We start from the raw sequence: 72,089 nt of genomic DNA, 5'->3' as shown, positions 1-72,089 counted from the left end.
ATTTATTTTAGTAAATAATTTTCCAAATATTTATTGTTCAAAAAACGTTTGAAGAAATTTAACATGTTTCAATTTAATTTTGAATCCATTGAAATTCCTTACTCAATTTAAAAACAGAATCAAACTGTGGAGCTTACATGCATTAATATCTCAAAAAAATGTATCACCTAATTTTATTTTGATTTATTCCCACTCAATTGAAGAAGAATTTTACTCTCATTGCTCGCATTTAATATTACCATTCGCAACAAAAATAATTAAAATGTTTCTCATCTCGATATTGATAAGAACAAAGACATGAAGTACATGTACTTCAATAAATTTCAAAACTTGAGATTAAAAACTATTAAAAACTAAAAATTAAAAAAAAAGTTACTCATACGCCCGAGTCATCCGCTTAAAAAAAATCTTAAGTATCAGTTTCCTTTCTCATTTTATTAAAAGTGCAAGGAAAAACACATCCCCAACTATTTCTTACTCAGAATCTTAAATAAATCTTACTAAGTTTTACTTTTAGTTAAATTTTGTAAAGGCCTCATTTTATTACTACTTTTTTGATGATTTTTTTTTTTCAGTACGTTATTGCCATCGTTCTCTTCGTCAGTGTAGCGCAAGCCATCCCAATTGAATTGGGTCATTATGGTGCTCCAGCGCTACTCTCACATGGTCCTGTCCTTGCGCATGCTGTTCATGCTGTTGCTCCTGAACCTGTGGTAAGTTACAACATTTCTATCTATCATAATTTCCTCCACTCAAAAATTTTGTCTCTTTATATTTGCTTAGGCCTATCCCAAGTACTCCTTCAACTATGGAATCAAGGATCCCCATACTGGTGACATCAAATCTCAAGCCGAAGAACGTGATGGTGATGTTGTAAAGGGTCAATACTCTCTCGTCGAACCCGATGGTTCAGTGCGTACAGTTGACTACACTGCCGACGATCACAACGGTTTCAATGCCATCGTTCACAAATCTGCCCCAACGAAGGTTGCCGTGCCAGTTATTGCCCATGCCCCAATTCTGTCACATGCCCCAGCTGGTTTATTGCATCATTACCGTTAAGGAGTCACTTAGTCACTAATGACCTCCCCAAAATACTGATGTGAAACATTGCTTACTTTATGTGTGAGAATGATATTAAGCAGCGGCCACAAAACAAAACAACAACAACAAAAAAAAAAAAAACTCTCATTCACTTAACCGTTCATCATCGATCATTGTAGATTATTTTATTTTATTTCTTTTGTTTGTTTACTTTATTGCGATAATTTTAATTAATTATTATATTCTTCTTCTCGTTCGTGTGTAATAGTGATGTAAGTAATATTTTATTTTCTATATAATCACTTTCTATATGTGTTTATTCTCTTGTGTCTTAGCATGACTTTTTGTAATCGTAAGTGATGTATATAAAAGAAAATATCAAAAGAGAGTTATTACGATCTTTTTACTCTCTTTCACTTTCTTCTATGAATTTCATAACATATTTTGTTTATGAGCGCGCGCGATTTCTATTTACCACTTTTGTTTATAGTTCTTCTTCGTCTCTTCTTCTTCTTGTATATTGTGTCTTTTTTCATCTCAAAGTTGTGTAATATTTATGTCACTTTGACATCTTATTGCGAAATGATCAAAAAAGAAAATTGGAAAAATGTAGTAGTAGCTAATTACAAACAATGCAGTATTAATGTTTTTCCTATTTTCTTTTTTGCATCATTTTCCTCCATTTGCCATCTCTCACAGCAGACTTGCATCACCACCGATTTAACAAAAAAAATGATGAAAAATGAAACTTTTCGCATAATCTGACAGCTGTCAGTTGTAATTATTGCAAATATACTTAACTTTTCATTTCTACTTCTTCTACTACAACTGAGTGCCTTAGCACAGCCAGTCATATATAATTTTATTCTATTCCATTTGCGACGGGGCTAAGATGTAGAAAACTTGTGATAGTTTTTTTTCTTCTTCTGGATTTTTTTTTTTGTTTAAATGAATTCCAATCTTTTGCGCAATTGTGCCGGACATTGTGCATTATTAAGAAAAAAATTGCTAAGAGATTTTATTTCATCATCATCGTCTTTGACTTTTATTTAACAATTTTGTTAGTATTAATATTTAAAAAAAAGAAACAAATGTCATCTTGTTTTATATTTGTTTTGTTTTTTTTTATGTAAATTGAGTTGACACTTTTTTTTGTTAATAAGTTTTCAATTTTGTTATTGTGTCTCAGCTAATTTGCAAAGAAATTTATTTTTTAATAATTTTTTTCTTTAAATTTTTTTTTTAATATGAAAAGAAAATATCTTTCTTCTTTCTCTTTTTCTCTCTTTCTCTTTCTATCACTTATTTAATTTTTTGTTTGTTTTAACCCTTAAACCCTACCCATCCCAGGAGAGACACTATTACTACCCTGGGGTTCAGGAGACCCCAAAAGGTTTTTGATCAAATTTATTAAAAAAATCAATTTATGAAAAATTTTTATTTATTAATAAAATAGTTTAATATGTTTTAAAATATAAAATGTTCTAAAAATTTGTGTTCAGACACATTTGACACACTGAGTGGCTTTGTTCCGAACAGAGTGCATTTCTGCAACTGCTGCACCTTATTTTCGTCTTGAGGTCCTTTTCTCGAGGACAGATGACAAATCCTTTTTTTTGTGTTTAGAGTAGATGTTAACTGAGCTGCTGGCCGCTTCCTTTTTTAAATTTCTCCAATAAGTAACTGGAGATTGGTTGGCAAAGTTGCCCATATAATTCTTGTGTTTTCGAACTAAAATCGAAAAACAAAACGAGAACACAGACATAATAACACTTGCATACAGCAGTGATAATAAAAGAAATATTAGATACAGTGAAAACACTCTTTAAAAGTAATAAAAACCTCAATAACCCATTAAAGGGATCCAAAAACAATCCATCGAATTACCAAAATAAACTTTCACAATTACTACCCTGGGGTCTACGGGACCCCAAACAGTGGATATCTTGAGCTGTACAACTTGGAATTGAATAAATGACTTATTTTTAGATGGCTACTACGTTAATTAGAGAATTCTAAAAGTTTCGGCGGCGTCTATTACTTATTTTTTGTAAAATTCAAAAAAATGTATGTTTGCAGTGTCGCTGGACCCCAGGGTAGGGTTTAAGGGTTAACATAAACAGCTTTTGTCTATGATTTCATGATTTTTATATAAATTTTCATTTTCATTTTTTAATATTATTAAATAATATTGTATTATATACATATTTTTATATATATTTTATTTTATATACATAATATTTTATATGATTTTGTACTTTTTTTCAATTTTATTCCAATTTTTTGTATACATTTTTATTGAGGTGTTAACTCTTTTTATTTGTTATATTAGCCCAACTGTATGCCCGGTTGTGGTTTGTTATAATTGATAAATAGGGTGTGCCTTGATTAAATTAATTTGTGTATATTATAATGGAAATGATTAAAATGTATTTTTTTGTATTGTAAATAAATAAACGACTTAAAAAAAAGTAAAATGAATAAAAAATATTGAAAAAAAATTGTTGGTTTTTATTAATCCGATCAAAGTTTTCTTGTTATAAGTTAAATAACGTTGTTGTCGAGAAAAATATATGAAACCTTTTTGTTTGGGATTTGAGTAAAGGAAGAATCAATTACAAAAAAAAAATATAAACGGTTGACAGCTTTAAAAGGAATACTTAAAACAAAGCATTTTAATTTGTTAAATGAAATATCTTGTTCAAAAAATTTGTTAGTTCCAAATTTCATAAGTTTTGGAAAATCATTTTTTTGAAATAAAAAGAACCGTTATTAACCTGCCAAAGATCAGCTTTTTTTCATTATGAATTTCCTTCGAACCAAGTCAATTTCAACGAAAATTTTAAAACAAAATCGTCAAAGTAACAGCAGTTGAAAATTTTACAAAATTTTAAAAAACATACATATCTTTGGATTTAAAAAAAAAAAATTATTATTTTTTTTATCAATCTAGTAGAACTTATCGACAATTTTTTTTTCAAAATTTTCAAACGGATATTTCTCAACATTTTTAAGAATAAAATGACTTATATTTTCAAAAACAAAGGATTGCACAAAATAAAAAAATTACCTATACACTTTTGTTAAACTCGTTTTTTTTTAATCTAAATCTCTCCCAAACAAATATTTCAATTTCAGCAAAAAATATTAAACAAAACCATTCATATCAAAAATATAATTTTGTAAAAATAAAATTTTAGTTATAAAAAAAAAATTGAAATATTCTTTTTGAAAAATCAAATTTGCAATAACGGGACATTTTTGTTTTAGGTGTTGATTAATAATACCTACAAAATGGCATACCAACTCAAATATTTTAAAATCGCCTCTAATGATTTTGAATTTTTTTTTTCTAAAAATTCATCATTAAAAAAATGCATCTTACAAAAAGTTGGTATGCCATTTTGAGGAAATAATTGAATAACATTTAAAAACAAAATTTGGAAATATTTCAGCAAGCCGTTTTCCAAAAATTGATTAAAACAAAACAAAAAAACATTAAAAAAATTTTTAAAAATCCAAAAATGTGTTTTTTATGGTTACTTAGGTAAATGCTTTTGCAAAACCAAAGCTCGAAAAATCGGGTTTGTCATGTACGAGATATTCATAAAACAAAAAAAAAAAACGGTTTTTGTGGTAGGTAACGTTACAAAGGGTGCAAACAATATTTTTTTTTATTTAAGAAGTAGAGCTTTATTTGTGCCTTTAATTATGAAAGTGGACTTAGTCATTTTTTGCATTATTTAAAGAAAAAACTTACTTAATAATTTTATTTATAACGATTTAATTGTATTTCTTTTTTGAACCCATACGAAGAAGCAATAAAGAAGTTTATTTACTGCAACTTCGTTTCAAATTAACTTTTCCTCTTAATTTTTTGTATGCAAGACTTAATCGTTTTTTTTTTTAAGGAGTGACTAAGTCCACTTTTAAGTGCACATTTATGATATGACACACAAAAATTTTAATCCAAATCGTCAGACCCGTTTTTGAAAACAATTTACTTTTATATTTCCGTTATATGGCAGGTACCGTCAGTTTTGGTCCTAAAAGAAACATTTCAATTTTTCCTCTAGAGAATCACTCAAAGCTGCTGGCTAACAAATTTGAAGAAAATCGCTTTACTAGACAGAATTGTGGGACCCATTTTTTGAGATTATCCATCATGGTAATATCATGTCTGCTTGTTAAAACGAGTTCTAAACTTGTCCTATTTTACCAAGTAATAAATTGTGAAAAATTAAGCAACTTGAATTCTTAGTTCGTGCAACCCAGTCGTGAATTTTATTTCTTCATGTTGTCACAAAATGTGACATTGAATTTTTAGGGAAATCGAATCATTTTTCAAGGAAGATCTCTTGCCTCCGTTTATATGGAGACTAAAAAAATGTTAGATCGTCCCCTTATCTGCAAAGTATATTTTTTCAGTTTTTGTATAACCATTAATTTTTCTGGAAATCAAACTTGAATAAAATCTTAAACATTTTAATAGAATTATTTCCAGAAAACGCTTTCGCTTCTAATTTTCTTGAAAATCTACAGCTCTGTTAGATTAATATTCGTAGTTTCCCCTTCTATAAAATGGTACAATTTAAAAAATCTAAAATTAATTAAAATTCTTTAAGCTACTGTATTAGAGTTATTGAACGCTATAGCTTTCTCTAAAAAAGTAAAACAAATACTTTAAATTAAAATTATTCGAATTCAAGATTCCATTTTTGGTCATCGCAACATCAATTCTTAAACCAAAGTAGATCGCTCTAAACAATTTCAAGTACTTTTCGGTGATAATTAATCTCTGTAGTAAGTGTCTTATTCCGTTTTCAAATAAATTTTCACACTCTTATGTATGTGATCGACTATTTCATTAGATACTTTATTTGGGTAACTCATACACCATATGCTATCCAATAATCACATAGGCATTTTAATTGGCTATTCACCTATTCAGACATCGAACAAACATATTTGTAACTAAATTGATTTTAGAGAAAGAATTAGAAGTGAATCTTCAGATACCATTTATAGTTTGTGGAATTAAGAAGTGCCTCTTCATTTATTGGAAATCGATATGATTTATCTATTCATAATTGTCGTAAGTTTAAAGTATCAACTTTAACATTAATTGATTGTATTGAAAAAAGCAAGAAGTGCACTTTCCATTCATCAGTTATCTTATATCTGTGAGGCTTTAATTAAAATTAAGTGAAAAATTGTGAAAATGGATTTTTTTAATCACATCAGTATAGACTGTTTTATCTTGAATTTTACATCAATAATAAAAACAATTTCAATTTCACGTTATAATATATTTCCTTTTATCAGTTCACTTCGCCTTATTTCCTACACCAAGTTTGGGCCAACTCTACTATAGCCGATTTTCGGGCAAACACAAACTCAACTTTTGCTCCTCCTAAACAGTCATCATACTTTTATCAAGATACGGAAGGTATGCAAGAAATAAGTTACTTACAAAAATGTAGGATAGATTTACAGTAAAGCCCCATAAAAGTGTCCAATATAATAAAATTGTTTTTCTTATAAGGATCTGAAACATATGAATTTGGTTATCGCGTTGAAGATAAATCAACAGAAAATATTCAATTTAGAAATGAAACCCTATTCTCAAATGGTACTGTAACTGGATCGTATGGATATTTACGAGCTGATGGAATTTTCACAGTTGTTAATTATGTAGCAGATGATAAAGGTTACAGAACTAAAAGGAAGAAGAAGGTTAATAAAAACCATCATTCCAAAGAATCATCAGAAACGCAGTCAACAATAACTACTACTGCAACTACAACGACTACTTCAGAAATTCCACCATTGAATCTCACCTCTGGAACTCTTCCACCATTACTTGTGGATAAAGTTATGGATCAATTTCAAATTGATCTTAGTCCAGATGCAAGTCCAGGTGATATTCTCCATCCAAATATTTCAGACATAATTGATGGTAAAATTCCATTAAAAATGGCAGCAAAAAATGCTGGATTTGATGTTGTGCAAAATTTCATACCAATGAATTTTCCAATAGCTCCATTTCAGTTGCCAACTGATAAACCAAGTAAATCAAAAGATGATTGATATATCCGCAAAAAAAGGATTTTAAGTTAAGTCGTAAAAACAAATATAAATCACTATTAGAAATAACACTGCTTTTATGAATATAACTTTTAAGAAACCTGTTTTATTTTATAAACGTGATCTTATATAAAAAATATAATAAATGATCTTAATTAAAAAATTAACTTCTCATGAAAATCCTTGTGGAGTAGTTTTTTTTAAAGAAATTAAGTTTTGTTAAATTTTAAGACTAATACAAAAAAAATAAAATTTTTAGAGTTAAAAAAAAAAAACAGTTTTGAACAAACAGAACTAAAAACATAGTCGATATTTCATTTTGTACATTTTGTATTAATTTATGAACACCTAAAACTAAAATTATTTAAAAAAAATAATTTTTTTTCAAATCCTAAAGATAACACGGTGTTACAAAAATGAGGTTTTAAAATATACGCGGGCGGAGACCTATCAGGTTTTGTAGAGCTAGTCGCACTGAATACGAAACGGTATTTGAAAATCCCCTTACACCCCCAAAATCTGGAGTTACGGGCAAAAAACGGTTTTTTGGACCTTCACCCATTGAAAAAATTCTAGCTTCGACAATTTTTTACCCATTTTCGATTTTTTTACAGTTTCTGATAGAAGATAAATATACCTTTTTAACAATGTGTAAAACATGTAACTCGGTTAAACCACTTTATAAGATGTCAAAGTTCAAAAATTCAATTTTTTTGGTCATTTGCCCAACTTCGGCATCAATTTAAAGTATATGTTTTCAAAACAACATGCTATTTAAAAAATATATTTTAAAACTATATATATTTCCCAATTGATCGAAAATTCAAAATTGGCTTAGAAAAAAAAATTTTTCGATTTCAACCCAGATACAGAAATTCGAACTTTTAGGTATAGAACAAAAATGTTGTTTCGGCACGTAGTAGGATGACTTGGGCGCCAGATGACTTGTAACTCCAGATTTTGGGGGTGTAAGGGGATTTTCAAATACCGTTTCGTATTCAGTGCGACTAGCTCTACAAAACCTGAGAGGTCTCCGCCCGCGTATATTTTGAGTGTTACACCGTGTAATTTTTTGAGAAAAGAATGTATTTTTCATTATTATAGTTTTCTGTTTTCTTTCTATATATAAAAGCCTTCGCATACAAAATTTTAAAAGAATGTCAAAAGTTATTAAAAATTTACAGGAAATACCGTTAATAAATCGTTTACGAAAAAAAATGTAAGCCGAAGAAAAAATAAACCATATCTAGAAAGTAACGTCTAATTTTTTTTTTTATTATTTTATATGGTGAGTTTAAAGCCAAATATTGAAAAACAAAATTAAAAATTCCATTAAATCCATCTGTATCAAATTTGAATGAAAATCTGTAAGATACTGGAAATGCATAGACTGGGCCGAAAAACGCTATGACAAAAAACACCCTTTCGCAACTCTCTAGCATCTGAATCTTGGATTTGATTAAAGCTTTGAATTTTATTTGACACGAAACCAATAGGAGCTTGATCTACAAGGCAAATAAAAATTAGTTTTGGTTAATAAAAAATTCGTAATTGTTTTACGATAGATCAAAAGAAGAGGTAAAAATGAGCCCCACTGGGAAAAACAGTATAGTAGACTTGCTTGGATACAAAAAATAAAATCCACGACTGGTTCACACGTACTTAAGCTTTTTATGTAAAAATTCATGAACAAATATTTTTAATTTAATTTTATAAGTAATTTAATAAAAATAAAAAAAACAATATAAAATTTGATTTTAAAATAACAAAACTACATATATTTTCGAATGGTTTTGACCTCTAAACAAATTACGCCTTTTAATTTTTCTCGTGTACCAAAGAATAAAAAAAAAAATGAAAATCTTTGGAACAGTTTTTTTTAAATACAATAATTATTGTTATCAGTTTTTTTTTCTTTAATTGTTTTTTTTTTATAAATACAAATTTTCAAACAAAAAAATTTTAATAATTGGTAAGCAAAAAGAAAATATTAATCTACATCTAAAAAGATGAGCTATTTCTAGTGTTGAATTAATGAACACAGAGTAAAATTATGCCATGATTTGAATAGTGACTGTAAGACGTGGGGACATGGCGACAAGGCGACAAAGTGAGAAGGCGACATGGCGACAAGGTGACGTGGTGACATGGCGAAAAGACGAATAGGCAACAAGCCGACACACAGTGGGACGACTCAGGGTACTAATTAAAAAATACAACTATTTTAGCGGAACTTGAAATTAATTGGCAAGTGATCCCAAATATATGAAAGCTCAAAATGCAATAATTTTTGTTTTATTTATTTGTCCATAAGTTATAGACACGTGAACATAGCCTCTTTTCCGTTTTTTTTTTTTTTTATAAAGGGTTTTAAGGTGTCTTTTGTGACAGCTAATTGTTGTGCAAATATATTTCTCCTGTGAAAATTAAATTAATAATGGAGTATATTAATAGCCAAGGTATTTAAATTAAAATAGTTTTTTCGTTTTTTTTTTTTTTTTTTAATGGCGATTTTGAATGTGCTAGTTCTTCAAATTTTAAGTGGAGTTTTCGAAATATGGTCAAATATGCTTATTGGTTTTTTTTTAGTTTTATAATAATAAATGTGTCTATAAACCGGATCCAGAAAAAAATCTTGTGCAAGTTTGCGCCATTTTAAGTAAATTGACATTTTTAGGTTCAACTGCGTACATAAAAAAATGGTGACTTTTTCGCAATATGGCTGGATTTTAAAAATTTCAAACTTTTACCTGGATTGGAAGAGCTTAATGAAAGAGAAAATGCGAAATTTAAAGAAATTTCGAGACTTTTTGTGTGAGTTTGAAGCAAAAATGGCAGCATTGCCAGAGAAAGGAAAGCTTTATGGAGGATAACCAACGATTGCTTCACTTTAATTTTTCTGACAAGTTCGTAGACCAGAACATAAGAGCCGGCAGCATATTTTGGCAGTTTTAATATAACCGAAATTCGAGTGTGTACATATCTAGATATGCACCACAGTATGTCAACGGAAAAAGTCTGGCAGTGATCTTTTTCAGCTTTCTCTTGCCAGACGCATCCAAAGTGCAGTTGAAAATCAACTTTTGGCGTTTTGGTATAACCGAATAAATGATACACCAAAAAATCATAAAAAAATCCCCTGATTTTAAAACTGTGGGAACCAGAAGTTTTGTTTTCAGCTTTCCCCCCGCCAGACCGCTTTAAAGCATTTTAAAGTGCATTTTTCGAATAAAAAACCTAATAGCTTATTTTCTGTTAGGTATAACCGTATGATGGTAACAAATTAATATTCTATGTCTATTCCTGGTTTAGAAAATAATAAGCTTAAGCCAGCTATTTTTCAGCCTTCCCTCTGCTCAATTAAAATTCATTTAAACGATTTCCATTTACTCTGAAAATATATAAGATCGGAAAACATTTATACTTAAAAGTGACTAACCGGAAATTGTTAAGAAAGTTTATCTGCATTATCAATCATCTCCGCTTAAACTAAAAAACTGTCAAATGAGTGTGCTTGGCGAGTATTAACTTTTGGCACAAACCCTCTTTTTTGAATGCCACATTTCCATCAATTTATCACCTCCGCCAAAATGCGTATTAAATTACAAAAATAATATAAATAAAATTAACAAAAGTCACTTTCATTCTGTTCACGTTTGACAGCTTACATTGGTTTTGAAAAGTAAAACCAGTATAAAAACGTTCATGTGTCTTGTCGTGTGTGATTTTTATCACCCAACAAAATCTGTCACTCGGCCAAAATGCAATCGAGTGCAATGTGAATGCTAATGTCTTGGGCGTATACAAACATCTTTCTTTTAACTTATAATTCAAATGGACTTCAAACTACGGAGTAAAAAAAAAAATGAAGCTAATTTTCTTCTTCCTCATAACATCCATAGAAAGATTCAAAGAGTTCGAATTACGCACCGCATCACATTATGGAAATGGAAATGCACATGACTTAGTCGAATTGTAATGTGCATTTAAGTTTTTCTTTTTTTTTCTCAGATATTCGAACAAATGATAGAAAACAGAAGAAACGGAAGATGTTAAGCTCTCAAAGACATATATATCGAGGAACTCTCTGACAGACTACATTATTTAGATTCCATTGTACTCGAGTATGTGGAAGAGGTAGTCGATCTCTTGAAGTTGAAAGCGAATCTTCTTCATGGCGCGCTGGAGTCTGTCGATCTGCATCGTAATTTGTTTGGGGTTTTCCCTGAACACGCATTTGCATAACTATAAAAACATTTTATTATTCCAATACCCTCTCGACTACTGCTACTGATGATGAGGATGCAGATTAGCACTCTTGGCTACTGAATGAATGTGAAGAGTTTTAAATATCTAGATTTACCAAGTAGTGTGTATCTTTAGTTTGTTTTTTTATTTAAATGCAAATTCTTGAGAAAAATGTGTGGATTAAACAGTATGCATTTATCTAGATATTATTCGATTTGGATGGTTAATCAGTTTCACTTAGCAAATTAAGTGGTTGTCTTTATTTAAAAGAAAACTTCTTAACGTTTACCTCAAGGCAAGTGAAGATATCACAAATAAAAAAATTTATATTTTATTTTAAAAAAATGTTGCGTATACGCCACAGTCATCCGCTTTTAGATAATTAGCTGAATTTCCTCCGATCTCACTGGTCTGCAAAATTTATCTTTTTTGTCTCTTTCAAATAAATTTTTAGAATTATGAATTGTTTGACTTTCCTGAATCTAAATCTGGTTTCAGAAAAAATCTAGCACGTATCGTTTTTTTTTTATGATTTTTGAAAAATACGGTTGACCTGGTACAAAAATAAAACTATTATTCGTATTCAGCTCAAATTTGGAGGACTTCCTTAGCATAACATGGCTATCATATGCTACCAAATTTGTTTTTATAATTAATTTTTATTAATTAAAGTTTACACACACTTTAAGATACTAATTGACAAAAACAGCAAAAATATTAAAATCCTGCAGTTTTTAGTAGTAATACCACATGAACAAAAACACCTTAATTAAGGAAAATGTAAAATCTCAACGCCACACAGTGGAACGAGTGTATGGGAAAAACGGCAAAATTAATATCTTAGAAATAAAATAAGAAATTCAGCCAAATATGCTTGAAATAGTATTTTAGCACATATATCTATGATTGCAATTTAAAAACAAAGAAATTGATACACAAAAACATATGAATCTAAGATATTTTATTCAAAAGAGCTGAGCAGCGAACTTGTTTTTATTTTAATTTTTACTTGCTCTATAGGGCAAGTATTGGTTTCGTGTCGAAAAAAAAATTGAGGTTTTAATCAAAACCAACATTACGATGATGGAGAATTCCGAAAAAGTGGGTCTCGCAATTCCGTCCGTGCGTCTGTGCGTCTGTGCGGTTGTGCGTCCATCTGTACACATTTCCACAGCCTAAGCCTATTTTAAGAGCTAAATAAATAGTTAAACAAATTTATACTTCTATACATAAAGTAATCATCATCACTTTCGGAAGAATTATGCATATTACTAAGATCTAACTACATGGGTAATTCTGCAATTTAACTATTGTTAACCAAGTAAAATTTATATTTGGGTCACTTTTGGATAATTGAAATTCAGCACAAGATCTGATGCTTTAATTATAAGGTAAATCAAAAACTATGTTATGTTTTTAGCATGGAGTAAAAGTTTATTTACACTGCTAGGCATACAGTACCAGCTGTACTTCGAAAGATAAAGATTTTTTGTTCCAAGAATTAGTTCTCCAAACATGTCCATATTTATTTCTCGACTAGCAGCGAATGTTGTCAAAATTAATGCAAATTTAAAGATGAGATCCTTATCTACACGGGTTATTTCGGAACTGAACTCTGGTTTCGAAAAAGAACGTCGACTCGTATTGACATCATTTGTTGTGCCATAACAAGGTTTGGGTATGTCCACCCGAAGTCCCATTTTTTGTCTGAAGTTCTCTAGAATATTTTTTTTCTTTCATCGAACAGAAGCTTATGTTCTGGTCTACGAACTTGCCAAAAATAAAATGCACGACTGGGTCGCACGAACTTGCTCTTGGAGTTAAAGTTGCTTAAATTTTTAAGACTTTTTATATAGAAATTTGAAAAAAAAAATTCGTTAAAAAAAAAAATAAAATAAAATCTGAAATCAAATTGCCCCCCAGAACAAGTATGCAGTTTTGATTGATATATTAACGTGTATTTTTAGAAAAAAAATTTTCAAAATCGTTAGAGCCGTTTTTTAAAAAAACAATTTTTTATAAATAATTTTTTGGAAAAAAAGTTTGAAAATAATATTGGTATGCCATTTTGTAGAAATCAGTAATCAACATCTAAAAACAAAATTTCAAAAAAATTCAATGTCCCGTTTTCGAAAATTTGATTTTTCAAAAAAAAATTTTCAAAATTTTTTTAAAAATCCAAAAATTCTTTTTTTTGAAATTTAATTTTTGGTTTATATTTAAATTATATAAATGCTTCTTCACAAAAAGTTTCGTTGAAATCGAATAAGAAGTTTCAGAGATATTCGAATTTGAAAAAAACGGTTCTATGGCAGGTACCGTTAATAATGATTTTCAAAAAAAATTTTTTTCATTGAAATATAGACCTTAGCTTAAAACTAACATTTGAATTTTTTAAACAAAATCGTTGGAGCCGTTTTCGAGATATTTCAATTTTACTAAAATCGGTATATGACAAGTACAGTTATTTTTGGTCCAAAAAAATTAATTTCAAAAACCCCTCTGGAGAGTCGCCAAATAACGCTACATACCAAGTTTGACATTAATCGGTCCATCCGTTTAGGCTGTAGGTCCTTATACAGACAGACAGACAGACAGACTGACAGACAGACAGACAGACAGACTGACAGACAGACAGACAGACAGACGGACTTCCGGGACCCACTTTTTTGGCATTGTCTACCATCGTAATGTCATGGAAAAATGTTATCTCAACTTTTTTTTTGTACGAATGCATAACTTGATATATAGTACCTATATCGCAAGTAAAAATTTAAGGGAAGCAATCTCCTTCTATCTCTGTGCTGCCATTTTTGCTTCAAACTGACACAAAAAGTCTAGAAATTTCTTTAAATTTCGCATTTTCTCCTTCATTAAGCTCTTCCAATCCAAGTAACTGCTGAATTTTGTTTGAAAAGTTTGAAATTTTCACAATCGAGCCATATTGTGAAAAAGTCACAATTTTTTATGTACGCAGTTGAACCTAAAAAAGTCAATTTTCTTAAAATGGCGCAAACTTGCGCAAGATTTTTTTCTTGATTCAGTTTATAGACACGTTGATTATTATAAAACTAAAAAAAACCCAAGAATCATATTTGACCATATTTAGAAAACTCCACTTAAAATTACAAAACATTTTTTTTTTCTCATATCGCATTAACACATTTAAAAGTGCCAATAAAAACCAAAACACACGGTAAAACTATTTTAATTTAAATACCTTGACTATTAATATACTCCATTATTAATTTAATTTTCACAAGAGAATTATATTTGCACATCAAATAGCTGTAACAAAAAACACCTTAAAACTCTTTATATATAAAAAAAAAAAAAAAAAAAACAGAAAAATGACTATGTTCACGTGTCTATAACTTATGGACCAATAAATAAATGCAAATGATCATTGCATTTTGACCTTTCATATATTTGGGATCACTTACCAACTAATTTCAAGTAGGTACCTCTAAAATAGTTTTATTTTTTAATTATTACCATGAATCGTCCCACTGTACGCCAGTTATATTTAAAAAGTCAAAAATTCAAAGAAAAGTATAATAAAATACACTTCGCGTCACTTGAATAGAAACAACATTTTTTCTTTAGAAAATAGCGATTGGCGCTTTGGGGAGGTAACTTAGTAGATTTTTGGTTTTGCATTTTCAAAGAGGAAATTTTAACAAACAATGTTGTAAAAACAAAAAACCCAAAACAGAAACCGTATGGCTTCTAGTTTTGTTTTTTGCATTACCTAACAAAAAACAGTGTTTTTTTTTGCGTCACTTGAATAGAAACAAGCTCTTAAATTAGATAAAAATGATGAAAAATCATGGACAACACTAATTTTAGTAAAGCAATATTAATCTTTGACATTATTTGCACATTATAACCAATTATGGGCTTCGAGCTATCAATAGGCACCACAGTAAATGCATAAATAGAATTTAACATTGAAAATGCACTTCTACTGTACACAATCGTGGACCCAATTGGAGAAAGTGATAAAAGTGTTTGGTAACTTCTTACAAATTAAGAAAATGACATTTTCTACAATTTAAGGATTGAATAAGTGAAATAAACTTTTGTTTTTATCCGGAATGCATCTGTTTTGTTTTTATTGCGTTGTTTTTTCTTGAACTATTCTTGTGCAATCTCTAAGACGGTTGATCTTCCACGTTCCTAAACTTGCCAAGATCTTCTACCATTATTTCTTTGTAAAAGTTAGCATCTGTTTTTGAAGCTTGAAGCTTCAATTTTGCCTTTGTGCATCATAAAAACAAAGCGTATTACTATAACACATTTTAGTGCCCTTTATTGGCGATGCGATAAAGGTTATTCTTTTATAAACCAATGAAATAGGGCTAATATTAACGTGGTCCATCTGAGTTTGTATGTTTTCCTTTAAAAACCACTATTTACCTCACTACTTTTCAGTTCGAATGCAACTATAAAATAGTTAACTTTTTTGTAATCTTAGTAGAACGTAAAATGTTGTTATTTTGCATTTTGAGGCTTTTTTAATGTTGTGCACCTTTTATAACTTCCAGGATGGAACAAACCAACACGTTTCCATCGCACTAACACCACGTTTTTGACCGATTTTAGCGGCAAAGTGAAGAAAATTGCAGCTAGTTTTTAAGTTATTTTTTTCTCTGCTCGTGACTTGGGTCTCACCTGTCTTATTTTTTGATTTGATCACTAGTTTCCGATATTTTAAAAATTATCTCATCCAAATTTGGCAAATTTTCCAATATCTTTCTCGATTTTGCATAGTGCAGGTGCATTTCCAATGTTAGCTGCTATTTATGCATTTTCTGTGGTGCCTATATTGGTAGCTCGTAGCCCATAATTGGTTATAATGTGCAAATAATGTCAAACCTTAATATTGCTTTACTATAATTAGTGTTTTCCATGATTTTTCATCATTTTTATCTAATTTAAGAGCTTGTTTCTATTCAAGTGACGCAAAAAAACACTGTTTTTTGTGAGGTAATGCGAAAAAACGCAACTAGAAGCCATACGGTTTCTGTTTTGGGTTTTTTGTTTTTACAACATTGTTTGTTAAAAGTTCCTCTTTGAAAATGCAAAACCAAAAATCTACTAAGTTACCTCACCAAAGCGCCAATCGCTATTTTCTAAAGAAAAAATGTTGTTTCTATTCAAGTGACGCGAAGTGTATATTAAAACAAATTTATACGTGTTTTGTAATTTTATATACTATTTTTCTATTTAGAAATATCTTATTTGTCATAAACAGTTCCATAAACTGCCTTGTAAAGCTTCAGATTTGTTTCTCCCAGAAACAAAGTATATTTTTCTTATGGTTTTTGCTGTGTTGAGATCGAATCCGAAGTCGAAAAAAGTCTATCACGTCAGGATTTTGAGATACATTTACGCATTAAAGAATCACAAAATCAAGTTTTTTTTTTTAGAAAATCCCCAAAAAACTACTATATCTCAAAATCGAGAGCTGACCGAAATTTTTGAGTTCGGATTCAAAATCAGCACCCCAAAATCCATTAGAAAAGAGTACTTTTGTTCTTGTGAAAAAGAAATATGAATTTTTAAAGATAAGCCAAACCTACTAAACTTACTTAAATTTAGAAATCTCGGGGAAGAAAAGAGATATGCCTGATTTACAATATTTCGAGACGATGAGACGAGAGCGAGACGGGATTTTTTCTTGGTCATTTAAATCGTAAGCCATTTGGTAATGTTAAGATTTTTTTTTGGTAAATTGTCTATTTTTGACAGGAAATAGAAGAATGTGTGTAACAAAAAAGTTAACCGTCTGATATATCTCATAGCACCTTTTGAAAATGGCTGCAAGACAAATTTCAAAACTAGTGAAGGCTTTAACAAGTGCAGACAGTAGGTACCCGTTTAACGTTTTCAACTACACACTATATGCACGTTTTCGGGAATATAAAAGGTTTCTTTAAAAAAGAATTTTCTTTTCATAGTTTCCTCGTAAAAATTATGCAAAAAGAAGCGATATGATTTTGTACCGCCTTTAACAATGTAACACCTCCTTAAAAATTCCATAAATCACATTAGCAAGCCTGACTGCGCACTTATGCCACAAAAATGTAAAAAAAAAATATTAACATCGATTTCCCACATTCCTTATATTGTTGGTATTAAAAAACTATTATGCATTATCGCATTATTATGCTAATATTATATAATTTAGAAACACTCTCTCACAATACGCTATACATGCTATTGGCTGTTTGGCTGCTGTTGTTAGCTCTTTTACTTCCATTCACCTTAATTAGACTACATACGAAAAAATATAAATGGCAATGTAAAGTAGCTTGCGTGTGTACAACGACGCTCCATTGAACACACGTCAGTCTGGAGTAGCAGCAAGTAGTCGCTATACCAAACCAACAATACATTTGGAGCACACACTTCTATGCACATCGATCCAGGAGCTCATACTCAAGATACAAAGACTGAGTGCTTCACATTCCTGCAATCGCTTGCAAACTTAGCAAAAAGAAAAACAAAATTTCCGTCTATATTTGCTTTCTATTTCATTGTTCGAAGTCTTAATAACCATTTGTGCGGTCAGAAAAAAAAAGTAGTAAAGTAAAGTAACCACAAGACGTTTAGTCTCGATATCTTTCTCCAGCTTCTGCGCTAGTAGCTCCCATCAGACACTATGCTCTACAAAGACAGTAATGTACTACTGGAAGTTTGACTGTGATATATTTAAATCCTCTTACAGATCCCTTATTCACCATCAGCTGTGGCAGTGTGACTGCGCGATATAGCAGCGCAGCGGTGGCGGCGCCACAAATTGCAAGCCAATAAATACACTTTGGCCTAATAGCAATAATTTTTACGATCTAGGTAACGAGGCTTTGAAACAGCAAACAGCACAAATGTATCACACAGCTGGTAGTTTATCTTTTTGAACATGCCATTTCCTGATTGTCATACATTATAAGCCAATATGGTGTTCGAATATGTCGACAAAATTTTACTTCTTCTTGAATTACTGATAGACGTTTGCTAGAATTTTATTTCGAACTATCAAGTATACTGATCTACAGGATAGTCTCAGTGATTTAGGAATTCTTCCAGGGTTTATAGTACACGTAAAATAGGCATTTAAAAAAAATAATTCTTTGGTAGATTCATGAAACTTGGCAAAAGGTGCTTTTGAGATAAGAACCAAGGATAAAAAAGTCTATAAAAAAAGTGGGGTGAAAACTTTGAATTTGGGATAAAAACCAAGAATAAAGAGTTTTCATAAAAAAAATTTAGGTGAAAGGGGGTTTTTTTGGAAGAGACAGTAAAATCTGTAATTGGTTCCAAAACGCCAATGATTCACTTCATTTTTGGTTTAGATGAAAAATTAAATGTTTATACTTAAGTTCTTAGACTTTTTACACGAGTTGTTGGCTTCTTGGGAAAAATTACAGATTTAACTGTCTCCTCGAAAAAAAAACACCCTTTCACCTAAATTTTTTTTTATGAAAACTCTTTATTCTTGTTTTCTATCCCAAATTCAAAGTTTTCACTAAATTTCATTATGGTGGCCCATCATTTTTGTTTTTATTTAAAAAAAAAACACCCTTTTAACCATGATATTCTTATAGACACTTTAGATTCTTGTTTCTAATCGCAAAAGAAACATAATTGCTGAATTTCAATAGGGTACCATTTTTCAATGTACCCACATTTTCTCTACACCTAAAAAAAAAACACCCTTCCACATGAAAAAAAAAATATATAAACTTATTTTTTTACAACCCTTTTATAGCATTGATTTTACGGAACTTAAATTTCCCTTATTACCCAAAAAAAAAAAAACACCTTTTACATAAAATATTTGTAGGTATAGACTGCCTATAAATAAATGAAACATTTGTACAAATTTTCATTGGTGTAACATTTTTTGTGGACTTATTCCGAATTTTATAATTTCTTTAAAAAAAAAAACACCCTTTCACTCAAGATTATTGTGTAGATTCTTTAGATTCTTAGTTCTTATACAAACAAAACTTTTTCACCAAGTTTGAAAAATTATGTCAGCTGTTATGATACCTTTCTTACACATAACTCAACCTATAAAAAAAAAATGTTTTTAAGAACTTTATGAATCCTTTATCCAAAACCTTCATCCCAAATTTCATCAGTGTATCATGTTTTTCACATGGGTTTTGATTATATTTTATCTGTTGAAGTCAAAATTACTTTTTTTAGAGCAATCGTATTGGCTATATTTTTATGTCATTAGATTCATCATCAAAAAATACCTTAAAAACATGTGTCATATGATGATATTAGACAAAAAAGACCTCAAGAAAGAGCAAAGAATTTAACAATTCCCCTTTTGACCATAAAAAGGGACCTTTTTGATGCGATTTTGGTGATTTTTTGGACTATCAGTTTTCATGATTTCCTGGACATTTCTTCATGAATTCTTCTACTTTGTATAAAAAAGTCTCTAAACAAAGTATACATTTGCCTTGTGAAAAATTAATAATAATATTCAGCAACTGCACAGCTTACATAATCACACAGAAAGGCTCTCAATACTTATGCTGTCTTGTAGTCCAGTTTTGACACAATATGGTCATTACTTTCCATCACTCTGCTGCTGCTGCTGATTTGAAAGTACTGCACTGCATGGTGCTTTGCTTGCTGGTAAAATAAACCAAGTATTTCGGGCATTTCTTGAAACTGAAAACAATCACTCAATCAAGCTATACACAAGATAGCAATCGCAATAGCTTACTTGTGCACTGAAAAGGCACAACAACTGTTAACTCTTAACAACCACAGAAGCCACCACCTCTATGCCCAGTAATTTTCAAAAAAAAACCAATAAATTTATATGTAAATATTAATTTGTGGTTAATTGCATTGAAATTAAAGTTACATAACCTAAAAAAAAAGTGGAGTCTCGCCTCAGAACTACCAAAGACGTGTGCCAAGAATGATGGCTTGTTAAGTGATTGAATGAAAATAGGTACATAGACTCATAGTGCGGTAAGAAAATAATAAATGTTTGTAAAGTGCCAATGAGCCATGCACACAAGCTTTATAGCTTGACGACAACGACGACGGTATTTCCGTGAGTAAGGTGCTTGTTAGTTCACAAAAACAGTCTACTGTGGGTTACTTGGTGATGTTTTTTTGCTACCACAGTAACTCAAAGCAGCATAATGGACATTAGTTAGGGGTATTTGATCTTTGCACAAAACTGTCGGCCATAATTTAATGTTGCGGTTTCTTTTTTAAGATTTTTGTTTAATGATTGTTTGCTTTATCTATACGATAAATTTCTTCAATTATTTTAATTGTATCAAGTGATTATTACATCGTTTGTTGGTGATCTCTTGTGAAGAAATAATTGGGTACAATAAGTTCCCTATCTGGTTTATGAGATCTATGATATCTAACAGTCATCTTAACTACGTTATAGTTTGAAAGTTTAAAACACCACCTCCAATATAGCACTTAGGCTGATAGCACTTTATTGGAGGGTTTTATATCGTCGTAGAAAGAAGAATGTGGTTTCTGCATCTTGACATTTTTAAACCAGCTTTAGGAGAGACTAATCAATTAAATGCGGATCAGATTGACAACATTGAGAAGAAGATCTTGTAGAAAGGGATTAAAAAAGATATCTTAACAGCGAATCGAAATTGAACGAAATAACCGCCGGACTACGAATGGCTAAGCAGAGACACACTTTTTCATCACAATGATACTCTTGGCGGATTTTTCAATTCCTCGCAAGAGATAGTACACCTGAAAAAAAAACTTTTTAATATTTAGGTGAAGAAGGCTGGGAATCGAACCCAGACTTCTATCATCATAGTCTATTGCATTTACCATCACGCCACTGGATATAGTTGATTTGTTTTCTTTTAGCTGAGTTTTACTTTGCTTTTCAACCTTTGAAATTGGGCATCACAAAATGCCGGCATCGAAAGCTGAGTAAATAAGCAAGAAACACTAGAACAACTTTTCTGGGTCACTCCAAATGTTTAAGTGCAATGTATTAAAACATTAAAAATTTTTTTAAGGAAATTTTTACAAAAAAAACTTTATTACTAAAAGAAAAAATCAAAATCTTTCGAATCCTCATAGTTTTAAATTTTTCATGTATAGTAAACTTTCTGGCAAAGACAAAAAGATAATAATTTTCTTCAAAATCTATGGATAAATTATAAAGACATGACCATTTTTGTAACCATTAATATTTTTGACTTTTTCTGTTACTTTTTAGTTTTTGTCTTTAACTTGAAAAGCAAGCTGAATTTAAAAATTTTTATTGAGTAATTATTTGTAGATAAATTTCCTATCGATATGTATCCTCAAATAAAAAATTAAAATTAAAATATTGTAGAAAACTTAAGAAAAACTATTCAAAAACGAAATTTTTGATATTTTTAATAAATGGTCTATTTTTATCCTTTGAGCATTTATAGTGAACATGTAACAGAGAAAATAAAATACTTTATCTTTCAATCAATCATCAATGGTCACAAAAATTAAATACAGCTAAAATTGGATAAAATATGGACTTTCAAAATCTACTGTTTTTGGTCTTTTTGAAAAATTTTTTAAAAATGTTTTAATACATTGCACTTAAACATCTGGAGTGACCCAGAAAAGTTGTTCTAGTGTTTCCTAGTGTTTTGCTTATTTACTCAGGCGCTGGCTTTTCTGTTCAGATAAGTCGTTTATTACTCAATATATAGACCGAATACTTATTATGGTGGAAAAAACAACGACAAACAAAATCATATCTCGAAAACCTATCCATAAATATTTTTTTAAGATAAGATTTTCGAATTTACTGGGCTCAAATCTATACGAGAAGTATAACGGCACTTGGTTTCCATAAAATTTATTTTTTTGAAAACTAGTTACCAGCTTTTGAAACAAAATTTATTTGGCTACGTTTTGCTTCTTTTAAGATATTTGTGTCGCTTTTACCTCTTTATAATAGGCCCGGCAGACTTGTCAATGTAAAGTAAAGTTAAATATTTAATTTACTATATTTAATCAGGCTTGTTTATTTAAAGCTTTTAAGATAAAAATAAGCTATTATGGTTAGTAATTTTTGTATTCTACTTTCAAACTATTTTGCAACTATAAGCCTATAAATACGCCATTAAATCATAAATCATTCAATTTAATTTCCCTTACACAAAAACACTTACCAATATTACCACATCATAATCATAATTGTCTTAATGGTTAATTGATTTTAAAGTAAAAAATAATTTCACTGAAAAATCAGGGAAAACAAAATTTAAAATCATTCAAGCCTATGGAAAAAAACCTTCCGTATTAGACTTACTTTGCTTTCTTACTTAACCCAATTACCAAATCTGTATTGGTGCGATTTGAGTTGTAAAAGTTTCCCATCACTTTTTTGCGCAGCTGGCTACTAAAACTAGGTGAGTAGGACTCCCACACGCACACACACACATAAACACAAAGAAACACTTCATTACAAAAATATACTCCACTGTCCGCAGTCAATTCAATTTGGATCACATAACAATTTCCTAGTGTCAGTTCATATCACTACTGTTACTTGGTTGGCCAAAACCAATGAATGTGAACATATAGAGCCTCAAAGGTACCTCGACTCTTTACTATCCATAATATTGTATTTGGATATGGATTTGGATTTTGATACAGATTTGGATTTGGAGCGTCAATCCTTGTCTATTTTTTTTTCCTGTTGTATGGACAAGTGAATAAGAGAGAACTCTTTGAATATCGTGCTTCTGTTCGTTTTTTGGTTGTTGCACAAAGATGTGTAATTCAATGGGACAATTGTGTCACAAAACCACAGACATGATTGTTTGATTTAGTGCTACACAAAAGGTAAAACTTTTAACGAACTAAGAGTTAAAGGTTTTGTGCAGATGTGATGATTTTTTTTTTTGTAATGATTGAAGAAAGGAGATGTTGCTTGGGATTTCATCTGTTAAACGTTTAAAGCTGAACAAAATCATTCTTCTGGGATACGTAAAGACTGCACGCACATGACTCTCGGTAGTTATAGTTGGACTTACTTTGTACTTTGGAAACGTCATAATCAAATGAAGTTGTCAACATTCTACTCATATTAATGTTAGTAAGAAAAATATCGTATCAAAAAGATTGTGGAACGTATTTAACTTAATTTCAGAAAAATGTTTGTTTTTAAAATATTTAAAAGAAAAAAAATCAAAAATTTATTAACTTCAAGACACTACCACTTATCATAAGCAGCGTTCCTTTGGAAATATTTATCTACTTTTTAGTACTTAAAGCTGCTTTGAACTACTTTTTCAGTATAGCAAAGTAGTTCAAAGTAGTTTTAAGTACTAAAAAGTAGATAAATATTTCCAAAGGAACGCAGCTATAAAAGCCTTAAATATTTAATGTAGAAGATTGTGGAACATATTCTTTTATTAATTTAATAAAAACTGCTGGCATATAACGATCAATGTATCTTCTATTATTGTCGCTCTAATTCGTGAACTCCTTTAACTACTTGCATGATATTTGATGACTATTTGTGTTGTGGAACGTATTCATACTGCATTTAGCAAGAGCTCTGAAAAAATCTCAAAAGGTACACTATTAGTAACTTAATAGTTTAAATAATCAAAAAAGTAGATATTTAACAATATTGTGGAACCTATTCGTTTATGGAACATTATCATATTTCACCTTACGAAATCTGTGTAATGAAGAAAATTTATTGGAATTCAAGAATTACAATTTTTACTAAAAATGTGGAATGTATTCAAATATACATTTCATTGCAAAAGGTCTTCGGACCGATCGATGCACAGTGTGACAATTCGCACATTTAGCGGGATTTAATTAATAACGCTCACAGATTATAACTTTTCGAAGATTTTTTTTTTATATCACTGAGGGAAAAAATAAATTGAAGTTGAAACGTCTTTGTTTCAAAGATGAACTACTTTGAATTATGTGACTTTAAGATACGAAACCATCAAAAATTAAACTTTTTTCCACGTTGATTTTAAAATGTTCATCTTCAACGCAAAATCATTCCGAATAAAAGTTAAATCAATGTGGTTTTCATCGATTTTACGTTATTTTATGGTGGCTTTTCCCTCAGTGTAGAATTAATATCAAATATATACAAAATGAAATTAAACAACGATTTTGTTAATATTCTTTCATATTTTTAACCAAAAGAGGTTTAATGGGGGTCATTTTTGGGCAAAAGTACGATAAGGTGAAGAATTGGAACGAATTCTTGTAGAGGAGGTAAATACAAGCATTACTGCAGGAGAGGGGGTCAATTTCCCCCCGTTTAAGAGGGAGGGGCAATTTTCTAAAAAAATACTTAAAATTAAGAAGTTAAGTTTAAGTTTAATGATTTCATTTAACCAATCACAATTATTGCTTTCAAAGCGTTCTCTATGACGAATACATTTGGTCATTTTTTCGTCAAACCTCAAAACATAAAGTTTTGATGGTTCCATTTATTGACTTAATTGCCTCTTCAGAAAATGAAAAATTATTAAAATTATCCATAACGAAGGAAAACACAGCATCGAAGCGCTCAATTTTGATTTTGTAAATCCAAATATCAAAAATTTGTTTTTTCCAAATTCGGTTGGCATCCTAGAGCACGAAAAATTTTGTATGAGTGTCGCACCTGTGCGCAAAAAGACAAAACACTTTTTGGTTCCACATATATACAGCTTTAAAACAAAAAGGGTCTCAACCTTGAAAAACACTGTAAAATTATACTTTTTGTCTAATGAACATAATGAACATAAAACAGATAGTTCTTCACTAATTTTTTTCTTCCAAGCACTCCCATTTTTTATGACAACACTTTATAAAAAAAAACTTAAGTTTAAAATCACAAATATTATATTAAATATAAAAAAAAAATAAACTTTTCCTTTAAACCTCACGAACCACTTGCAACAGAAGCTAATTCACTTGACACTAAATCAGACCATTCTCCTAAAAATTATACAAAAGTTAATTTCTAAGGTAATTTTTTGTTGTTGTGCTTAGTACCACCTCATAAAAATGTGCACAGTCATTGAGGGGGAGGTTTAGGCTTTAAGAGAAACTGGTTTTTGTTTACATTCATGTATGTTGTTTTTTTATTTAAATCCCGCTAAATGTGCGAATTGTCACACTGTGCGATGTTGAAATATTGCCTTTTAGGAAAGAATTGGTGAAGTTTAATCAATTTGAAGTATTTCGTGACTTTCTTGTGTGAACCGTATTCCTATTCATATTGCATTTTGAAAAAAAAAAACAATAACTTCTACAAATTATGACTATTTCCTTTGATTTTCGTGCAAAAACAGACAACATGTGGAACGTATTCACTTAATTATTTAACACGGAAGATTAATTATTATTTTAACACCTGAAATGCGTGTCTTTCTTCTTTCTAAGTAAATGTTTAATGTCTGATATAAATATGAACAATTATTATCAACACGTGGTAAAGAACTGCTACTACAACATAATCATTCCTTCATCAACACTCATTGACCCCAATAGCTACTTCACTGTCTACACTTCATCGTCCTCAATCTCTTTAAATGTTATCCGCTTAATTGAAAAAAAAAAAAACCAAACATGAAGAAAATCAATTTCCTAACACAATTTTGTATTGCAGCTTGATTCCCAGCTTTATGAAGAAGCTAAATCTTGCTCTTGGACTACATGATGATGCTCATGTAATCTTCTGATTATTGAATATCGGTCGGCAATGTTAGCTTAGCTTAACTTTTTTGAGGAAAAGATGATGATTATGTTATGTATACTCATGGAATAAGTTGAGTTTAAAGATTTCTACATCCCTAACCGTAATCTTGAGCCTTAAGACTTGCGTATAGACTCATGAACATCAACTAATAATTTCGTAAGTTTAATTGGAGCTCAATAGTGGCTTTGGTTTTATTTATTTTTATTTATATCATTTAATTGGATTTATATTTTATTTATAGAAAAAAAAAAATTAACAACGTGCGTTGAAAAATATAAAATAATGACCTTTTTTCAAAGACTCTGATGCTTGATTGGAATCGTGTTCAATAGACTTTTGTTAAAGAAAAGAGGTCCAATAACAATTTGAGTAATATAACGATCCATATAATTGTGTCTTTTTTTTTAGCTGCAAGGTTCATCTAGTTTGACGATGAATTTAAATGATTTCTTTTACATTCACAAAATGCGCGATTGTGTAAAGAAAAAAGACAATGCAGCAAAATGTGACGAAAGTTGCATTAAATTACATTCAAAATGCCTGCAGAAAATCATGTTTTATTGCAACAAGCAGCAAGGAGTTCAAATGACAAGAAATACAAAAAAAAAAAAAAAATACATGAATGTAGTTTGGTTTTTAGATTTACAATACAATTCTCCCAGGAGGTCTACTGGTTGCAGAATAGTAAAGAAAATAATCGTAAAAGGCATAAAAATCGATTATTGTTTATTGCAAACAAAAATAAAAACAAAATTAACTGTGAGCGGCTGTAAACTATATAGCTAACAACTATATTGTCTTAAAGAAATTTGTCAATGCGGTCATTTTATTAAATTTTGGAATAAAGTCCGACAGTGAGATGGTCTTTAGAGAGACTAGCGTTTGATTGTAAGGAATAACAAATTTTTAAGTACTAAACATCAATCAACTACTTTTTCATTTATTTTTTTGTTAAGATTTTGACACACTTTTAACAATTGAAAACGCTTAATTTATAAATTGTTTTTATTCTCGTGTCAATAAAATATACATATCCATGAATTTCCCTTTCAATTTCTATAGAAATTGATTTTTAAAGTTTTGACCTCAGCTCTTTTGTTTTAGAAGACAAACAAATAAATATCTATGAATGATGCATAAAAAGCTGTTTTTTTTATTGGTACCTATTTTGATTGTAATTACACAAAACTTCCATGGATTTCGACAGTTTTATTCACCTTGTCACACTTGATGTGATAATGACACAACAAATTAAAATGTAAATGCACTTTTATTGCAACATTTATTATAATTTACCTTTTTTAGATTTTTATTAAATTGCCAGTTCCTCTTTTTTCTGATAAACACAAACAAATGTCTTAATAATTCAGGTTTTATTGCTTTGCACACACCAATGCTTTCGTTTTATCATGAATTTCCTTCCTTTTTTTGATTTTCAGATAGTTTTTTGTATTTTTTTTTTTTTTTCTATTGATAAACCCCCTGTTTAATATATTCCTTACAAAAAAAAAAAACTTGTTTTAAAATTTATATCTTGTTAATTAAAAATGCGCAGAAAAAAAAAACTTTCTTTCACTTCCTTGGTGCAAAATCCAGCTACTTCTTGTTCAATGAAACTAGGTTTAACTCGTATCTATATTTGTGTTTTTCCCATTGCAAGTTTAAATTTTTGTTATTGTTGTTCTTACTGTATATTTTTTTTATTTCTATCCAGTTTATATACTTATATGCATCTGCACTATATTGAAAGAAAATAAAAATTATAAACTCTATTAAGTTGTCAAGATAGGCTGAAACTCCAAAATCGTGCGTAACAATTTTTTTTTCTTTCTATAATTTTTCTCTTTCCTAGGCGGCGCAATGTGTGCAATCTTGTTTTCAATGCGTGGCTACTTTCGGTTTCATGATAATCCATCTTTTCTCCTTAGATCAGTTGAGATTATAATATTTTTTGGAAAATATCAGTTTTTCTTTTTTTATTTATTTTTTTCTTACATAAATGCACCTACTTTGGTATACTAGTTTTATAGGTAAGTACTAGTCTTGTGCTCAAAGGGTACATGTATCAATGCGAAGGTTAGACGTTATTGAAATCAGGTAAGGAGTGCCATTCGAAGGTTGATGATTTGATATAGTTACTATATCGAGTTTTAGATGCTTATAAAAGGAAGGTCTGTTTACTTTGAACATGGTATAACAGATGTACATGAAAGACACAAACTTGAGATTTTGTTTGATTAAATTTAAAGGATCAAGTTTAATAGGAAAACATTATACCAATGTCTACTTTCTCCTAAATTTGATATTAATAGACTTCATTTGAGATCTCTAACTGTTGGATTCAATCAAGTTAATAGTTGTTGAAATGCTGAATCAATAAATTTCAGACAGTTTATATTCAGCTTTGCAATGTAAGTTTTTTTTTTCCCTCTTAGGATTTATACTTTGTCCCGTAGCATTTATCTTTTTAATTAGTATAGACACACGTTTTGAATTTAGTTGAGTTGAAATAGCTTTTATAAATTACTTTGACTGCATATATTTAAGATACAATTTAAAAAGGATAAACAATTCAAGCAAGTTATTTTCAAGAGTTAAATTTATTTTGGAGGCTAATGACATTGCGAATATTGTTAATTCATTTTCGACAAGATTTCTAAACGTTTCCGAAATATTTCTATGGAGAAATAAATTTATGGATTTTGAATCCATTTTATATTTATTTTTCGTAATAACTTAAAGTTTTTATATAAATAAAAATACTAGAAATGTAAGTTAAAGAACTTGTTGCATTTCAAACTTAAACAAAAATTTTGAAAAAATGATTAATGTCATAAGTCTCAAAAGCGCTTTATCGAATCAAAGTCATTAGAAATAAATGCAAACCTCAAAGGGTAGATACCCACGATACACGTTCAAAAAGTTTATAAAAAATAAAGTCTTTAAAATTCTTCTTTCCTTCGCACACAAAGGAAAATGAAACTATCTCAATATAACAAAGGAAAATCAAGCTATCTCAATACTTTAAAGATCTATGTTCTACAAATTTACTTATAAATAGAAGATGATAGCATTTAGTCAGCTAAGTGACTTGCTGCAGTAAAACAACAAAAAATTAGCAAAATTGTGTTTGTTTTTAGGGAAATAGAACCACTACCAAAATATTCTGTAAGTCTGTATTAGGACTATGGAATTTGATTAAAGTGTAGCATTTAATATAAGAACCAAGAAATAAATTCGAGCAGAATTAAATAAAAAAAAAACAGAATTTTGAAAAAACTGCGTTTTGAAGTAAATATTTTGTTGTACTGTGGAATTAGTGTTTTGTTTTATTAAAACAAAAATAATGTGTTGAAAATTTTGACTACACAATAGTTTTAACCCTCTGTCGGCACACGGGTGCGAATTTGGCACTACTAAAATAAGAAAAAATAAAAAAAAATTACGATTTTTCAAAAAAGTGGTCACAAAAAAGTCTCTTAGGCCGTGTGCGAATTGCGTTAAAATGTTGGTTAAAATTTCTACCACGATTAAAATTTGACGTTTGGTTAAAAAAGGGATCAAATTTATTTTTTTGCTGTGCGAATTGGGTTAAAATGTATTAAATGGGACTTTTTTCTTGGTACTACTTTGAATAAAATTCCCTCAAGATAAAACAAAATTACCCTCAAAAATGGTTTTTCTTATGTTCAATTAACTATTTTTTTTTTAACAAAACCCAGTTGAAAATATATCAAGTTAAATATTCTAGTATTTATACAGTCAAATAAGGAGAAAAAAGGGGTAAATCTCGGAATGAATGTTAGTAGAATTTTTTTTTGCTCAATATCTTCCTTTTGCCATTCTATAACATATCTCAAAAGTCTAGAAAAATCTCATGTCCGCTTGTCGCGATTTCAAGGTCAAATCGCGAAATGGAGATTTTCAAAACTAGCAAAAATAGGCTATGGTATTATATACACATATGATACATGATTTCAAGGTATTTTTTAATGCTGATTCCAAAAAATCTAAAATCAAGACAATCTGACGTCTCTGGAAAAAGTTATACCTGTTTTTAATCTGTCAACTCATATTATTATAACAGTTGCAAACTTACTCCCGAAAAACCCTTAAAAGTTATGGTAGATGAACCAAATTTTGAATGAAGATTTTAGAATCCATCATTATTAAAAATCAAAACAATCCATTACAAAAAATATATATACCTACGAAATAATGGTATTTTTTGATGGAGGGGCAAATTTTAGGATATGCACTAAAGAAGATTCTTGTTCATCTTAGGAATAAGTGCTAATATTCTAATTTTTTCCCTCAAAAATCTAAAAAAATCTCATGTCCGCAAGTCCTAATTTTCTTGGTTTGAAAATAAGGTGCAGATTTTAAAAAATTAATAAGAAAAGTTTAAATTTTTATATGTATACCAACATAAGCGACATGATTTAAAGGTATTTTTTAACACTTATTCCAACAAAACTCACAAACAAGTCAACCTGACCATCCCTGAAAAGTAATGCACCTTATTCATGTTGATCTGACACAAATATCTGAAGAGTAGTTTTTCAATTTTTTTCAAATCTGCACCTTATATTCAAACCAAGAAAATTAGGACTTGCGGACATGAGATTTTCTTAGATTTTTGGGGGTAGTTAAAGAATATCCAAACAAAGATTAAAATGAAAAAATTAGCCTATTAGCACTTATTCCTAAGATGAACAAGAATCTTCTTTAGTGCATATCCTAAAATTTGCCCCTCCATCAAAAAATACCATTATTTCGTAGGTATATATATTTTTTGTAATGAATTGTTTTGATTTTTAATAATGATGGATTCTAAAATCTTCATTCAAAATTTGGTTCATCTACCATAACTTTTAAGGGTTTTTCGGGAGTAAGTTTGCAACTGTTATAATAATATGAGTTGACAGATGAAAAACAGGTATTTTAGATTTTTTGGAATCAGCATTAAAAAATACCTTGAAATCATGTATCATATGTGTATATAATACCATAGCCTATTTTTGCTAGTTTTGAAAATCTCCATTTCGCGATTTGACCTTGAAATCGCGACAAGCGGACATGAGATTTTTCTAGACTTTTGAGATATGTTATAGAATGGCAAAAGGAAGATATTGAGCAAAAAAAATTTCTACTAACATTCATTCCGAGGTTAAACCCTTATTTGACTGGATTATATGAAAATGTAAGAAATTCTCAATTACACATACTTTTTTTTTATTTTATCGATAAATTCCCATTATGATCAAAAAGAAATTTATTAATTCAGTCTTCTAACACTAATTCATAGTTCTCCAGCTGCCAACAAAATAGAAATATAAAAAATAAAAAACAAACAAACAATTATTTCAAATTATTATTTCAAGATGAATATTAATTTGAGGAAGTACTTTGTATTAATACTTTTAACATTTCTTAAAATATCAACGCATTATAACAAAAATAATTTCAAATCTATCTTGATCTTTCTATCTTGAGAAACGTCAAATTTTAACCACTAGTGTCAAATTTTAACCAAACGTCATATTTTAACCAACATTTTAACGCAATTCGCACACTGGCTTAATAAGGGTGAAAATATATTTTTTTGGAATTTTGAATACAATATTCGAATTCCTCGGAAAATTCTACATTAATTTCATATATGATTCTCTACAAAATATTGAGACGGAAAAAAGTTCTAGCGACATGAAAAAGTATAAACCAAATTCGCACCCGTGTGTCTAATCACGTCACAAAAAAGAGTTGTGTCTACAGAGGGTTAAAAGAATTCCAATCAGCAGGTTCCAAATGACTTATTATTAACATTTACATTTTAAAAAGGTCAAGAGTTTCATCTAGAAAGTTTTTTATGCATATAGCCATAACATTTCTATGTGTTATTTATACAAGTGCTTGTGATACTAAGAAGATAAATTTGCTAAACTCTAAATGAGGCAATCCATGATACTAGCCTAAGCTTATTTCGGTAATACGGATCCAAAATTCGTGATATAACTAATTTTTTTCTCGATACTAATGGAAGTTTTATTACTTGGGAAGTTGCATTGATATTAATGGAGCTGGAAAGCAAATCAAATTAAGAAAGATTCTATGAATATAAACGAATATAAACTGATATACTTTTTTTCAAAAAGTTAATGACTTTTTGAAACTCGCCTTTTTGCAGTTATCAATTATTATCAAATATGATTATTATTAAATACTTTTTAAGTTAAGATTCAATTCTTTTGTTGTTTGTCAGTTGAGAAGTTAAAAATAGGACACCAAAAACAAAAAAATGTTCAAGCTATTTCCTATTTCTATTGACAGCAATAAATATTTACTTTAATTTTTATTCACAAACTGAATCGCAATTTTTTTGTTTTTTTTTTTGTTTTCTACAAAAAATGAAAACTGTTCCGAAAAGTATATTGGCATTGAATAATTATATATAGAAGTGACACCGGAAAAAACGTCCGCTATGTTTGAGGGGTGGAGCCACAATCGTTTGAGGAGTGGCGCCACAATCGTTTTAGGATTGTGTATTCGATGGCCGAAAAATCCCTGAAAAGGACTTTTGGTTACTAAGTAACCACATTTACAATATTATTTATATTTGGTGTATATTTGTATTAGTTTTGTTTTGTGCTAGTAGTGTGTTTGTTTATTTTTGTTTCTGTAATATTGAAATTGAATTTATTTTAAATTTTTGTATTATTTTGAATTGAATATTTATTTTTGAATGTTTGATTCTTATGTATGTTTGGAAGGATTTTGTTTTTTGTTTTTATTAACGAGAAGAAGAAGATTTTCTTCAGTTATAGAAGTGTTTATTTAATTTTGATTAGGGTGCTTTTTGTAATAATATCTAGGCCAAAGTTGTAGTTCACATTGTTTGAATGTTTTCCACATGCACTGTGGCATAACTTACTATTTTCTTAAAGCGCATAATGCAAGAGTAGGTAGGGATCAAGTTCATACAATATGGCCATATTTCACATTATTTTAAAGTATTTTAATACAATACGAAACAACCTCGTTTATTTGCTTAAACTGATTTATTTTTGCGAATAAGGACTCTGGATATACGGCTTTGTTCGAATTTGCAACTGCAAATAAAAATTAACAGTTTTTATAAAATGTTAAATTTTGAAAAAAAAAAATCTTTTCGTACCATTTTTGGATACTTTTCTTTATTTTTAATTAAAACATTTTTGTTATCTAAAATTTAAACGATATTTATAAATAAAATGTTCAAATAAACTCAAAAGGTAAAAGGGCATATTTTGATCGCAAATGCAAGAAAATGTGGTTTTGGGATAGTTCCAATGATTTTTCTACTTCACCATTTGAAATAAAATACATATTTGGTTCTAAGATTCTAAAACTAGAAGAATGTAGATTTTACATGCTTTTTATTTTGTCATGATATAGTCAAGCTATGCATTCGTACAAAAAAAAAGTTGAGATAACAATCAGACATGGGAATACTATAGCCGTGTTCCACTGGAGGTGGTAGTCTGCTAATAGTAGATTTTTTGTTTAATCTAGTACTATCATCTACCTACTCATGCTCTTCTTCCCGAGTGGATACGATTTGTATTGAATTCGTTGAAAGTGCGTTCCATTGAAAATCGCTAGTTAACTATTAGTAGTACTTTGCCACCTCCCAAAGCTAAATGGATCTACCGAGTAACATCAAACTTGGTATGTAGCATTTTTTTGCAGAATCTCCATAGGGGTTTTTAGAACTAATTTTTTTTTTATCAAAATAACGATACCTGCGTCATAAACCAATTTAGGAAATGTTTAATTTTCTCGAAAACGGTACCAGTGATTTTGTTTAAAAAAATTATATAATAGTTTTTGGGCAATCATGGACATTTTTTAAAATTATTATTAACCTACCGTAGAACCGTGCCAAACTACCAATTTAATTTCAACGAATTTTTTATACAAAAGCATTTATATAGTTTAGATATAAAACAGAAAGAAAATTTGGGAAAATAATAGTTTTTGGATTAGTAATTTCTACAAAATTGCATACCAATTTTTTTTTTTAAATTTATAAGGTTCCAACGATTTTGAAATTTTTTTTTCTAAAAATCTATCTTAGTAGAAAAAATCAAATCGAATTGGTACTTGTTTTGGAGCTATCACGAATTTTCCTTTGTTCCTTAAACTTTTTGGGCTAGTGTATAAAAACAACTCAGGTTAAAAGCTAATGCTCGGTTAAATTTTATGGTTATGAAACTCAAGTATTAAATTTAGCCGAGCTTTAGCCTTTAATCTGAGTATTAAATTGTTTATATTGGTTGAGAGAAATATTTATAATTCAGTTAAATATTTAAGTGAACCTTTAATTTGATTATTGGTAAGGGTCGTAGAAAATCAAATTTACTAATGATAAGCTTTGGTGAATTATAGTAATAATAGCCTAATAGTAAGTGAATGTACATATAAGCGTGGTCGAATGTTCGGTATTCGACCGAATCATTATTCGCAGCATCTCTAGTTGGTGCCGTTAAAAAATTTCAATTTCCCCTCCTTGGAATCAAAAATAAACAAAAAGTTTGAGCCAAAACGACTTATTGGTTTGAGTTCTTACCTCATTTAAATTATTACGTTGAGTTTTTCTTAACGTTTTTCTTTTTTTCTTTAAGGGCCATTAGCTGAAACGAACCTTAAATAATTCATGTTGAACATAAACTTTTAGGCTCTATTTTAACTTCGGCGTAAACTGTCACATAAGGATTTATGTTGTAATTAAATGCTTAAGTTTCGATTCAGCAAAAAAAGGCTCTAATTGTTACGCATTTCATAATATTCCAAAACAAAATATAATATAAAAAAATAGCAATCTCTGTGGGGATATGAACTCAGAAAGCAAAATTAAACAGCAATCACCTTGTCACCTACGCTAATAGGACTATTGAAACAAGGGTAACCTTCATGCCCTATAAGCTATAACGTGCCTAGGATATACAACAATAATATTTAATTTTGTTCAAATTCTCGTCGTTAATAAAAAATTTCTTGCTTTTAGTTTCGAGTTACTATGGATACATTTATAATGTCAACTAACTTTTCAATATTTTTGTTTGATATTTGTGTAATTTTGTATGTATGAGTAAAATTTCCTTATTTTATTTTTTCATTTATAGGATGTCGATGTGTCGATACGATTTATTTTTGTTTGATATTTGTTTTATGTTTTATGTGTGACTAAAATTTCCTTATTTTTTTTTCTACTATAGGATGTCGACGTGTCGATACAATTTATTTTTATTTGATATTTATTTTGTTACGTTTGTATTTGTGAAATTTCCTTTTTAAAAACAAATTTTTGGAAAAATAATTTTCTAAGACAAGCCCCATTCTCTCTGGGGATTTTTTAGTACATCTGATTGCCGAAAAAAATAAAATTGTGTAGCGCTAGAAACTATCGGTGTCACTTCTATATATAATTATTCAATGATATTGGTCTATTCAAATATATTTTATTTTGTTTTCAATCATCACGTATACGAGTATAATCACAAATCTTTACTCCAAATAATTTTTTCATACGGAAAAATGCGATCAATTAAGCATATTTTTTTTTGATTATAATACCAATTCAAAATGACCTGCATTCCATGGTTTAATTGCTTTGAAAATTGCACCAATTAATATTTTGTAATGCGACTGTCACACCGATGATCAAAAAAATGTAAGCTAGACAGACAACAACAACGACGCATACATGCAGTTCTACCATCAAAATCATAATAATATGTGTGTTACACCACAAACAATTTTCATGCAGACACCAACCGCCACAGTCTAGCGATTTGATGGCAAAATATCATAAAAAAAAAACTAAAACAACAATTTTATTTAGACTTTGTTATTATAATCATAACAATAAAAACAGAAATTGCACACAAATAAAGAACAACCACACTCGGTATGTTTACCTGCTGGCCACTCTCCATATTACCTATTTCCGTCTCCGGATAAATGCTGCTGCACTGTCTTTACTCTAGCAGCGGTCCACCTTACCAGGCTCTACCCCGTTAACAATCCATGGCAATGGTCTTCTGTATCATAAATCCACGTTTTCCTCACAAAAACCTCCTCGGCTTTCCACAGAAATACCCAATACCCAGTAACATTTGACACGCGAGTATTTTTCACCTACAAAGCGTCAAAGAAAAAAAAACACTGGCAAAACGTTTCCCTCTCAATTAAGATCATCCCCTTTGTGCATAACGAGTGTGTGTTGGATGGAACCATACGAGTATACCTACCACTTTACCACAACTCTGCAATTCTGCATGGAACCAAGTCAAAACGAAGCTTACCATCGAACGCAGCTTTTACCATCCATCCATCCATGCAGGTGCGAGTGGACTCATTGTCTAGTGTTTGGCTGTCATCCGTTCAGATAAACATCAATCTGAATTTAGCGAGGGTTGGGGAATCCATACTGCTCCGCTCCGCCATCAACTTGAGGAGGGGGTTGCATTTACCAAACACTGCAAACGACCAACCAACGACGTATAATCGTTGTTATGTTGGACTTGGAAGAATAATTTTTGTGTCTGCATTTGAAAATTTTGCAGATTTGTTGTTGTTGTTGGTTTTTGTTCGTTTGTTGGCCTACGTTCGCTTTCTTCCTAAAAAATAATATAAAAGCAACAAATTTTCGATACTCCATCATTATTCAGTTGTGGAAAGTGCTTTAGTAAAGATCAGCTCAAAAAGTGATCTCGTTTTTTTTTCTCTTCTTCTTCTCCTTAAAATATAAATAAAATCATATTTACTCGCTTTTGTGAATATAATATAGGACTTGTTGTGTGCTAACCTACAATTCCTATTTTTTTGCTTTTATCAAATTTTATAATTTTAGTAATTTAACTTTCGTGCAAAACGTGTGTGCGGTCTTAAAAGATTTTAAAAATTTATAAAATGGCTTTTAAGGTAATAAAAAATATGGATTACATGATGAAATATTAAAAAAACAAAACAATACATTGGACACAAAAGGATTATGTGACAATAAGTGATTTGAAATGAGTTATAACTCAACGGACATAAACAATAACTGAATTGTAGTAAATTGGCAACACTGAAATCTGTACAGATTATCTGTGGAGTGGTAAAAGTTAAACAATAACTTTAAGTGCATTACTTTTTTACGAAGCTAAAAAAAAAAAGACTTTGTACAACTTGTTAAGAACACATTGTTGTTTTACAGTGTTGAATGTGGAATGATCTACAAAGAGTTGTTAAAAAACCTTATAATATCCTACAATGAACAAACCTTATTCGATAAAAAAAGAAGAAATAAGTTTTCGTTAGTTAAAAGCGTGTAATATTTTTCATTGAGAAATAAAATAAGTTATCTAGCAACCAAATTCGTGGTGGAAACTGTTGTAAAATATTTGCTCTAAAAAGAGAATTTTTCCAGGTCCAATTAACAGAATTTCTTAATTGGTCATTAAACATAAAAAACTCTGTTCTTAAGGTATTTTTTTTTATAGTTAGCGCGCTCGTGGTTCAGTTTTGTTAGCGTGGTTTGTGTTTTAATGATAATTACCATAATTTTGGTTAGAGTTGCTATAAAATCTGTAGGTAGAGAGTTAAGCTTGTTAAAACTTTATTTGAGATTAACCTTCTCTTCATTTTTATAAAGAAATTGTCAACCCCAAATTATGTTTTTTATTTAGTATATTTGATGAAGGTTTTTTTTTTTTTTTGTTAAAGAACAGAATTGAGAAGTACTTTTTCATGTCGAAATATATTACATCCACAAGAAAATGATTTGGAATATTTAACTGAATTTTCGTCGTCTCGTCTTAAAAAACTTTGGAAATTTTTTTTTTAATTTTCCAAAAGTTTTTAAAACTTCACCTTCTTATAGATCGAAATTGAAAAGTGTCTTTGTCTATTTGGCCAGTATGAATAGATCAAATGTAAAATAAAATTTTTTACTTGAAAACACAGAAGTTTAATCTTTCAAGATGTTAAAAAAATTGCAGTTATTATAAGAGACAATATCAAAAAAATATGTACGAAAATTCTAATTGTACTAAAAACACAAAAATTAATTGATTTCGATGAAACTGGCAAAATGGAAAAAGCAAAAAGCCAATATCTTAGAAAGACTAACAAAGATGAATTAAGACTGCAGATATTAGATGTTTTAAGAGACAGAAAATTTTTGTCAGATATATGTATATATCTTAAATCAACAAAGACTGAAAAAATCGTTTTTTTTTGTTGTTGTCATTTTTTGCATTTTTGACAATGTTGCGTTCGACATTCGTTTGGGGAAACTTAGGATATTAGTTAAGCCTTTATTATAAGCACCTCCTAAATTATAACTAACGGATTTGACACCCGGACTGATAAACTATATAAAACCTCTTTTTTAACTAAATGTTAAAATTATGTATCCCATTTCGGTTCTTGCATAAAAAAGAATTAGGAAAACAACAAATTAAAATTGATTAAGCCATTTTATATAAAACTCAATTTTTTTTTAATTTTCCGAATATTGATAAATGTTACTATGCTTATCTTAAGAATTAGTGCTGTTAACCAAGACATAAAAGCATCAGCGTTAAAAAAAATTAACCAAGCCTTAAAATTGGTTTTCCAATGAATAATTTCGTAACCTAAAACAAAAACCCTATAATTGAAATCGATTAATTTGTTGACTTTTAACACAAATTCAGTGTTTTTCTATAATACACCCATACATTGAAGGTTGGTAAACATTTATAAAGCTAAAAATTGATAGAATGAGACTTAAAAAAATACCCATAATCTACGAAAAAAATTATTAAATTTTGTATGTAGATTATGATATTTTTGTAGTTTTTGATAAAAATAAGAAAATTTGGAACTGGTACCAAAATATCCTGTAGATAAAATTAATTATCAATATGATGTAGCTATTTGAATATTTTAATAATCGTTACTCCACGTGGAGATACGCTTTTTTAGAAACCTCAATTGAGACGCTCAGTGCAAAGGAGACTTAGCCACGTTAAAAATAAATTAATTTGACATTAGGTATGAAACAATTTTGAAATTACCGCAGAAAATTTTATCCAATATCTATCAATATCCATCCAATATCTATTTTTTGGGTTTTCATATTTTCTTTGAAAACTTTTCGAGTGGGAGCCTTTCGAATCCAAAATTACTTAAAATATTAATACCAAGTGTAGAATAGCTTTTCAAAAGAGAATAAGAACTCTTTTTGTGATTTCTCAGAAAATCGACAAAAAAAAAAAAAAAACAAAACCAAATTGTGATTTTGTGTACGATTTTCAGTTTTCAATGGTTTTTAGAGCCCGGATTGAGGGACCAATTTGCTGTTTTTTGGGTTGATTAACTTAAACGTTCCAATGTGAAGGGCAACTTTTCATTTATATAAGTTTAAAAAAAAATTGAAAAGTGATTTTGTCCCTTTTTGTAAAGTTACTCCTCAAATTTTTTTGAGAAAATAAAAACAATTAAAAATCTTTTATTTTTACAAGAGATTTCAAGAAATTAAAAAAAAAAATACTAAAAAATTGAACTTTCCATTAATTTCAATTTAATTTCAATCGGACATTTAAACAATAGAGCTGAGCAGCGAACTTTTTTGAATTTGTTAATTCTTTTAATTCTTTTTATTTTAAGCTTATAATTAATAATTCAGTACGTTATACTTGCTTTCACTCTCCAAAGAACAGTAAAATAAACAAAGTTTAAGTTCCAAGGGAAATTCTTGATAGACTTTTTTTTAGCAATTGTAATAAGTAATTAGATTATTAAATAATTTCAATAAATCTTGAGAGAAAAAAACTTCTTAAATGCATAATCATTCAATGTTATAAAATACATATTTTTAAATTAAGTGGAAAAGAGATCATAACATAAAATTTCGAATGTAAATTTACACTGTAAAGCAATAATCTTACCCGAAAAATTTACTCTTTGAACAAAAAACTATGCAATAAAAAAATATGGCTCATATAATACAATAAAAAATAATACTTGAACTTTTATGAGCATACTAACTTACTTTTTAATAACAAACAAAATAAAATAGAGTTTACTATTTTTCAGTTTATCGCTAGATAATTCATCACTTGTCCTTATTTCATTTTAGTTTATTTATGAATCCTATTTATAAACTCATATAATTTTTTAATTTATATTTTTAGTATTTCGTATTTGCTTCAGCGCTGTGCTTAAGTCTTGCCTATCCATTGGAACACTACCCTTCATATGATGGAGGTCATGAATACTCAGAGGGTATTCAAGAAGAAAGTCACGACTACGGTCATCCAATTGCAAGAATTTCCTTAGGCGATCATCATTCAGCTGGTTATGAACATGAAGAGGAACATGCTGTTGATTATTATGTTCGTTGAAAATCTATTTTATAAAGCTCGTCCAGTTAATGTTTTTTCCTTCCTAGGCACCACCAAAATACGCTTTCAAATATGGAGTAAATGACTATCACACCGGTGATGTTAAGTCTCAGCATGAAACTCGTGATGGTGATACTGTTAAGGGTAAATTCCTTATAAAGTCGACTGAAACTAGTTTATAAACCTTCAATCAATCTTTCAATTTAGGTCAATATTCCCTAGTTGAACCAGATGGTTCAATCCGTACCGTCGATTACACCGCTGACAAACATAATGGATTCAATGCTGTCGTGCATAAAACAGCTCCAGTTCACTCACACTCATCAGATCACTACTAAGATGCTTGTATAAACAAATTATAGAGACTCCTAGCCCCTTTAAACAAAAAAAAAACCATCATACCATTTTAAAGTATTTGCCACCATCAAGATAGATGGACCAATAAAATACATACGAAGAAAAATATATTTATTATAAGATCAAACCAAAAAAAAAAAAACAAAACAAAAAAAAAATTATTGAAACGCTACTATTTTGCTACTTTTTTTTAATACTTTTAATACCTTTAGTAATATTTCTAATACTTTTTTTAATACTTAATTTTTTTTTTTAATTGTCAATCTGTGCCAGTACAGAATTTATTAACCACATAACACAATTCTTACAAATTCTATCTCTTTTACCTTTCTTTTATTATTATTCTACTACTATTTTTGTGTAAGACTCTGTGATAAGACGACTTTTTTTATTAATTTTTTGCTAAAACCTTAACTTTCTCAAGCCTTTATAACCTGTAATAATCCTCTTTTAAGTGCGTATGTGTGTAAATAATCTCTATACAGACTGTACTCATTTTATATATGTAAACAAAAAAAACTATCATCTAAGTTAGACGAAACAATCATAACATTTTTCATTTATTATAATTTATACACAACAATTTTTTGAGATACAAAATTTTTGTATCTTTTCTTGCGAATTATTCATCATTACATGTGTTCTTTTCTTGTTTGTAAAACGATCTAAATAAAAATGAATTAAAAATAAAAATAAAAATTTACTGATATTTTTCTTACATAAATTCAAAATCTCGTTTAAAAAAAGCTACAACACAAGTCACTATACTCGATATCATTGAACTTGGACTCCTGGAGGGAGATTTGCACTGCGCATGCGTATGTGACTCAAAGTTGAGACTTACATATTATAAACATTAGCTCAGACCAAACCAATGCCAATGAAAAGTGAAACCGAAGCAGGCGAACGAGTTTTTCCGCGAAGAGATCAACTTAAAAACCATTGACACCAACATGCTGGGAATGGAAATAGCAAAAAAACGGAGATCGAAATTGACGACAAGAGCGCAGAGGAAGCAAGCCATTAATCGTGAAGGCTTGTCAAATAATTTCTGCGTTGTACAAGAGTTTAAAGTTTCTGCAAGTTGCTAGCTACCGCCGCCAAAGGCTCGAGCCATGGAACAGGCTCTTCAGTGGAAACGAAAAACTATGTGCAGGAAATCGTAGCTTACAAACACTTTCGCTGCACCATGCCGTTAATTCCACCGTTAGAGCGGTTGGTTGGTAGTCGTCGTAGGTCGTTATGGGGTAATTTAGTGATAACTGCTGTTGCAAATGTTAGATTGGTTGTTGCGATTGTGTGTGATGTCATATTTTGTGGCGCTAAGCTGCTGCATTGGCGCTGTGACACCACAATACAGTGGGGCTCTCGAAGTCGAATGATTGGTGCGTTTTTATCTGTGGATCTTGAAACTTGAAGTTTAGTTGGTAAAAAGGGGGTAATTGCACGTGACAAATCGATTGTTCAACTAGGAACCAACTGGTTGAGACTGTGAAGACGCGACGCGGGGAGTATTTATCAATTGGCTCTGACGTAAAGGCATAAGAGGAAACCATTTGTTTCCTGATTTCTGTTAAGTGTGTTTAATTATATTACATCAATAAAGATTTATATTTATTTATAAATTTTTTTTTTGTAGCACATTTGGACGGAAGTGAATTTAAGTCTTTAGCTAAGACACACAAACCTCAAAACATGTCTACCGTAAAAAACTAAATATTACTAAACTATGTTTGTAGTCCAGGGATATTAAGTTTTAATTTACTATATAAATTAATTCTGTTTGTATTTAAAGAAAGACTTTTAGTTTCTGCGAAATTCGAATAAAGCATACTTAGCTTGAAAAAAAGAGAAAAATAATTTTACTCCCTTTTGAAAATTTATTCCTCATTTATTATTTTTGCGGATTTAGATTCAGGAATTAAGTATGTTAACGTTAACCTGGATAACTTACTCAATTGTCGTTTGATGGCAGAATCCTTTTCATTCGTCTTTCAGCAACATTTTTAGGTGCTGGATTTCAATTGGAACTATGTCTTAGTCTAACTTCTCGACTTTACTTTCAGTCTAAAAGAATAGAGAATGCAAAAAATTGGCCATATATTTCTCTCTGCCAGTTTAGAGACTACACGGATGGGTTTATTTATTTCAAACTTGATTAGGGTATTTGGGAGACTAAAGGAGATTTTTGATATGTTTCAAGACTTAAAAAATTAATTTAAAAAAAATATTATTTTCAAAACTGAATTTTACTTTAACAGGTTTTTGAAACAGGTTTTTAATAAGAAAAAGATTATAAAAAAGTTTTTGGGTTGGGGTCAAAATTCTGCCGGGGTAAAATTGGGTTGGGGTCGAAATTCTGGATGGGCCAAAATTCGGATTCCAAAATTCTGTATTCCAAAATTCTGTATTTTAAAATTCTGTAAATTAAAAATTCTGTACTCCAAAATTCTGTAAATTCATAATTCTGTATTCTAAAATTCTGTAAACACAAAATTCTGGATTTTAAAATTCTGTATTCCAAAATTCTGTACTCCAAAATTCTGTAAATGATAAAAGAAAAATTGTTTTGATAAAGAAAAAAGTGCGCACTTTTTTCATTATCAAAACAAATTTTCTTTTATCATTTACAGAATTTTGGAGTACAGATTTTTGATATTTTCTATGCAGAACCTTGAAGCAGTTTGCTTTCGACAGCTTAAGTTAAGTGTTATAAGTTAATCGTGATATAAAATGAATTCAGAAAAATGGAAAATATTAAATCATAAAAACCTAATAAAGGAAAGGATAAATTGTGTGTCAATGGTTTTATGTTTAATAACGAAGAAAAATCAATTTAAAAAAAACATGGAAAATGAAAATATTTTTTTAATGAAAAATCTCGGAAAATTTTTCGGAAATAGGGTACTTAACTCAAATTAGTCATGCAATTAATAACTCCATTCGAATTTTGTCGAAAAAATTGATATTTTTGAGAAAAATGAAATTCAAGCCAAAATTCATCGGAAAATGGAGCGCTTAATTCAAATTAGTCGAAAATTCAATTATTTATGTCCATTTTTTTCGAAAAAGTGGAATTTTTTGAAAAAAAAAAAAACAAATTCAAGTTAGTAGAACATGAATTTGTATGGAAAATGAAAATATTTTTTTTTTAAAGGAAAATCCCGGAAATTTTTTTCAAAAATTGGGTAGGTACTTAACTCAAATTAGTTAAGCACTTAATTATTCAAGATAATTTGAAAAAAATTTTTTTTTTTGAAAATCACAGAAAAAATTTTCTTTTTGAATTTTTGTTTGGCACCTAAATATTATACCAAACCCGAATTTTTTACTAACAGTTTAAGGCATTTTCTGGTAATTGCTCTGCTAACTTTAAATCGAGTTAGCAGAACATTAAGTTTTTCCAAAAGTAGGGGAGCACTTGATATAATTTTGGGGTACTTGCTCTGCTTACTTGAGGGACATGTTTTAATGTTAAGATTTAGAATTACAGTATTTTTAAAAGCAGAATATTGGATTTGCAGAATTTTGAAATACAGGATATTAGAAAAGCAGAATAATGGAATACAGAATTATGTTCATACAGATTTTTTTCTTCAGATACAGAATTTTGGTCATACAGAATTTTGGAATACAGAATAACGACCCGTTCCCGGTAAAATTATTTTGTCAAAATTCTGCTTTCACAATTCTGCTTTTCATAATTCTGTTTTACAAAATTTTGCCAAACTTTCCAAACTCTTTTTTAATTTTTGGCAGACTTTTGTAAAATCATTTTCTAGCTAAATTTGCTGCCTATTTGAGATAACTTTGTCAATTTTTTGTAATATTCGTATTTTTTTGATAAATCAATAAATTATTTAAAAATATTGAGAAAAGGTTTTTAATGATAAATATCTTCGAAAAATAATAACTGAACATTATTTAATTAGTCAAATAAAAATTGATATTCACAACATCGTTTCTATAAATTTTTTAGTTTTCAAAGGTATACTCGTAAAGATGTGAGTTATAAGAAAGTCAGCACTATTAGCAGTTTGAAAATTATTTGTGATGGTTAAACAGCAAGCCGTTAAGAAAATACCAACCTAAATAAACATGAAAATGAGGTGTATTTTGGTATAGTAAACGCATATCCTATGAAAAAAACAGAATTAGCAGAATTTTTTGCAAATGAGGTGGAAATTATCTCATTTCAATTTGGGGCAAAAATTGTTAATTTCTGACCAAAAATTTATAAATTTTAATCAAAAATTAATGGCCAGGAAAATTACATTTTAATTTGCTAATTTGGCAGCACTATTCGCTGTTATTCACGATTGTTTTCGATGGGTTTGTAAAGTTTAACTAAACTAGTATATACGAGTAATAAATATTTATTTTACAGAAATTAAATTTTTAATCAGACCAACTGTTGGCCAACTTTTTACTTGATTTATAATTTCTTAACCTTTTGTTGTTTTTTTATGCAAATTTTTTTTTAATCCATTGGGTATCAATCCGCTTTTTATTTTATTTTTGTTATGTTTTTTACATTTTAAGCTTGCAATGCTGTTTGAATTGTGAGTGGTATAAAATCACTATCAACACTCAAGCCTAGAATTATGTCTAAAAACAGTTTCTGTTTAATTTTTAGTAGCATACCTTTTGGTGGAATGAAGTTTATTGCGGTTAATAAATAGATTCAAAAATAATTTTAAATAGATTATAACGATGTGCTTGTAGTGTATTTCTCAACGGATTTCATTAAGTAGAGGTATATTAGTAGGATTTCGTCTCGTAGAAAACAAAAAGTCACCACTATTATCTAGCTATATTGTGGAGTACAGTAATTCGTCCATATTAAGACTTAAATCTGGTGCAAACCCTAATCTAAGAATCACGAATCAAAAGAGTCTATAAAAATATTTTAGTCGATGTGGTGTTTTCATTGAAAATAATTGAGAATTCTTTATTCGTCGAGTAGATAATCGTTCTCCTACGAACATTATTTAAAATGAAAATGTGTCTATGCATCGAAATTGCAAATAAAATAAGTTTTTTTTTTTAATTGTAATTTTTTAATTTTTTAATTGGACAAAATGTGGGTTTATTGGAAAAGCTAAATAATAATAATAGTACCCTATTGAAATTCATTAATTATGTTACATTTGAGATTGGAACCAAGAATCTAAAGTGTCTTTTTTATAAAAAATAAATTGCACGACTGGGGTCGCACGTACTTGCTCTTATGCTTAATGTAACTATAATGTTAAAGCTTTTTATTCAAAAAATTTAAAATTTGATATTTTGAAGAAATTTCATAAGTAGTATAAAAAAATTAAATCTGTTTTTATAATTAATTAAACTCCGTTTTAAATTATCTTAAAAAAAAAACAAATATGCCATTTTATTTCTCGTATAAAAAGGTATTTTTAGAAAAAAATTTTCGAAAATTGTAGGAGCCGTTTTTTAAAAAAATAGTTTTTTATATATAAAATTTTTTAACATTTTTCAAAAAAAAGTTGGGATGCCATATTGAAGAAATAATTAATTTACACATAAAAACTAAATTTCAAAATTTTTCATTGATCCGTTTTCAAAAAATTGATTTTTCAAAAAAAAATTTTTAAATATTTTTAAAAAAACCAAAAATGCGTTTTTTGAAAATTTTCTAAAATTTTAATATTATCTTTACTTACACACTTTTGTATAAAAATTTTCATTTAAATCGGGTTAATGTTGTACGAGATATTCAGAAACGAAAAAAACCGTTCTATGACAGGTACCGTTAATATCGGTACAAAAAATATTTTTTTTATTTAAAAAGTTGGCTCTTATGTCTAGTACTACACACAAAAATTTTAATCAAAATCGTTAGAGCCGTTTTTGAAAAAAATTAACTTTTCTATTTCCGTTATATGGCAGGTACCGTTAGTTTTGGTCATAAAAAAAAAATTTCAATTTCCCCTCTAGGGAATCACCAAAAACCGCTAACTACCAAGTTTGAAGAAAATCACTTTACTCGTTTAGGCTGCAGCTCCAGATAGAGACAGACAGACAGACAGACAGACAGACAGACAGACAGACAGACAGACAGACAGACAGACAGACAGACAGACAGACAGACAGACAGACAGACAGACAGACAGACAGACAGAATTGCCGGACCCACTTTTTTGGCATTCTCCATCATCGTAATGCCATGTAAAATTGTTATCTCGAGTTCGATTTTTTTTACGAATCCTAAACTTGCCCTATAGTACCTATATCGCAAGTAAAAATTATGGGTTATCCTTATGAATTTTAGTAATAACGTAATAATTGAGATAAAATAAAGAGACTTCATAAAATAATGATAGGGTGTTTCTAGCAAAGGTGAACTAAATTCTGAAATAACCAAAATCCAAAAAAATACCATTTCACCTAAAATATTTTTATTATCTGCTTAGATTCTTAGTTTCTAAGTTGTAATTGAGGTATTTTTACAAATTTTCGTTCCGGTATATTTTTTTCAACCCTTTTTTTGGTACTTATTCGTCTTTAAAAAACACCCTTTCACTAAAGATAATTTTGTAGACTTTGAAAATTCTTATTTCAACAAATGAAACTTTTTCACTAAGTCCTGAAAAATAAGTTAAATTTATATCATTTGTAGTAAAAAAAACAAGCACCTTTTACGCAAATTTTTTTAAAGACCAATCGCAGTTTTAAAACTTCTATTTTGCTGTATTTATTATTAGAAAGAATTTTTTTTATGTAGAATTGAGGTAATGCATACAAATTTTAGCCAGTATCTGAAAGAAGTTATTGTAATTGGTGACGTTTGAATTGTTTTAACCAAATTTGTATTCGTTTTATTTTAACACAGTAACATTTTTGTAAAGCCAATTTTTTTTCCATGAGCCTTTTGAAGAAATGTTGCATTCTACAAATGTCAACATTGCATAATATTTATGTTCAAACTCAATATCATAAATATTCAAAATACTTGTTTTGAAAACTAAAACACTTAGCTCAGAATAACCTCTTTATGTACCTTTGTGCTTTATTGAAACCCAAAACACCCAAACCATATCCACATATCAAGGACATACAGCCCAGAGTAAACCTTAATTACATATCTTACAATAAGTTGCGCACATTTTAAGATTTGTTATATAATTTCCATTGTAAATCTGAGACAATGCGAAGGTGAGAAATTGTGTCGCACCCATTTGTACCGCCATTTATATGCATTTATCAATTCTCCATGGTGCATGGTATCATATTTTCCACCTGTTGTTCAACTTCAATGCAGCTCATTTCTTATTCATAAAGACACTTTATTTGTTTATGTTTCCTCTGTCCATCTGGTCATCATTTACGTATATCTAATAACTTGAAAGACAAGTTTTTTCACAGTAAATAAAAAAAAATTCCCACAGACTTGCAAATTGAATTAGATTATAAGATCACTTGCTCTATAAAAACCCGTTACAAAGCCATTAAAACTATCAAAGATTCACTTAACCACCCACTTAATTTTTCTTCACTTTCACTCTTCTTCATCCATTAGATCTATATCACCTATAAAACCCATCAAAACATTTACATCATTCAAATCAATTTCTTAACCTATAAAATGCAGGCAGTAATCATAAATTAAATTGTCGGCAAAACTCTATACTCCGATGTAACTTATATTAATTTAATCAAACATCGACATTAAGATATGTGATTCATTAGCCGGTTTGATCAGCGCCGACTAACCAATCATTTTGATCGAAACATATTGCACCCCTGACACTAGAATTGGCCCACGTCATTAAGTCCGAGTCGCTGGCTGCTATAAGCTTGAGCGCGCACATAAAACTTGAGATAAATGTGATCTTGCGATCATTCAAGTTCCCACAATTAACAACAATAAAAGATCAAAATGAAAGAAGAAAAAAAAATCAACTGTAACCGAGGAGTCGTAAAAGTGTAAAGGTGTACGTAATTCCACTCAAAACATATTATTGTTTGGTCGCGTTAATAATTTCACGTTGACGATAAATCCATTGAGCGCGGTTCTGCTAATCGGACACATGTACGCCCATTTAGAATGCACATCGTCATTGTCAGAGCTTTATAGTAGGTAAAGCTGCGCCCTAGGTTAGGGGAATTTCACCAATGAAGAATTTCACTTTATGAAGAAATCAAATAAAATTCGATTATAAAAATATTGAAACGAAAGAGTTGAGCAGCGAACTTTTTTTTTAATATTCATTTTAAATAATATTAAGTATTGAACAAAGGTGCAAATAATTCATAATAAATTAAAAGATTATAAATTAAAAAGTAAAAAATTCAAAATGGAATCTCTGAAAAAGACGCGCGTTACGTTAAAAAATTGAGCACGTCACTTTTGAAAATGACGTGCGTCACTTTTTGAAAAATGACGCATGGCACTTTTTAAAAAAATGACATGCGTTACTTTTTAAAATAACGAGCGTCACTTGTGAAAAATGACATGTGTCACTTCTGAAAAAATAACACCTGTCACGTTTGAAAAATGACGCGCGTCAGTTTTTGAAAAACGATGCTCGTCACTTTTATAAATAACATGCGTCACTTTTAAGAATGACGAGCGTTAATTACAAAAAATGAGGCACGTCACTTTTTGAAAAATGACGCACTTGTCGCCCAAGTTACCCATGAACAAAATATAAGATGACTTTATTTTAGAAAAATTTCTTGCATGTCAATTTTTCTGGTGAAATTCACCAAATATTTGTATCTGCACGTAAATCTGCATCGCCTTTGCCCGCCTTGTTCAATGGAATCTATTTTTGTATTTATTTCTCTGCCTAGGAGATAAACATCGCTCAATAAAGTTCTCAGCGAATAGATAAGTGGATATAAGTCCGGTGGCGCACGGGTTTTGACTTACAAGCTATGGAGAGGCGGTGTAGAACCCACAATTACTGATGTCAGCCAGAGACGTCGTTGTCGTCGGTCATTGTCTATTCAACTTAAACTAAATATGAATCATGAAGCTTTTGGTTGGAGATTTATTCTGTAATATTAAGTTGTGAGCTGGAAAATAGTTGGCCATTAGCGGGCAAGGAAAAAAATGTCTTGAGTCATTGGAACACTAATAACCGTGGGCATTGAAAAAATGCAATAATTTGTCTCAACGAGCGGGTGCGATGCCAAAATGAAAAACCCCCTAAACCGGAACTAGTCTAGATTTTACTATACTCTAATCCAGCCTCTTTTGTTAAGATACTAGACTTGGAGAGAAGTGGCGTGACCAACACTCCTATGTTGGTATATTCCTGTTGGCCAAATGTTCAAGGTTAACACTTCTTGTGCGGAGGTTGTGGTTATAAATCACCAGCATGTGTTTGTGAACGAGAAAAAAGACCGGGACTAGCATATTTATGTTCTCTTTGTTGCATAGGCCAACAACACCGGATCGGGTTATCTTAGAAAAATAATTTTTTGTGTGTTTTTTGTTTTTATTAGGATTTTGGGCATGGGTGGGTTTATTTATATTTGCGTGGTATTATTCTGACTGACTGATAGAGGGCGACTTGACTCGTGCCATTGTATCGCATGCGATTACAACAATCTTATATTGTTCCAGATAAAACATTAATAATTTTACCGCCTTTTGTTTACAAGAGAGTCCATAGCAGCGGTTGACCTTTGATTTGGTGGCACGGAGTGTCCAAATTTCGTTACTTCTATAAGTTCGATCGAAATTATTATTTAACTTTGGTTATATTTGTAGTATCGATTGTAATGAGAGCAATCTGATGCAGAAAATACAAAAAAAAATTACTTTGAGCTAGAAATTTTGAGGTTGGTCTAATAGTATTTGCTGATAATTTGTGGTAGATTGGTCTAATTTCCGTGTTTCGCAAAAGGGCCTTGTGGAACACCTTTGTTTTCTAGTACAAGATAATTTATGATTGAACATTTACTTTGTTGTAATTGAAAGGTAGTGATAAATTTTTAATTTGCTTAACGATTGTTACCAAAAACTTAGAAAAAAAACAGTCTCCGAAAAATAAACATTGTTTTATTATAAAAATAAACACTTCTTTAACTGTTATATGACATGCATCTTAACCACAACTTACGTAACACTTTTATTAATTATTGCGGTGGAGTCAAAAGCCAAGTATTATTTTCCTACATTAAAATAGCTGCATTGGAATTTTCAGTTGCATTCCTCCTCACTAACAATTCACTCATTTACATTTGTGCATAATTTCAGATGAAGGTATTGTTTATTTCATACATTTTTTTGTTTAATTAGGTTACCGACTTGAATGTGGAATCCTTTATTACTTAACGCTCTTAATATGTTAAGTGTAGGCATAATCCCATGATTTCGCAATTATTATACAAAGAAAACAAAATTAGTAGTGATCTCAATAGAATATTTTCTGGCGATTAGCAATTTCTTGTAGGCCAACTGGGTAAATTTAATACATTATCAGCATACAAATGCAGGAGTTGGTTTGTTAAAATGGACCAAATGTGTAACAATAAAATAAGTCCGTTTGGAAAATTTACATAAAATGATAATAGCCTTGAGTTTGTCGTAACTTAGAATTTTGCTGAGTATACTGAGTTACCTATAAAACCCGGCTTATAACCACTCGAAGGCTCTTGCACTTCAGATTTTTTGATACAGAAATGTTGGGACTGACTGACTTCAAAATTCTGATTTACAAAATTCTGCTTTTTTCAAGAAAATTCTGTTTCTCAAAATTCTGCCTTTTTTTATTCTGTCTTTCAAAAGTCTGCTTTTTAAAATTCTGCTTTTCTAAATTGTTTTTAAACAAAAAAAATTCTGCTAATTCTGCTTTTATTCATAGCATATGCGTCATTAATGTTTTTTAGGTTGGCATTTTCTTAACTGCTTCCTGTTTAACCATCACAAATAATTTTCAAATTTTTTCTTAGAGTACTGACTTTCTTATAATTCACATCTATACGAGTATACCGTTGAAAATTAATTATAGAAACGATGTTGTGTATATTCCTTTTCTTATTTAATGTTTTGAATATCAATTTTTATTTGATAAATTAAATAATGTTCACTTTATTATTTTTCGAAGATATTTATCATTAAAACACTTTTCTCAATATTTTTAAATTTATTGCTTTATCAAAAAAAAAAAAATGCATATTACAAAAAATATACAAAGTAAATAGGCAGCAAATTTAGCTAGAAGACGATTTTACAAAATTCTGCCAAAAATTAAAAAGCGCGCGCTTTTTAACATTTTCCAAACCTTTTTTTAATTTTAGGCAGAATTTTGTAAAACAGAATTATGAAAAGCAGAATTTTGAAAACAGAATTTTGACAAAAGAATTTTGACCCCGTCAGAATTTTGACCCCCACCCAGAAATGTTTCTTGGGGTCTTAATAATAAATGTTTTTTTAACATCCGCTATTTACATATCTATTCGCTTTTTCGGTATTTATCAGTATAAAATGTATTATTTTTATCTACCCTCACTAAATATAACACAAATAGATCTGTTTATTATTATATCCGTAAAAACTCAAATAATGGTCGATTTTTAAAAGATCGGTTACAAACCGTGTTTAAAGAAAATTGATATGATTAGTCAGTTCAATTTATCAAGCCCAAGATAATTTTCTTTAAATTTGCTTCTACGAGAATTTTTGTAATAAAACATTGCAGTAACTTTAATGTTAAAATTAAGAAAAATTAAAAAAAAAAATGTATCCAAACTAAAACACATTTAATAGTATCTCCAAACTTTGTAGTTTTCCACCTCGACTGAACTACATTATTTTTATACATATTATGAGAATAGCTGATTAAACAACTTCTAAAAAAAGTCTACACTACTTGAAAAGTAAAATTTAGTACTTTGTATTATAATTTTACGCCCATATTATTGACAAATTTCAAAACAAGTTTTACATTTATCAATACTTGGTTTGTGAATTCTTAAATTTGGAAAACCTTCTAAGCCTAGCAGCCTAATTTATTAAAAATATTTACATAAATTGTTCCTTTTTTCTAAGGAAAAAAGATTTTTCAACCGCACATTTAACAATACAGTGACTTTACAAGTAAAATATTAAATTTGAAACATAATTGTATTTTTATGAACAATTTTGTATACATCAGTTATCCAAAAAAGATGTACCGCTAATTTGAAATGCATAGAAGTACGCGCTGTAAAATTTTTCGCACTGTCTTCAAGAAATTCAATTAAGTCTAAACTGAATTCAGAGTATTTTTTTAATAATAATAATAACTTTATTGGAGAGAAAATAATCTTTATCTATTATTTAACCATAGATTATAATTATTATCTTGGTACATCCGTCACCAAAAAAATGCATGATAATTACAAAAAATCCAATAAATTACAATACGTCAAAATGTACACCAAATTCGACCGACTATTGAGGTAAAATTCAAATTCAACAACTAAATGAAAATAAGTGTTTAGTAAAAAAACTTAACTTCTTTGTTGCGAATCTACATTACATCTTAAAATGATGTAAATTTTATCAAATTTTCAGTGCTCTTCGAAAAATTGAATTCAATTCTAAAAAAAAAAAACACCAACATTTTTCATACTATGTCTGCGTTCTGCTAATTTTGTCCAGTATAGTGCAGTTCCATACAAACCATTATTTCAGTCATTGAATCTCATATACTAGATATTTGAGTTCTATGAAATTTTATTTCATTTCTTCGTTGGCTTATTTAAATGGATTTCAACAAGGAAAATTGTATAGCTATAGCTGGGCCTTAAGAAGGAAATATTACTTTGTTTAAGTTTTCCATTATTCAGCTTATACATGAAAAATGTATTGTTTTACATTGTATCCAACCAAAATGAACTTAAGTAGACTTATCCTAATATATTTTGTCTGCAGTAAATGAACAATTGTAAGTACCATTCAGACTCAGAAATCAGAAACTAATATCTAGTTTATTTGCAATTTACCAAAATGAAAAAAAATCTTTGTCATTGGACTAAATTCCTCAACTGAAAACCATAACTTCTTTCGATTGTTAACCAAATCCAATTGATCATTAGGGCCGTGGCAGTAGCAGCGATCGGCCTGAATCGCAATAAATACTTTAATAAATCAATTTGCTTGCATTTTGTTCTTGTTGCGACATTGTTTTTGAAAAAAAAAGTATTGAACGAACCCTCCCGATTATATAGTCGATTCGTTCGATTCATTCAACCGGATATAGGATATCTATACACAATAACTCCCTTACTTCACCTTCCGCCACCTATTAACTTGGATCACGCTGCCTCTAAAATCGATTGTTTAGCTTGTTGTTATTGTTATAGTTGTTGATTTTGGTTCCGTCAAAATTGCGGTCGCTATGGTTTCGACCAATTACACACCATGATCACGAGCAAATTTTACTGCAGTGAGCGACGACGACGACGACTAATTGAATGGCTTTGCCTAGACTCTAAAGCACAGGTAGGTTTGTGGGTTTGTTGTTATTGTTTTTGACTTTGATGGTGCAACATCAGTTGTGGAAACCTATGAACGGAACAAAGTCGTTTTTTGTTCTTAAGTGTGTAAGAGCCGTATTACGGAAACTTTGGCAAACGGCATTGACAAGGCCAATTCCGGCAAGGTCCGTCGTATAGACCCGCACAAACTTATAAACACTCACAAACTGATAAGTGAATGCTTGTGCCGTGTTGCACCTTTTGGAGTCGACTCTGTTTGACTAATTAATCACCCGACGGACTTGTGAGTGAACGCAAATTGACTCACAGTCTATTATCGGACCACAGGGAGGAGGTATAGTGTCCACAGATATTGGTCCCATGGTGGACAGACCGGCGAGTGGACGTTGTCAAAACGACACGACGTGGTCCTTTGTCTTCTATCTTATAAGCAGACAACAACTTACGCTGGAGCCTTCGAGGCTTTGTGTCGATGATAGGCAAACCACAGCCTCATCGCATCTGTCCACATGAAATTTGATAGACTAAGCCGCCACTATTACCATGGTGCACATGAATTACTGCATATGGCTAAGAGTTTTGTTTCGTTATTGTTGGACTTTCATGAGCCCGCGCCAGTACACTATCTTGGCAATTTTATCAGGAAAATTGCAAAATTGTATCGAAAGCCGAGCGAAAATAGTGTAATTTTTTAGTAGGTACGTGGTTAGCGATCAGTGTGCGGTCGGACACACAACATCACAGAGAGCACAGGCACAGGATTTTGGGGGAGGCAAGTGATGTGGGTCGCCGCCGCCGAGAGGAATTTCTATTTAGAGCTACCCTCATGAGTCGAGTCGTTATAATTTTGTTATACCGAGAAAATGGTATATTTGGACTGGAAAAGGTTTTGACTTGAACTACTATAAACTGTAACTGGTTCAGTAGAGCGATTTTTCGCTAGCTCTCTGTATACCGCCACCGCTACTACCACCATTATATTACCAACGCTATAAGGTAATTGGGTTATGCAATACGTTTGTTGTGTCCATGTCGTTCCATAATTCTATAGGCTGATAGGTTTTTTTGCTTTTTGTTTTTGTTTAACGATTTTTATTGTTGCTGATGTTTGTCGTGGTTTAGGTTGAAAGAGTTTTGGTGAAAGGCACAGATCAAAGTTGTGTTTTAGTGTTTTTATTAGTTATATTAATATCACCGCATAAAAGAATCGCATCAGGGAATGCAAATGAATTTGTAATATTTTTTTTTCTATTTTTATTTTTTTTTTTTATTTCAAGGAAATGCAAATATTTTGCCTAGCGCGTAGGCAAGAGTTGATTGTTAGAAATTGAGCTCTTAGACGTGATTTATTGTGATTGCCGATATCAGTAAGACCACATTATTAGGGTGTAACTGAAAAAATCATTTGTTAATGTAGATTGATAAGAATTTTCTGAAATAATAATAAAGACGTTTGCATTAACGAAAAGAGAGAGGTATTAGAAGGTGGTCTTAAAGCTGTACCTATCGAAACTATTATTTTAGCGACTTTTGAGTCTTTTTTTTTGTAAAGATACTCGATTAATTTTAGACATTTGATAAGATTTCTTAATATTGTGACAAATGAGACAGCTTGGGATGTGCAAAACTTGGTTGAAATTGGTTAAATTTTTGAGAATATTTAGTATTTCAGTTTAAAAAAAGAGGTTGTCTGTAAAGCCGGTTTACGGACGATGATTTTACGTGATAAAGTCGTAAGAAAACAGGTTGTCTGCTTTTAAAATGAGTAAATTGAAGCTTTTATTTATTTCAAACAATAATAATTTACAAGAAAAAGCTAAAAAAAAATACCTTTTTTCTTTTCTCATTATATTCATTTTTTTATTTTAAAAGCTTACAAAAAAAATTATACCATTAAAAAGCAAAATATTTCTTCTAAATAATAAAACCATTTTTATTTAGAAGAATTTTTACAATGCTCAAAAAGTATTAAAATAATTTATAAAAAACAATCATTTCTAATGAAAAAAGTGAAAAAATCATTTCCATCACCCAAAAATTCATTTTTTTTTTATATAACAACCTATAATAAATTTTATACCACCTGAAAGCTTATTGCTTCAGCTTAAAATATATGTATATATATATCGATTATGTCTATCAGGTATCTCCAAAAAGAGCTAGAATTTTTTGAACTCGATCAATTTTCATCAAAAAAAGCAAAAAAAACATATAATTTTATGTTCCACGCTATTGAATTAGAATTTTTTAGACAATCTATAAAAAATTTTATATCATGTAAAAGCTTATAACTTCACCTTTCATATGACGTTTCAATCTTATTTCTGCGATGCCTAGAAAAAAAGTTAGAATTTTTTAAAGCCAACCATGTCGAAATTCCAAACTGAGATTACGGTACTTCCCACACTGGTGGCTGTTCATGATCAACAGATCTCCACAGGTGTTTTGAGGTATTTCGCAAGTTTTTTAATTTAACATTGTGTAGCTTGTAGTAAATGTACAGTTATGTGTGATATACCAAATGAAAGGTAACATGATCAGGATGCTTAATAAAGTTAAATCAAATTTATTTGCTTTAGATCAAAAGATAGAACCTGTTGAATAATAAAACTTTCTTTTACCGTTATCTCAAAATTGTGAATACAAAATTGATTGAAAATTGTACAGATATAGTCCTGTCTATTATCTATCAACAATATAAATTTCATTTATTTATCTGTTGAAGAAAAAAAGATAAAAATAAAAAAAATTTTGAAATACCAATTTTTTGCACATGTATGCGCACAGTCATAGACTACATGTTTTATAAGCTTGAGATTTTTTGAATGCTACAAAAAATTAAAAAAAATAAAAACTCCCCCAAAAATACCCCAAAATAAGAAGGTGTTTTTCAAAAATTCATATTTCGAAACGCAGAGACGTAAAAAAAATCCGTATCCCCAACTTTTTTTTATTATCTTTCGAATGACTTTTTTTAAATTGTCAAAAAAAAAATCCCCTACCTATAATCACTACTTTGTCAAAGGTCTACCTCATGTTTTACTTTTAGAAAACCATTAATAGCTTGGTTTTGAATTTTTTCAATACCATTGTCAGTCTTGCAATAAATTTATTTATTGATTTAAAAAAAATTCAACTCTGTACATTGTAGCGTTTAGAAAATAGCCAATATTTTGAAATTTTGTTTTACCCCTATTTACCCTATTAAAAGATGGAATTTTTTTAAAACCTTCAAATTTATTTAACTTTAGGTTATTATCTTTCAAATAAGCTATAGTAGATTTTTGTATCTCTATAATAGTTTATTTTAATTTTAAATTAAAATTTTTGCCGCACTGCAAAAAATTTCAAGTGGAACGTTAGAAAATGGCGTCACTTTTTCGTGGTGGCTGCCATGGTTCATCGATTTATAAGACGTTATCACATCAAAAATTGAGAAAAATTGGCAAAACGAATCATTACTTCCTCAGCAATGGGACTATGTACCTATCTATTGGCATAGCTTGAATGATAGAATGACATGTTGGATTCAATCGTTACGAAACGAACTTTGATTTTTGATTTTCGATTTTGTTGTTGTTTTACCTATTCCAAAAATCAGTGACAGGTTTTGCTAATGCACGCAGAAAAATGATCTTTGAAAAACAACGTAAAACTCGTGTACATTTAACAGAGAAGATTGTTAATATAGCACCTGCAAACTAACCCCGGTTAAAAATAAACGAGTCAACTCGGTTATTCAAAATTATTTAATCTTAATAAACTTTATCAGTTAAATTTTACTAAAATCTCAAATTTTTAACCAAGTTTCTTGATCAATATAAACAAGTTGATCGGTTAAAATAACCTTATAAAATGTTAATTTTAAATAATTTAACTTAACCGAGACGACTATATGTTGATTTTAGCAACGAGAACTACGTAGTTTTTAACTAAGACTACGTTATTGTTAACGCATTTGTTTTAACCCACTTCTCGGTAGGTCCATTATTTTTCTGCGTTATAGCATTTAACTGCCTGAGTAACAAAAGGGAGTACGTACTTATGTAATATGTATCAGGCCCGAGACTGTTCAAAATTATAACAACCTACAACATATGAAAAAAATTACAACCAACTTCAATTCAGACTCCTTTCTGTATCTAATTTGTTCGATTAGTCTTAAAACTAAAGATATTTGACTTAATAAACACATAAAACTCAAAGGTTTTTAAAGTATAAACCTTATCCATATACCAAATGTAATAAGATCTACTATATTATCTAGCAAATGCATGTCAAGTTCACTGGTAAATTTCCTATTAAAATAAATATACGAAAATAACTTAGATTGCCGCCACGGGTTATTTTGGTTAACAAGCTTGTTTTTAAATCTTTAAGTGATAAAAGTATAGCCTTAAGGTACACAGATCTAAAAATACTTGTTAATGCATTATAAAACAGTGGTCCAATCCAAAAATAGGAGTTTGTCTACGCAACGAATAAACTTGAAATCAACAAAATGCGTTAACACATGAAATCGGTTCCAGCCTATTCATTGAACGTAAGTGTTTTTTTTTTTTTATTATTATTTTTAACTGGGCACGCAAGTCTATTCCAACTCAAACTAGATCGATGACCTTTTTCATGTGCGTAAACAACACCAGCTGTATTAGGTGTTATTATTTTTTTTTTTTCAACGGAATCTAAAAGTGATTGATTTTTAACAAGGTCAAGTTTCAAAAAAAGCACTTAGTTGGAAAATATAGGTAATTAGCTGATTACTTCCTCAAATATAATAAGTTTATTTTCAAATTAGATAAATATCAAATTAAAGATATATAAGAGGATGAGGAATTTATAAAAAAAAACTGCTAAATACTTTCGCTAGTATCATTTTTAAACAAAAAAATAAAACAGAAAGTTCGCTACTCAGCTCTTTTGTTTTCTAATTCAACTGAATTGAAGTGAATATGATTCATTGCAGAAAATATGTATGTTTTATTTGTTCCCTGTTGCAAGGTTAATTGCAGAATTTCATGTGGTTAAGTGACTCGATTAATTGTAACTCATTTGTTTATTACCAACAACTTCTGTTGTTGCGGTAGTTTTTAAGATAAGTCCGCTTTGTTTTATGATTTTTATCATTTAAGTGTAAGAGGTACATAAGGTGTTTTATTTGAATGTTTTGTGACTTGCACAAATAAAATAATAAAACTATGTACAAATACAAAACAAGGTAGTAAATTGTGAAAAAAAGAAGAACAAGTTTTGAAGGTTGTTAGTAAAGTCAACCCATTGCAAAGAGATTGTCAGGTGAAAATAGGTTTTTAAACGAAATTTAAATTAATTTGATATTTTTTTTTCTCTTAAATTTGATAAAAATCTTTCAATTTCCTTCAACCATGTTAATAGATGCAAAAGTTTTAAATTTATTTTCACGATAAGAATCACGCCTTCGAGCTAGAAAAAATAAATCGAAAATAAATTTCAAACTTTGGAGCTCTGCGCATTGACGTGTGGGTACTCCTTTTTTGGCGCCGCAACCAATGTTGGTCGATGGTGTTAACATCTTTGAGAGGTCTAAGGCGACACGACTACTGCTTGTTTCTCGTATATTGTTCTGCAGATTCATTTTTTTTTTTTGCTAGTGTGCATTGGAAGTGCAATGTTGATGTTATTCAGCCCACAGGGTTTTTTCATGCTAAAAAGTGCTCTGAGGCAACAATATTTTAATCAAACTGATTTTAATGCCGGTCGAGAGTGCGTACGTGTAAATGTACCGAATGGTTTATGGAAAAGATAAGACTATTCGAGTGTAGGTAAGCATTATTGAGAAATGTTCTGCTCTTTGCTATATAAATTGCAGTTTCTTTGTCTAAAATAGGAGAAATTTGGTTTTAGGAACACTAAGTTAGATTGAATTTGGATCGGAAATATATTGCTTTTTGAATTAGTTCAAACATGGATTGATATTGGCTAAGGTTGAAGAATATAAATAAAAGCAGGCTTTAAAATTGAACTTTGAAGGTAAAAAAGTTCCAATTTTCTAATTAAATGAAAATAGCAAATTAAGCTAATTAATAAATTCTATATCAAAACAATATTAATTAATTTTATCAATTTCTACTTAAAGCCATTTGGCAACTTTGTAAAGACAAAAATATTTATTTTGATAAATTACCGTCAAATTCAGTTACACAAATAATTTTATTGCATAACCCACCTCCACCGCCATCGCACCGTTTCAATTACATATCGGAATATCTGACAAAGGTTAATAAATTAATGAATAAGCACATTTTTTCATTAATCAAGTTTATCGAGCATTATAATACTCAATCCATTGAAATTGGTTGGTATACGTGCAGTCAAAAAAGTAAACCATAATTCTTTTTACTACCAACAACAACAAAACATTTGAACCAATTCAAAAGAGAGCTTCGATTCGATCGACTTCAGTTGAACTGATGCATGTCAATTGGTCTAGTAACGTTTTTAATTGGATTTTTTTTTTCTTTTCTAAATTTTGTTTTATTTGTTATTCAGATTTTAAGATAATTTACTTTGCAACCAAAAAAAAAAAAAAAAATTCTTGTACGGCTAATTGAATTTAATAAAAATATCTAAGTGATCAAAAATTGGTAACAATGAAAGAAGGCAGATACTGAAATTGTTAGGTATTTGAATTGGTGGGTACGTTCAAGGTTTAATTTAATTACATTTTTTTTTTGATTTTTTGGTAAAAAAAGGTGCTACCTGAAATTGTTTTCAATTTAATTTTGTTTTCTTGTCGATTTCCATTGCATAATGTAAATATAATTGAAAATCCATAAAAAGAATCTGACAAACTTTGATAGCTTCCAATTAAATTTGACCTTGAATGGTAATAAAAATCTATGCCAGCAGAAATTATGCAACAATTTTGTAGGCTTTGTATTATCACAAAATCCAAAAAGACGAAGAAAAAAAAAACTGCGACTTAATATTTATTAATTATTAAAGTTTTATCATTTTTTGTTTGCTAAATACAACTCTTTTCTCTACTCATATGTGCATAAAATTTATTATAAATTTTGTAACAAAATTGGGAAAAAAAATTAATTACCTGGAATAAAACGCACAAAAGATAGTAGCCGGTTAAGATATAGCCATTTATTCAGATGTAAGGCATTAATCATCGATGAAGACGATTTGTTATTTTGTATATCAACACCATAGAATTAACCTGTTACAACCGACCGATATTGAACCGTCTATCTCATAATTTTGTGTATTATGAAGCATGAAATGAAGCGCTTTTGCATTTTTTACGCCACATAAATTGATTTGTAACGTTTTTTTTTTTTTTTGTTTTGTTTGCTTTCAATTAAGAGGATTGATTACATTAATTAAACAATATCGTTGGGGGATTATAATATTTAAAATATTGATGTTTTGAAGTAGCATTATAGTTTTTGGATGAATTCAAGGTCAAACTGAGGTCGTTGTTAATGAATATTGAATAAAGATTAATTTATAAGTCAATGGGTAATTTATGTTGATAAATGTGTTTAGTTTTGCAAAATTTATAAAATGTGCAATAAAGTTCAGTAACCCGTAACAAAAATAAATTCATGATTTTGTCACATGTTCTTGTATTTTTATTACATTTATAAGGACTTAAAATATATCAAAATACATTTTAGGGTTGAACTATGTTTTTGAATTAATATTAAATTTAAAATCCAAACTGTTAAAAATAGTTCCTATGTCTAAATTTTAATTTTTTAATCACAAAACAAAGTATGTCAACTGATTTTTTTGTTTGAAAATTTTTTTTTTGAACAAAATATTTGAAAACCGCTAGAACATTTTTTTTCTTTTGCGAAGAAATAATACATTAACATTTAAAAACGAAATTTCGAAATTGATTTTTCAAAAAAAAAAAAAAAATCAATATTTTTAAGAAATCCAAAAAAAAAAAGAAAATAGATAACAGATTATGGCTTATTCAGTTATGACCCCTGAGCAGAGCAAACATTAGCTTGATTGTGCAATGATCAAAAATAAATTCAGGAAATAATTTTTATACTCAAAACCTTGTCAATTGACACGAAATACAAATTTTTTAACAAACTTGCAGAATAGTTGGTGAATTTTCCTTCAAATAAATAGTATTTATTTAAATTACTTGCAATTTATTAAGAAACAAAAGAACTGAGTTGCGAACCTTTTTTTTTTATTGTCGTCTTGAATTCAAATAATTTTATTTGATCTTTAAATTTGAATAAATTATTCAATCTTTCAAGAATCTCACTGAGTTTATGATTCGTGCCATGATTCCAACACTATGCAAAATTTTAGAAAATTTAATTCATACAAAATGGCCTCTCCGATTAATTTAAATTCGAACAAAAAAATGTTACATCAAGAACAACAGCATTTTCTTTGACTAAAAATTTTAATTCAATAATTCATTTTCTCAATAATTTCAAATCAAATTTGATAGGAAACGAATATTTTTTAACAGTTTTCCAAAAAAAAAAAAACTAAAATAGAAGGAGCTGAAATTGAAACCTTATTTTTAATTTAAATTAATTTTCTTCACATGAATAACTGAAATATTTTCAACACCGAAATAAAAAAAAAAAAAACTGATGCAAAAAACCGTAAAAAAATTATATTATGAATAAAATTATACATAAAACTAATTTTAAAATTTAATTTTAAATAACATTATATAATGTAGAGTTTTAATTTGTTGAATTTATAGTAAAAAAAATGTTTAGTAAGGAAAAGAAAATTACAGCAAATAAAATTGCTATTAAACAACTTACATTTAAATTTAACCAACATCGATAAGGTAATTTTTGTGAAAATTTTCTTTTTTGTTCAAAATCTGATTCCTCTAAAAAAAATTATTCCAACTTTGGAATTCAATAAATTATAAACTGCCATCATTAATTTTTGCTTGTGATGCCTAAAATATAGTTATTTATTAATCATATCAATTTGTAAGTCGTTTCTTTTGCAAAACCTTCAACAACCAAAGATTTTGCACAGTGTCATTTCAATTAAATAAAAATCCAATATATTTTCAAATGCCCTCTAACCATTATACTGCAACTGACTAATTTTTCACCATCAGACAACGCCTTAATTTTTTTTTCTTAACAACTTCCTGAAACACTTAACTTTTTTTCATATACAAAAACCCAAAAGTTAAAAAATAAAAAAAAAAATTAAATCAAATATCACTCAGTCAGCCGTCTTAATGACAATTTAATGACCTACCATTTAAAACTCGAGAAAAAAAAATATCAATTTTCTTTTGCATCACTTTACCAAACCAAACAACGGATGGAATTTAAATTGTAACAATTTAAAACCACCACCAACCGTCTTAACGGATCATTGTCGGTCGAAATCACAATGCACCTAATAAAAAAAACTATGCACAAACAAAATTCATACTCATGGTCGATAAATCATCGAAATTAATTTTATTTTAGCAAATAAAAATCACAGAACCACCACATCTCTTATGCAAATCGCAGTTAAAAGACAACATTCATTACAATTACTTCATCCCGTGGTTGGTTGATTTGCGTTATGCATATATGTCTTATGTCTCGTCCACATCTGGAACTAATATCGCTCTGTAAATGTTTTCATTTTGGTCGCGCCACATTTCCTCAGCCCTCAACCCATCGGACGTTATACTTACGATAGCTACGACAGATATGTGTCTCATAGTTTGGTCATTATGTCAGTGCGCTCAAGCAAGCTCAATTGACCGTGCATGTGTATCGTAGTTATGAGACGATCTAACCTTGGACTATTGCCTATATCCCCGTTTTTTCCTGTCCCACAGAAGTATTATTCGTGTTCTTTCAGACTCAAGTCTGCATGAATGGAACGAGCAAGAAATACGTTTTTATTTATTATGACTACCGTAGTACACACTGCCTCCCCCTCTGTCTCCCCAGAAAAGGGAACTTTACGAGAAAAAAATTTAAACAAATGTCCCGCGTTTCTTTGAGAAGAAAAACAAATAAAAAAGAGTTAAAGAGAATGAGCGACAGAGAGGGCCACAACTCTGATACTCTGACATATTAAAACCTACATTGAGAATGGCACGCGTTCGCACTTGTATTAGTTAGCAGCAGCTAACTTGCTGCTGGCCTAACGATGACGCTTAGCTGAGCTTGAGCCATTGAGGCCGCTGACTGACCCAAAGAGAGTGACTGAGTGAGTGAATAAACTCAACGAGTGTTGTATTGTTGCAAAAACAAACTAAGACCAACAACAACAACAACAACAAAAACTAAGACAGCAACGGTAACAGTTTAATAACAAATTGTATGTTTTTTTTTTTTTTTGTATTTCCTCCAGAGGCTTGAGGCTCATGATGATGGTGGCGGCGGCGATGGTGGTAGTGGCGGCAGTGGCAACAGCAACAACAGCATAGCGTTTGTGCACAAGTTAACACAATTGGTATGCCACACACTCTATCCAGAGTGTATCACTATGGTCGGGTGGAGTCAACTATATAAGAGGCTTCCTTCTGGGTTCTAGTTATCAGTTAAACAGAGTCAATCGACGTGGTTAATTCGTTAACAACCAACACAAAACTCTTTACTTCCAAGTTCCCTTTTTATTTAAATATTAAAATGGCTTTCTTCAAAGTGAGTTTTACTGTCTTTTTTGGATTTAATTTTTTTTTTGTATTGATTTTTTGGAGTGAAAAGTGAAAATTTAATTTAAATTTAATTTTTTTAGTCCTTTGTTTGCTTGGCTATCATGGGCGCTGCATCAGCTGGTATCTTGCACGGTGGTGCTGGATTAGGACATGGATTAGGACATGGTGGTGCAGTTTATGCTAGTGCACCAGTTGCTTATGCTCATGCACCCGTTGCATATGCTGGACATGATCATGATAATGTGGATTATTATGTAAGTATTTGAATAATTTTATAAAAAGAGTGAAAAAAATGTGAAAAATTACATCGAAACACATAAACAAAAGAGTTGACATTCGAACCTTGTTTTAAAATTTTCAACTTTTTCGGCTATTTCGGCTATAATTGATAATTTTGCACTTAACTTGCAACAACAGGATCAAATTTGAAATGTATTCACAATTGATCAAGATAAAAAGTCAATAAATCAAAAGAGCTGATGCTCGAACCTTTTTTTTTGGAATAATTTTAATTGATTTTGTTGATAGTTTCGAATTACCTATTGTTTCAAAAGCTTAAAAAAAAAACAACTCAACTTTGGGCTTAAGAACATTTCTGACTCCAATGAAATATGGACCTTAAATTTGGTGCTCAATTCTAGCTAAGATTTCAGATTCACAACTTTGCAAAATAATGGCTGACTTTTTCTTCAAATAAATCGTATTAATTAAAATCACTTTTCATTCTATTTAGAAACAAAAGAGCTGAGATTCGAACTTTTTTTTTTCTAAAATCAAATAATTAAATTTTGCTTAGAGATTTGAACAAATCGTTTCAATTTTTACAACTTTTTGATTTTTTTAAATAAATTGAAGAAACAAATAAAAATGGCCCCAACATTTTCCAAAATTAAGAAAATAAAATTTATAAAAATGTGGAATTTTAATGGTTTCTAGAATCTTAAATCATTAATAAACTCAATTAGATTGTGAACGCTTGACATATTCACTTCAACTACTGATTTTTCAATTAATAATTTAGATTCGAATACAAAATCGATAAAACACAATTTCCTTTAACAACAAAAATCTTAATTAGTTTTTCCAAATCGATTTCAAATCAAATTGAACATCAACATCATATTTTTCTAAAAGTTTTCTCACAAAATAAAACAAAAACCAACTCAATCGCAGTAAAAGTGGCCATCTTTAAGAAAATAGATTGCAAAACGAAAGAGTTGAGCTTAAAACCTTATTTTAATTCAAATTGATTTTTCTTCAAAAATATTCATGTTTGATTTTTTTATTATTTCACCAAATGAATAACTGAAATATTTTCAACTTCAAAATACAAAAGAGCTGATGCAAAAACCCTAAAAACAATTTTCTATGAGAAATTTTTAAAACCAAAAAATATTTTTCTTCCTCATTCAATTGAGAGTCAAAATGGCTGCAAAAAAAAACAATTCTCATAAGGAAATAAATGGGTGTGATTAATCATTCATCAGAATCATGAATGCCAATACATAAAGCATAGCTTTGATTCAAGCTGCAAAAAAAAAAAAAAAACAAAAAAAAATTGTCTACATTTTCAACAAGCCAATTGCAACATAAACATTGCACAACAATCATTGTAGCCCCCTTTCTCATACTCACACAAAAAAAAGGAACAAAAAAAAAAAAATAAAAAACAACAGTAATCAAACACGCAATTTGCTCTTTGCATCGCCATTTCAAACAAACACAAACAGTTAATTACCGTCTCAAAGCAGAGCAGAGCAATTGCATATTCACGTCAGAATCACTTTCAGCAATGTCTAAAATCAACTCAACTGTATTTAACCGACATTTCAAACGAGACCAAAGCTAAACTCCGGACATGTCGTATACTATACGAGAGTGAGCAAAAAAAAAGTGAACGTCCTTGCCATAGCCTGAGGCGATGTAATTATTCTTGTTTTTTTTTTTGTTAATTTTTTTTTAACTCGTGAGAACCACTTTGTGAGTCAGTTTTGTTATAGCCGCCTTTGTTACAATTCTCAGGCGGTGCCATGAAAATTACCGTCGCCAGCAGCAGTTATGCTGTCAAATTATAGTACGACACGAATATTAATTAGAGTACCCATAGGTACTCATTTCATTCATTCCAAATTCATTCAATTTCAGCACATTGTAGAGTAGAGTGGAGAGAAAAGGTGTGCCTTTGGTAACCAAGGCCCTACTCTCAATTAACCCAAACACCTTTGATTTACTCTTTTTTTTTCTTCTATTTTCAGTCACACCCAAAATACTCATACAACTATGGAGTATCTGATGCCCACACTGGAGATGTTAAGTCCCAGCACGAAGTTCGTGATGGTGATGTAGTGAAGGGATCATACTCCTTGGTTGAACCCGATGGTTCAGTGCGCACCGTTGACTACACTGCCGATGATCACAATGGCTTCAACGCAGTCGTCACCAAGAGTGGACCAAGTGTGCATGCTGCCCCAGCTCCAGTTATCGCTCATGCCGCTCCAGTCTACCATGCTGCCGCTCCCATTGTTGCTGCTCCAGCTCATTACGGATCAGTCGCTCACCATGTTCCAAATGCTTACGGACACTCTGCCTATGGTGGTCATGGTGCTGTTGCCCATTACTAAAATTATTTAGTTAAAAAGGGAAAGCAGCTATGACTCGTGGATGGATGAAAGGACCAGAATCAAAGGAAACAACCCGACTCTTCATAAAGACTCTCTCTTATACTCAATCTCTTAGTCAATGCTCTTTGTCTTCTCTCATTATAATCAATTTTTTTTATAATGTGTAAGCTTTAATGTCGATATACTCTCTGAACTGTATACTCTTGTAAATAGCTTTAGATCTCTTATATACCCTGAGAATTCCCAAATATTTCATTATATCCTATTCTATATTCTTACTAAATGTCGGTTCGGAAGTTTGACCCACCAGCCACTACTCGCCTTACCCAACAAATATCTCTCTCATTGCTCTTTACTCTCTCATTTCAACCGCATCGATAAAGAAACAAAAAAAAAATGACCCTCATTGCCAATGTTAACGAATTTTGTGTATGATCCTTAAATGTATTTAATTATTATTTTTTTTTTTATATTTATGAGTTAATTATTTTATTATTTTTTTGTGTATAAAAAAAAATATAGCGAATAATAATTATATTGAAAAAAAAATCAATATTTTTGGTGTTTTTATTTTTCTATTGCACTAATTACTGTGTGCGATGTGGTCACGGTTTGGTGGCATTTAAGTCGATTGGAAAATTATTAACTAATTACTGTCATTTGACATTTTGCAGTTTGTCATCGATTTTAACTGTTATTGCAAAAATTGAAAAAAAAAAAAAACAGATTTTAATTTGTGAAATAGATTATTGAAGCGGATGCAGTTAATTAGTTGACCATTTTGTCATAATTTTTCTGGTTTATTATTTTTTTTTTTTTTTTTTGTAATTAATCAACTTTGTGGAGTTTTATTATGAAAATATGTTTTTTTTTTATGGTTTATGATTGTTTTGTATGCAAAGTGGTAGGAGTCTGAGTAGTCTGAGAAATGGGAACAAAAGAAATGCGGTGGTGCGTGTTTTGAAAAAAATTGAATATTCAATGAATTTCGGTTTCCATTGTAAGTCTCTTTTTCAATAAGGTTTGATTGGAAGCATAATTCAGTGAAATGAAGATCTATTCAAGATTTGCATTTTTATTTTATTAGTTTTTTAATTTTTCAATTTTTTCTCAATAAATTTCTTATGTAGATGTATGTACTAACATTAATTTTTTTTATATTTTATGTTATTAAAAATAAAATTAATTTAATCTTTATGGTTTATTGTTTTCTAGTGAATAATATAAATATACAAAATTTGTATATGCACTTAATAAGACATTAAGGCATTGATAAGCAGTAGCGTGATTTCAATTCAAATATTCTGTATTGGCTCTAGTTAAATAAGCTACGTGAATTTAGCATTTTTTCAACTAAGATAACGTTTGCAAATAAAAATCCACCTTTTGCGCTTTGTTAAGACATCACGTTAATGAATTTTTTGTCTTAAAATTAAAATAACGTTTTAGATACATTTTCACTTTAAGCTACAAGAAAACGTTCGTTCCATCGTTGAAGTAAAAGTTGATTCCGAAATGGCTGCTATCGTTACTAGCGAGAAGTTTATACTGGCGAAATTATTTTCAGGACAATCGTTTATTTATGAATTTACTGTTTTTTTTATTGATTTTGGAAGTTAAAAATCTCTTCCACATCCTTAAAATAGCAGACATTGAAGAAAGCCTAGAAACAAGAAGTTTTTCGTAAAATTTGGTAGTTTTGGTAGACTGCTCGGCTAACTCGTACCTTTCACATTTTAATGTTCGCATATTAATTTTAGGCTAATCAGCTACCTACTCTATTTTAAAGAGATGTTAACATTAAAAATGCAAATAATTCAATAAACTTAAAGATCACTGTATTGATGCTCTGTTTTTTTTTTTCAAAATTCTTTAAGGTATATTGAAAAAGATAAGCAGTGCCATTCTAAAAATTTGGTCAAAGTCTTATTTCCCTTTTCAGCGATAGTTTTGAAATTCAAAAAGAGTTATTAAAAATTATTTTTTGTTAGAAAAAAAAAAAATTAAATTAAAAAAATATTATTGTCTTGGGATTCGAACCCAAGATTTGGACCTAAACATTGACCTTCTTTCAAAGGTTAAACACACTGAACTGCTGTTGGACTTGACGTCATATTACTTGCCCTCTAGGATGAGTTACGCTTTTTCATGCATGCAGCTAGCGTTTATCGATTTATAAGAAGTTATCACGTCAGTAAATCAGTAGTTGAGTCGCATTGAACTTTGTTAAATACTTTTTATGGCTTAAATCAGTGAAGTGCTTAGAGAAGCCAAATAAGCCGCACTGTTTTAATTTTTAAGATCTTAGATGCGGCTGATGTAATTGAATAGAAAAAAAATTTAAACAGAACAAGATAATCAAAATAAAACCAAATAAAATTCAAATTCAAATCGTTAGTCAATGAGTCAATTTGAACTAGGTGACAAAAATTATGTTACAAATATTTGTGCTTTAAAAATTTGATTTGCTTATATTTTCTTTGCATACCTGTGGGCAGATAACTATGAGTGGTAATTGAAATTTAAGCTTTGCATTCTTTTTAAAGTATACTTTTACAGATGGATTGGTCTATTTAATACATAAACGAACTTTTTGAATTACAAAGTTTTAAGCTTGATTTAAAGAGCTTAACCAACCAACATTTACTCGTATATCTTAGTTATATAAACGATGTTTGATTTGTCAAATTTAGGGAAAAAAATAGTAAAACTATGAAAAGTTTACTTTGAAGACAGGGATCTTTTTTTTTTTTGAAAGAAAGGTTGCAGTAAAAAACCTATTAAGAATGTAGAATAATTTTGCTAAGAGTTTTACCGATTCTTTAACCTTATATTTTATTTTTATTATCCCACTAAGCCCAAAAGTACGAAGGTGATGATGAAAATCCCAAAATGAATTCTATAAAAATAATATATGTGTTTTTAGTCTAACGACATTAAAATAATGAAAGAAAACTCTTTCTAAACTGTAGCTTTCATAGAAACTATTTTTGTTTTGAATTTGTCTAAAACGATTAAGCTGACAGAAACCTTTTTAATTAGCTGTAGGTAATATTTGATTTTTAAAAATATTTGATTTATACAGTTTTTTTTCAACTGTTTATCAAATATAAAAAAGCTCTTACTATAAGATCAGCCACCGAGATTTTGGTGACCAAATTTCGATTTATGTTCAAATCCATTGTTTTCGAGGTTAACTTTCTTTTTATATTCAATATACACAAGAATAATGAATGAAAAAAACATTTTCATCATTCTGTAGACGAATTCAATTACTTTCAGAATTAACTATACCTTCTTGACCTATGCTTATCAAACACCTGCACAAATTTAAAAACATGAACACAGTAGATTTATTTATCATGATTTAAGAAGGAGTACTGGTTCAAAAGAACTTTTCCTTTTTCTATAAATTAGTTTACTCATAAATCAAACTCAATTCTTTTCACGGTTCTGCTTGCATATATTTTACAGTAAACAAATAAACCATTCACACAAATCAAACTAAAACTAACATTTTAATTAATTGTTCTAGACTTGAATGAAAAATTAAAAAATCTAAAATGTAAATCAACTTAAAGTGGCTATCAAAATTTATGCCTGCCAAATGATGTCGTTTTTAAAACAATAAAAATAGATAAAACTCATTGAAGGACGCCATTACTCTTTTTGGCAGTAATCCGGAAGATCTCAAACTTTTCCTAGGTATAGTTTTGTTCTACTTCTGCTTTATTTACAATGTTTTTAATCATCGAATCAAAACTAATTGTATAAATTTTTCAAAGCCTAATTCAACTCACGTCTATTGTGCTTTCTGTGCATGATGGTTGCGGTTTATTCTAATTAACTTTGCGAATGTTTGTTTTTTTGTGTTTAATTTATCTGATAGTTTAATGGCTCGCAATTCGTTGTCTATGATCACATTGTCTTTGATCAGCAGCGGCCAGTCTAATGTAATATGGTCAAATGAAATATGACGTCAAATTGAGGAAATTTATAAATGAGATGGAAAAAAAGTGTGTCTACAGTCCCTTTGAAGTTATGCAAGTATATTTGCCTTCTGTCTGATTCATATTGAACGAAGCAACTTCGACTTTTCATAATTTTCTAGCAAAAACAATGCTCCATCTAGTAACCTATTAAGCGACTTCTCGTATGCCTAAACAATGTGTGATGAGACAGAGTTTTGTCTGCATGAATGATGACTCCATATTTGAGTTGTAAAACCATAACAATTATAATTGTGATCCAGAAGACGAGTAGCAGCAGCTTGTACATTATTGAAAGATGTTTCTTCTCATCATTTGCAGAGTTTGACACGACATTAGGGAGACGATGCGATGCGATGGCAACACGATTGCTTCACGGCGATATCTTAATTTCTCAGTTAATAGCTTATTGCTGCATCGCATTTATTTATAGTGCAAAAAGACTGTCAAACACTTTTT

The 72,089-nt window shown here is 29.7% G+C and overlaps 4 protein-coding genes across 4 annotated transcripts in view; all 4 read left to right on the top strand.

Annotated features, from left to right (window-relative positions):
- LOC129912794 (cuticle protein 8) overlaps window positions 1-2,075 on the top strand; it is a 4,631-nt gene extending 2,556 nt beyond the window's left edge. The window contains exons 2-3 of the mRNA XM_055991227.1: window positions 576-713; window positions 784-2,075. Of these exons, the coding sequence (XP_055847202.1) occupies window positions 576-713; window positions 784-1,062 (417 nt within the window). The 3' untranslated portion in view covers window positions 1,063-2,075. The remainder of the gene's footprint in view (window positions 1-575; window positions 714-783) is intronic.
- Window positions 2,076-5,431: 3,356 nt separating this feature from the next.
- LOC129912744 (uncharacterized) lies at window positions 5,432-7,134 on the top strand. The gene is made up of 3 exons (XM_055991137.1): window positions 5,432-5,458; window positions 6,370-6,493; window positions 6,590-7,134. Exons 1-3 carry the CDS (start codon window positions 5,432-5,434, stop codon window positions 7,132-7,134), a joined length of 696 nt encoding a protein of 231 aa, XP_055847112.1.
- Window positions 7,135-19,965: 12,831 nt separating this feature from the next.
- LOC129912735 (larval cuticle protein A3A) lies at window positions 19,966-40,930 on the top strand. Its single transcript, XM_055991130.1, has 4 exons — window positions 19,966-20,040; window positions 40,336-40,536; window positions 40,593-40,689; window positions 40,753-40,930. Exons 1-4 carry the CDS (start codon window positions 19,966-19,968, stop codon window positions 40,881-40,883), a joined length of 504 nt encoding a protein of 167 aa, XP_055847105.1. The 3' UTR covers window positions 40,884-40,930.
- A 23,957-nt stretch (window positions 40,931-64,887) lies between these two features.
- Window positions 64,888-67,901, top strand: LOC129912790 (cuticle protein 7). The gene is made up of 3 exons (XM_055991223.1): window positions 64,888-65,006; window positions 65,101-65,274; window positions 67,276-67,901. The coding sequence occupies exons 1-3, from the start codon at window positions 64,992-64,994 to the stop codon at window positions 67,639-67,641; spliced, it is 555 nt and encodes a 184-aa protein (XP_055847198.1). The 5' UTR covers window positions 64,888-64,991; the 3' UTR covers window positions 67,642-67,901.
- The last annotated feature ends 4,188 nt before the right edge of the window (window positions 67,902-72,089 follow it).

Source organism: Episyrphus balteatus, chromosome 2 (genome assembly GCF_945859705.1).
Source record: "Episyrphus balteatus chromosome 2, idEpiBalt1.1, whole genome shotgun sequence".
NCBI lineage: Eukaryota > Metazoa > Arthropoda > Insecta > Diptera > Syrphidae > Episyrphus > Episyrphus balteatus.
The sequence above is the reverse complement of the archived record's forward strand: the minus strand, read 5'-3'. Positions and strand labels throughout refer to the sequence as shown.

What these genes read in the sequence shown, in the direction of transcription:
- LOC129912790 (XM_055991223.1), top strand. An exon ending in ATGATAATGTGGATTATTAT is followed by an intron (nt 65,275 to 67,275) that starts GTAAGTATTTGA and finishes TTCTATTTTCAG; the next exon opens with TCACACCCAAAATACTCATA.
- LOC129912744 (XM_055991137.1), top strand. Translation starts at nt 5,432, where the DNA reads ATGTTAGATCGTCCCCTTATCTGCAAA. An exon ending in ATCGTCCCCTTATCTGCAAA is followed by an intron (nt 5,459 to 6,369) that starts GTATATTTTTTC and finishes TCCTTTTATCAG; the next exon opens with TTCACTTCGCCTTATTTCCT. An exon ending in CTTTTATCAAGATACGGAAG is followed by an intron (nt 6,494 to 6,589) that starts GTATGCAAGAAA and finishes TTTTCTTATAAG; the next exon opens with GATCTGAAACATATGAATTT.
- LOC129912735 (XM_055991130.1), top strand. Translation starts at nt 19,966, where the DNA reads ATGGTCATTACTTTCCATCACTCTGCTGCTGCTGCTGATTTGAAAGTA. An exon ending in AACATGCTGTTGATTATTAT is followed by an intron (nt 40,537 to 40,592) that starts GTTCGTTGAAAA and finishes TTTCCTTCCTAG; the next exon opens with GCACCACCAAAATACGCTTT. An exon ending in TGATGGTGATACTGTTAAGG is followed by an intron (nt 40,690 to 40,752) that starts GTAAATTCCTTA and finishes CTTTCAATTTAG; the next exon opens with GTCAATATTCCCTAGTTGAA.